This window comes from Rosa chinensis, chromosome 7 (assembly GCF_002994745.2).
Source record: "Rosa chinensis cultivar Old Blush chromosome 7, RchiOBHm-V2, whole genome shotgun sequence".
Classification (NCBI taxonomy): domain Eukaryota; kingdom Viridiplantae; phylum Streptophyta; class Magnoliopsida; order Rosales; family Rosaceae; genus Rosa; species Rosa chinensis.
Genome location: NC_037094.1, coordinates 17,334,798 through 17,397,722, shown reverse-complemented (window position 1 = coordinate 17,397,722; position 62,925 = coordinate 17,334,798). Strand labels below are relative to the sequence as shown.

The 62,925-nt window shown below is 38.5% G+C and overlaps 3 protein-coding genes and 2 long non-coding RNA genes across 5 annotated transcripts; 1 reads left to right on the top strand and 4 right to left on the bottom strand.

The window, feature by feature from the left end:
- Positions 1-13,242: 13,242 nt before the first annotated feature.
- LOC112176591 (dehydration-responsive element-binding protein 1E) lies at positions 13,243-14,225 on the bottom strand. The gene has a single exon (XM_024314593.2). The coding sequence runs from the start codon at positions 14,153-14,155 to the stop codon at positions 13,400-13,402; it is 756 nt and encodes a 251-aa protein (XP_024170361.1). The 5' UTR covers positions 14,156-14,225; the 3' UTR covers positions 13,243-13,399.
- Positions 14,226-18,942: 4,717 nt separating this feature from the next.
- LOC121050549 lies at positions 18,943-20,038 on the bottom strand. The gene is made up of 3 exons (XR_005803319.1): positions 19,643-20,038; positions 19,394-19,513; positions 18,943-19,298 (listed from the first exon to the last, which is right to left on the bottom strand). It is a non-coding gene; the product is annotated as an uncharacterized LOC121050549 (long non-coding RNA).
- A 5,410-nt stretch (positions 20,039-25,448) lies between these two features.
- On the bottom strand, positions 25,449-26,354 carry LOC112176589 (dehydration-responsive element-binding protein 1E). The gene has a single exon (XM_024314592.2). The coding sequence runs from the start codon at positions 26,315-26,317 to the stop codon at positions 25,592-25,594; it is 726 nt and encodes a 241-aa protein (XP_024170360.1). The 5' UTR covers positions 26,318-26,354; the 3' UTR covers positions 25,449-25,591.
- Positions 26,355-37,231: 10,877 nt separating this feature from the next.
- Positions 37,232-39,197, top strand: LOC112176592. Its single transcript, XR_002927014.2, has 3 exons — positions 37,232-37,686; positions 38,398-38,506; positions 39,119-39,197. It is a non-coding gene; the product is annotated as an uncharacterized LOC112176592 (long non-coding RNA).
- A 17,422-nt stretch (positions 39,198-56,619) lies between these two features.
- LOC112176588 (dehydration-responsive element-binding protein 1E) lies at positions 56,620-57,609 on the bottom strand. Its single transcript, XM_024314591.2, has one exon. The coding sequence runs from the start codon at positions 57,514-57,516 to the stop codon at positions 56,794-56,796; it is 723 nt and encodes a 240-aa protein (XP_024170359.1). The 5' UTR covers positions 57,517-57,609; the 3' UTR covers positions 56,620-56,793.
- Between the last annotated feature and the right edge of the window lie 5,316 nt (positions 57,610-62,925).

Sequence of the window (62,925 nt, the reverse complement as noted above, 5' to 3'; positions counted from 1 at the left end):
GAGAGGCTTCGTGCGGCTTTTGTCAGCTACATGCAATTTTGTTTTTTTATAGATGTTATCTTCAGGTTTAATTCCCTCTTCTTACTAGCTCTATGTAGCTCAGTTTGGAAATTAAATTTCCTTTGTTATTTTTGTTCTGTATGGCTGTGTCCATCAGAATCGGTATCCTGTTAGTTTTATCATGCCTACTGGGTGGCTAATTAATCCCCTATGTTCCAAAAAAGGGTCATTGACCAAAATCCCCAAAATAAGCTACAGTTATCCCACTTACCCCAACAAGGAATTTTTATTCCCACCTACCCTATTTAAAGTAAAATGACTATTTTGCCCTTAAAGTAATTAATTAATTACATTTGCCACACTCTCTCCACACGATCTGCTCTCTCTCTCTCTCTCTCTCTCTTATCTCTTTCTCTCTCTGCTCAGAAAGACGGCGCCGAAAGATTCATCGACGGTAGAAACAGAAACTCGGCGAGTTTGATGGGCCGCCGGAATTGTGAGCTCGGAGAGTTGTGGTTTTCCGTCTCCGATTCCAAGCATCGTTGCTACGCGAAGAAGAACCAAGCTCCATCGATGATGCTTGGCCTCTGGAAGGACTTTCAGGCCAAGCTCCACCACAAGGTCTACAGATTCTCAATGTCGCCGGTAACCGCCTCTCCAACGAAATCAAAACCATAGCTCATCTCCGGCTAGATTTGGCACTCGAGCTCGACCTCCGCTTGTAGTCTCGTTGGCGCGGGTGTTCAGCCCAGTGGTTCGAGCAGTCGAAGGTGCTACGATCACTTTGGTAGCAAACCTGCAGACGGTTGCTACAGTTGAAGGTGAGAGAGATAGAGAAAGATAGGTGGGTGCCCGATCTTTTTTTTTTTTTTTAAGTAATGGGACAAAAATAGAGGGGGAAAAAAAGGTTTTGAATGTCTATTGAGGGGCAATAGACGTCTATTGGGGGGCAGTAGACGTTTTGAATTGATGTAATCTCCTCGTTTTTTTCTTTAATCAAAGTTTTATTTATCTAATTTTAAGAAATAGATTGGTATTAGGGGGCAATAGACACTATTGGGGGGCAATACAGGTTTATTCAGAGGGCAATAAACCTCTCCGACCCCATATGAGATCTACAACAACCTCTTTGGAGACTTTCGGCGAGGTTTCATAAACCTCTATTGCCCCCCAATAGACGACCTATTGCCCCCCCCAATAGTCGTCTATTGGGGGGCAATACATGGCTGATAGTCATCTATTGGGGGGCAATAGACTATCGGGGCAATAGAGGTCTATTGGGGGGCAATAGATGTCTATTGGGGGCAAAAAAAACCTTTCTGGTGAGAATTTCACCAAAATTCGGTGACAGGAATCCGACAAAGGTTGGCCGGATTCCGGCGGCCAGTGACCGGTGACGGGGTTCCGGCGAAGTCTCCTATGGTTTCTCTCTCTCTCTCTAAGTTTTAAAGGGGTGAGGGTAAAATGGTATTAAAAAAAATTAAAAAACAAAAAAAAAATCTTAATGGGGTATTAGGGAAGACCTCCTTAAAGTGTTTTCGGTATGAGGGAATTAAAAAAACTCAATGGGGTAAGTGGAAAAAAAATCTCTAAAAATGAGGTAAATGGACAAAAACCCTCCAAAAAAAAAACCCCAGGTCATGGCTACGTAGGCAAGCAGAGCTCAGCATTTGCATTAAGATTCAAAATCGCTTTTGTCTTTGTCTGTCGTTCTGTACGTAACCACTAACCCCAGTAGTTTGACCATGATGTGTGCGTGGAAGACAAAGGTAAATTTGTCATTGTGGGACTAAACTCATAGAAGTTCTTATACAATGTTATATTTTTACATTAATATGAGACAACAATACACACATTCTCACATTAATGTCGGCTAAAATCTTCCACTACATCCAATCTAATTAAAAGGATTATATAAGCTTTATTTATCATTATTGTAATAATATATATATATATATATATATTATTAAAATAATGATAAATAAAGCTTATATATATATATATATATATATATAAAGCTTATACGGGCTGAATCAGAGGCGGACGTCCGCAAAGATGCAAAAGTGTGGACGTCGCTCAAAACGGCTTGGGGGGAACAGATGGTGGCGCTGATCTTGCTGGTACCGAACCAGGCCTCCATCTTGAGATTCTTCTTGTCAATGGGCTTCTCAGGGACGAGTTCAAAGTCCAAATTGGTATGCTTGGAGTTTCTGTTGAACTTCCTGCGCAGACCTGCGACTTCGATCACATTGGCCTTCACCTTGATGGTGATGCCGTCCGATGTGTCCCTAGTATCCGAGGACAGAATTAGAGCCGCCATCTATGTCGCCTCGAGCCTCCACGAGCCGCATCCGCACTTTTGCATCAAGTGCGGACGTTTGCTTCTGACTCTATCGGTATATATAGTCTTTCTATACTAAGAACCTCATTAGATTTTAAAATCTAAGGATTTCCTTGAATAAACTCACTTTTCGATCGCATATCCACATCTTAATCGTTCAATTTTTAGGTATATATGACTAGATCATCTTTGCAAATTTTCAGCCAAATTGATAATCATTAGGCATTCAAAACTGTAATTTATAATTATAAACACGAACGGTTCAGGTTGGACAGATTCGGTTCGTTCATTGATTTAATCTAGTTCGATACCATTTATTTGGCTCAAAATTTGTAAAAGTGATCTATACATTAGAACCTAAAAACTGAACGGTCGAGATGTCGATATGAGATCTAAAAGTGAGTCTATTCAAGGAAATCCGTAGATTTTAAAATATAAGGAGGTCCTTAGCATAGAAAGATTGTATGTATATATATATGTGTGTGTGTGTGTGCGCGCGCACGCTATTTTAAGAGATTCCTTGTGAGACCCACTTTTCGATCTTATTTTGGCATCTCGAACGTTCATTTTTTAGATCCAAATGTATAGATCATTTATGTAAATTTTCAGCCAAATTGATGATCGTTAAGGTATCAAACTAGATTAAATCAATGGATGAACCGAATATGTCAAACCTGAACTGTTCGTGTATATATTTGTAAATCACAGTTATGAATGCCTTAATTATTATTAATTTGGCTGAAAATTTGCAGAGATAATCTAATCATATATACCCAAAAACTGAACGGTTAAGATGTAAATATATGATCGAAAAATGGGTCTAATGAGTAATCCCTTAAAATGGCCAAAAAAAAAGGATCTCTCACTAGAAGGACTTTGTGTGTGTGTGTGTAATCAAGTTTGAATAAAAACTCTCCTAGGGAAAATTGGTGAACTATACAATAATATATATGGTTTGTCGTACTAATAAATCTCGAGATTTTTCAAATAACAGTTCGTATTTAAAGACAAAAAAATACCTAAGTTGTGATTTGTGAATAATATCTATTAAATTATGCATTCTTCTCACTTATCTTTATAATAAATAACTAAACAATAGTGTCAAAAAAAAATATAATCACATCCTGCCACATTAATTATTTTTTGGATATTCTTCAATGCCCTGTTGCTCGATCTTGTGTCATCACATATACGAGGATAGTTCAGTAGTTAAATAAGGTATTCAATAAAGGTTTTTTTGTCCATTTATCTCACTTACCTCATTAAGTTTTTTTAATTTCTCCTTACCTATAAAAACTCTAATAAGGTCTTCCCTAATACTTAATTTAAGTTTTTTTCTTTTTTTTGAGACTATTTTACCCTGACCCCTTTGTTACATATATATATATATATATATATATATATATATGGATGGTACGGATTTCCAGTTTTGACCCACTTTTTTATCATATTTTCACATCTTAACCGTTCCGTTTTTAGGCCCTAATGTATAAATCACCTATGCAAAATTTCAGCCAAATTGGTGATCGTTAAGGCATCCAAAATGTAATTTACACAAACGAACCGAATCTGCAGAACCAGAACCGTTCGTATACATTGTTGTAAATTGCAGTTTTGGATGCCTTAACGATAAGCAATTTGGCTGAAATTTTGCAGAGGTGATCTATACATTAGGACCTAAAAACTGAACTGTTAAGATGTGAAAATATGATCGAAAAGTGGGTCAAAACCTAAAATCCGTTCCTAAGAAAAACTGCTGACGTCCGCAGTGGAGAAGCGCTGTGTGTGTGTGTGTGTGTGTGTGTGTGTGTGTGTAAAGAGAGAGAGAGAGATAGAAGCCATAGAAGACTCCACCAGAGTCCTGTCACCGGCCACCGGATTCCGACCAATGATCTCCCGATTCTGGTCACTGGTCACTGGCTACAGGGCACTGGCCAGTGGACTTCTCAGAAAACCTCGCTGGAGGTCCCCAAAGAGGTCGTCGGAGATCTCATACGTCGCCAGAAAGGTTTATTACCCCCAAATAGACCTTTATTGCCCCTAAATAAACTTTTATTGCCCCCAAAGAGGTTGTTGGAGATCTCATAGGGGCCGGAGAGGTTTATTGTCCCCCAATAGACATTTCGGTCGCCAAAATGGGAACTAATCTGTCTAAAATTAGAAGAATAAAACTTTGATTAAGGAAAAAACGAAGAGATTATATCAATTCAAAACATTTATTGCCTCCCAATAGACCTCTATTGTCCCCCGATAAAACTTTTTTTTTTCTTTTTTTTTTCTTGTAGGCCTTATGCCCCCATTTATAAAAAAAAAAAAGTCATTTGGGCACCCAAAAAATGTTCTGGGCACCGAATTGGAGCAAATGCTCAAAACTCAGTTCGGGATCAATTTCCTCATTCCTCAGCTGGCATATATTGTGCAGCACACAGCAAGCCCCAAGAACCACAGGCAAGTCCTGGAGCTTCACCTTCATCCTCTTATGCAAGCACAACCATCTCCACCTTACGACGCCATTTGGATCTTCTCCAGGTCAGGTCGCGATATTGCTCTCCACCATGAGTCCATCAACGACATCCAATGAGTCGTGGCTAGCAAATACGAGCACATCCAATGAGTTATTGGACAGATCGGTGAAGTCAACATACTAGAGCGCATTGCCGGAGCAGTTCACGCCATCGAGCTTGGGGATGGAGCGGTCGGTGTCCAAAACGACGCCGTTCTCGTCGAGCTTGGGGAAGATGAAGAGGGAAGTGCAGGTTGGAGGATGAGAGAGAGAGCCCAGATGGCGAAGCTGCCACCTCGCTCAACCCCACCGTCGCCATTCTGAAACCGGCTTTCCTTAGGTCGGTGGAGTCTTTGAGATTGCGCCATAGGAGGAGCCGCCTTTTGGGGAGAGAGAGAGAGAGAAAATCGGAGGGCAAGGAGAGACAGATTGATGGCATGAATGTAATTCATTAATTACGTCTAGGGCAAAGTTGTCATTTTACTTTAAATCAGGTAATTGAGAATAAAAAATCTGTTGCTGAGGTAAAGTGAAATAATTTTAACTTATTTTAGAGCTTTGAGTCAAGACCCCTATAATAAAATAACGTACGCATGATCTATAGGCATAGTAGCATAATGCGATGATGTAATATAACAAAAGGAATGAGCATAATAAATTTGAAATTTTGCTTTTAAGACTCTTATTTTCCAGACAAAAAGGCAAGGCCCCCAAGCAGTAGAAAAAAAAAAGATATGAGTCAATCCTTATGAATGACAGAACATGTCTAAAAATCATGACATGAAAACTAACCAAATCAAGAGAACTTAAAGATTGTGATCATTAAGCAGACGAGTTTGAGGACCTTCACAACCTACTGCTCAGGGGCCCCTAATCAAAGAGATCTAGCTTTCCAGCCTTTCCTTTTCAATTCGATTTCGAAAGCCGAAAGCAGATCACATAATATTGCTGCGATGGTCAATCACATTGAAGGCTTGTTCCCCCTGAAACAGATAATTAATGTATTGGGAAACTAATTTAACTCATTTTCATGGTGAAATGTTTTTCATTTTCCCTTCGTCTCCTGGAGGCATTTTCCTTACTGTTGGTAGGGTACAGTGTTCTTTGCTAACATTTAAGGTCATTTATTTGTCTAGCTAATTTCAACCGACGGCCACCCACATCTTATATAATTAAGCTAATTTTAAAGAAGAATGGTTAAATTTTTGAACTACCTATTTTACCTATAGTTCATTAAAAACTCTATAATTTATAATCTAACACATAAAGGATGTATTGGTAATTGAAAATATTGGAAGAAAAAAAAAGAAGAAGCAAAACCTAACGTGGGAGGTGAGAGTGAGGGAGTGGGATAGCATTGTCCAAGGAGTGGGATTTATAACTGCAATAGTCCAAAGAAAAAAAAAATATTTCTACAAAATATTACTAACAAAAAAAAACTAAAAATATTAATTTATGCATGCAAATTAAAAATTAATTAGGATAAAATAGGAAACAACATCTCTAATATAAATTGAGAAATTTCCCCAAATATAGGATTGGATGTTTGTATACATGATTTACAATTTTGTTTTTTAAGAAAATAAGCAAATTGACATGTGCAGAGCACATGTTAAGAGGCTAGTATTACTCGAGGGAAAACAGGTAGTGAATGTCGGTTATCTTTTGTTGAAGTCTTTTATCGTTGGATATAAATATATAAAAAGGAGCTAATACGAAATCTTTTCAAGTTTGTTCATAACTTCAAATCAGGGCCGGTCCTGGCATTTTGAAGGCTTGAGGCAAATAATTAAAATGTGGCCTCACATAAAAAAACCATATAATCGAACAAATTTATATATATATATATATATATATATATATATAAATTAAACCCCTACATTAATAGTAATGCAAAAAAAAAAAAAAAGGTGTTCAATTCCAAAATAATTTTTCTTTTAGAAGGTGAAAAAATAAAAAAGAACAGAATATAATATATTCTTTACTAAAGAAACCAATGAAAAACAAATGGCAAATACATTAGTATTCAATTTCAGAATATTCTTTCCATAGAAGCTAGAAAAAGAAGGAACAAAAGAAGTTTAATTGCAAAGAAACTAATTAAGAAAAAGAAAAGGACAAAAAAGTGCAATTAAACTAATTAAGAAAAGAAAAAGACAAAAAAGAGGCCACTATGCTTCGAACCTTAGTGCTGCCAGCAACAGCAAATCTATGTTGCCGCTGCAGTAGCGTGGCCATATTGTAGAGTATACGCAAAAGACAATTATAATTATACAATGAATATATGTAAAATTAAAAAAAAAAAAAAAAAACTTGGCGGAGGCCCCCAGGAGAGTGGTGGCCTGAGGCGACTGCCTCAGGCAGCAGCCCTCAGGGTAGGCTCTGCTTCAAATACGGTTAACCAATATGTTAACAAGTTGATTATGATAAATTAAACTAGTCTATATGGACAGCTTAGCTTTCATAAGCAGACATTGTCTTGAAGTGGCATGAATATCTTTTCCTAGAACATCTTTTCATCTTGTTAGATTTTTTTTTCTTCGAAAGGAGTGACATAGTTAGTATTAGGGCTGTCACGCAGTCATTTCGAATCGGTTATAAGCCTTACCAACTTTAAAACTAAAGCTTTCATTTTCAAAATAGAGTTATCGATTACCGACCAAAATTTTCGGTATTTAATCATAACTACCACTACTAGCAAAACAACAATTACCCACGGATTTTAATCTGTGGGTAATAAGACTTTTACACACGGATATCAGTGTGTGATAGCCTTTACGCACAGTGCACGCACAGATTAGTGTTACCGTGCGGTTTGGAGGGGGGGTAATTAATGCTCATCTCACACGGATTATGTTGTCCGTATGAAATACTAACGTGGGCCCCACTATAATTCTATAAATCTAAATTACCGGAATGGAAAGCAATCCGTGTGAACAACTCTATTTCACACGGATTTCTGTGCGAAATGTATAAACTGTATTTCACACGGAATTCTGTGTGAAACTATATTACACACGGATTACTGTGGCTAATGGGTATAGTGTATTTCACACGGAATTATGTGTGAGAATATATTACACACGGATTTCTGTGGCTAATGGGTATACTCTATTTCACACTGATTTCTGTGTCAAAACCATTATTGACACTGATTTCAGTGTGAAATATGTATAATCTAACTCACACTGATTTCAGTGTGTAAAAGTGACAGTATTTAAAAAAAATAATTACTAATTAATCTGCAACCTAAATATTTTTAGTTTTCTACAATAAATATACTTCAAATATAATGAACAAATCCACAACTTAATCAAAAATATTAAAACTTTACATTCATAGCAAGATGTTCTTTACATTTGTAGCAAAATACATTTCATTTATTCTTGGATTACAAAAACAAGGGAGTTTTGAAGAATACATTGTTGTTTAAGGTGGAATATCACTAAGATTTTCCCCCTTTAACAACATAATCCTTGTCCAAGAATAATTTTCATCAAAATACTTTGAGAACTAACTCAAAGTAGGCAATAACATAACCATCAAACTAGATAATGGTTGGTGAAACTAACCCTTTCAATTCAGCTGCGATTCTTGCACAGTTTGAGGCATTTCAGGTCTATACACATCCTCGATAGGTGGGGTTGGAATCGCTGGTCTATTGCATTGTGGTTGGACTGCTGCAAGCTGTGTCATTGGGATTTCAATTCAGTTACTGTTGTTTATTCACACGGATTTATGTGTGTAGTCTCCTTTTTGGCTTTTCACACGGATTACTCATCCGTGTGTATTACTCATTTCACACAGAAATCTGTGTCAAATACTTATTGTAACGAAAATCCGTCCATCCATAATTCACATAACATAAAAAATTAATAATTTCGAAATAAACTAATTTATAATACGCACAGAAATCCGTGGGAATTTTTTTTCACACAGATATCCGTGTGAATATGTTTTAGTTTTTACACAGGTATCTGTGACTATTGTTTATTTACACGGATTTCCGTTGATATTGTTATTGTATAAATTATTGTGGGCCCCATTATGCTCATTTCACACGGATTTCTGTCAGTATTTCTATTTCACACGGATATCTGTGGCTTTTAACTACAGTAAATCCGTGTGTGTTGTTATTTTGCTAGTAGTGTACCAAATTCGATATGTTGGTTTTCGATATGGCAACCTACAAGTAGTTCTTTGTAATATAAATTATATTCAAGTATTTCGGTCTTATGTACATATAGTCATTTAAAAAAAAACTAATTATTTAACGATCTTTTATAAAGTTACTTAAAATATATGTACCATGCATTAATGTAGTATCAGTAATAATGTTAATATTATTATGAAAAAAAATGTTTGTATTTTTTTTTAATCGAAAGAGGTCAACCCGATTTTATAAAGCAAGTAGTACCAAACGACACACCCTAATGGAGTCGACAGTAAAGAGTCATCCTTTATGACTTACAAAGAACATATTCTAGCCAAATAGAAACTCCGCAATCCAAAGTACACCCACTTTTTAGGAAATCCACGTACCATTATTCTAACAAAAGCTAAGTACTCAGAAGTTTAAATAACTGTTCAACGGAGCACTAGATTTTGCGACCCAAACTAAAATTAAATATTACTAGTAGTCATAGCTTCCTTCAAAGCAGAGGGAAGGATGACTAAACCTAAAATGTAACATAAAATAAGGGAAAAGGCCTTCAGGGCCTTGTAGACCCAAAACAGCCCAGTCCAGACTAAGCCGAACATTCAAGATGCAGTCCAACAATCCCAGGTTGCAGAAACCCTAGCAATCAACTGCTCCCTCTTGCAGCCACCACCAACGATTATGCTAACCATGCCGTCAGTATTGTTGTCCCAAGCCTCAGGATCAGCACCGCCATAAATGGCACATCCACCGATTGAATTGCCACCAACATCGCCGTACCTACCACTGCTATTGCGGCACCTACCAGCGTTCAAGCTACCAGCACCATCCATATCAAGGGAAGACAGATATGATACCATCACCATTGTAGTGCCCGCCGCCATCAAATCCACCCACGAGTCGGGCACACCCAATCTAGTCCCATCGCCCACAACCGCATTTAAGAACCATACACACAGAGCACTCAGATCTCCTGGCTCCTTCATCCACTCTGCAATCCGAGCAACAAATATCTCATTTCGAACAAAGACATCTCGGTTTATCAACGAGCACAACACCCAATCAGCGCCACCGACCTTGGTTGCAATACCCACATCCGTAGCAGTAGTGTCACCAAAACCCGACACCCTCACAAAACCATCGTTACCCAACACAACTAGAAGGCGAATAAGCAGCCTAGAGGCCGCCATGGCCACCGTTGACAAGCAATAAGGAGATACGAGAAGCCACCGCGAGAGGTTTCTCAAACCCTAGCAGAGCGCTAGGTCAGAAAAAAAAAATTTAGATGTTTACTTTGATTAAACATTTGCAAATGAAGCTCCTCTGTAACTGTATGTTTATATTTCTTAATATACATGTATATGTATTAGAAACTAGAGTGTATATAGCTAATATTTAGATAATCGGTAGATTCAGTATTTATTTAAATCAAACCAACTATTTCGGTAATATTTGATTTCGGTTATCAAAAAGTTGGTTTACCAAACCTTAAATATTGATCGTATTCGGTCGTTTCAATAATTACCAAACCAAATGACAGCCCTAGTTAGTATCATCTAATTGTATAGTAATGAAATTGCAAAAGTTGGAAAGGAGACAATTATTCAACCGATTGGTATTCATGATTACAAGAGCAGTGGTAATAAAGTCGTACCACAACAACAATCAAATAACCGAATACTAGTACCACTTACTTCTTCACAAGAAACCAAATAGAGAAATCTGGAATTAACTAAAATTCAAATCTTCAACTCTAAGCAGTAAAAGGTTCCGTAATCATACTTTGTTTTTATGACTTTATCCAATCCACACAATATCCTCTTCCATCAACTACTGTTACTTCCTTACCAAATTTTAATTGTTGGACAACAACCATTTCAAATAGTAGTAGCAGCAAATAATTGAATTCCAATGAGATGAAACAGAACTCCAATCACCAGTCGAAATCAGTAGGAATCTTTCACTTCTGTTCAAATGTAGTCAAAGACCAAAACTTCAGCTTCTCTATCAAAGTTCAACTATGCTGCAATTATTTGTCCAAGAAATAAAATCACTATCCTCCTTAATCAATCAAACATAGACGTCATACTTCAACTTAACTTTTTTCACCAATTTTCATCTCTCAACAACTATATTCTGAAAATCAAAATTTCAATAAAATAATGATTCCAAGAAAATTATCTTCTTTGGTTCTTCCTCAAATTGAGAAATTGCGAACTCTCAAAGATACAAACAGAAGAAAATTAGGTTTCAAGTACCAAATCCAAATTCTTCACAATTGAACATAGATTTTATGTAAACACTTCAATCGAGTACTTGTAAAGTAAAAGCTTCGTTAACAGGAACCAAAGCTATTTTCAACAAATAATTTAACTGAATCTTGAAGAGTTTTGATGATTCTTGATGAAGAAGTACTTATCTGTAACTGAAGTATATCGATCTTGATGCTTTGCTTTGAACAAATTGATGTAGAACAACTGAAATATTAACAAGTCCTTGAGTAATTTTGGTCATCGATCAACTTAGCTCTTGATACAATGAAAAGCTTGGGGTGCGTTCAGATGAGAAAATTATGAAAAATGTAGGAATTTATAAATGACGGAATCACACTTTTACTCTTAACGCTATCGTAAATCTTTTATGATCCAGGCACATGTTAGTCGATCTTCAATTAAGAACATAAGAGAAATACTGAAAATGTGGTAGCTAGCTAGATAGGTCAAGTACGAGAATCAAAAGGAGACGAGTGGATAACCCAGAATAGCACAAAGCAGCGAACGGTTAATGTCAAAGTCAAAGTCTCAAAGAACTAGCGAATGTAAGGAAACATGAAGACCCTTTTGACCCCCACACAAGAGGAACAATTCTTAGGTTCACCCATAAGATGAATGAACGTATTCACTCTCTCTTGCGATTAACGCATAATAACTTTATAATTTTCTAATCCAACCATTCATGTTGTATAATGTAATACAAAGATTAGCTCTGTAAAAAATCAATCAAATTGAAGACCTTTTAGTTTTTCATTTTTATGAAATACATGGGCGGTTTATCATAATAGTAGTAAGTGTTGTTAGAACCATCCATTTGTTTGATTCAATTAGATAATTAAACGATTTCCGATTCGATTGATTTTTTACCCTAGTTAGTAAAACACTGGATGCGTATAATTCGGCAAAGACACGTACCTGTATTATTCGGTTTACCTACTCTAACGATACGGTCAAATATTCAGTCAATAAAAGGCGATATGGGAAATTTATAAGTTTGAATTATACGTGTATAATTCGGCAAGTAGTAGAAAAAATGGGTTCAAAAATACGGATATAGTGTTTAATCTACTCTAAACTCTTGCTTTTATTTTATATCATTTATAATATGTGATAAAACATGAAAACAAGGATATGGCACCCAAGTAAAATATAATCAGGCACTTGAATTACAATACGCTATACAGAAGTTTTTCTTCAATTATACTCATACTGAAGTTTTATACGCGTTATAGAGTTCTTACTGGCTGGACGAGAGGTGAGATGTCAATGATTTACTGCTCCTGCGCTTGTTGTCTTTGTCATACAGTTGTAGTGCAAGTTTAGAGTCAGTATATAGATTTCCAGTGGGAAGTCTAGTGGCCATTTCTGAGTAAGAGATGTCGCCCAAAACTCGTTGTAAGCAGTTCATTATTAATGAAGTTCTTATTTGATCAAAAAAAGTTTTATACGCGTTTTAATTAACTAGCGCTTTAATTTTTTTTTCAAATTTAAAGTATTTTTACTTCGTATAAAACGGATACATGTATAAAACGTGTTTTAAAAGGTCGAACTGAATAATACGCGAAAAAAATCGAGTCTACAATTTTAATACGCTGTATTGAAGTTTTATACACGTATTAACTAACTATGTTTTTTACAGAAATAATCTTTAAACGATAATTTAGGATATAGACCGTTATAAATTTATTAAGTAAAAATATATTAATCGACAACGGAGGTGAATATGCTCGTTTATCCTATGAGTGAACCTAAAAATTATCGACACAAGAGGCAAAACCACCAACTGAAACAACCAGTACGTCATAACAAAGTAGCTAGGCCTAGAACCAACAGAATCAACATAACAATAAAATATTATATCTAACCAAAATATCCACAAGAATCCTCGATCGCTAATCACCTACGTCATCAAAGTTTGCCATAAAAAGCAAAAGTCAAATTTCTCGAGGGAAAAAATTGTTCATAATTAGAAAATCTGTGCATCATCCTACTAAATCCAAATCCTGATATGAAGCGCTTAGTGGAAAAAAAAAAGAATAAAAAAATCATCTGACTGAAATAAAAATACAATTTTAAAAGCAAGCTGGACACCTGTCCCATCTTAATGATGGACACGTGTTCACTCAGAAGCTCCACAAGCAGAAATTTGCCTCGCTTTCCACCTGATAGTCTGCCCAGTTCATACTGTCCAAGGAATGACGAGGTGGAGAGAGCAGTGGACCCTCCGCCATTCTAGTCAGCAATCTGGGCATGTCGAAGAGCGGCTCTTCATCCTCGTTCTTCTTCTCATTCTCGTGTTCCCTCTCCTCGTAGAAGCCGTCATTCTTCTCGTTGTCCATCTCAACATTCTCATTCTCATGTTCTATCTCGTTGTCGTCGCAGCTGCTTGAGACGCCGCCGAATTCCTCAGGTCGAAATGTCTCAGCAGCCTCGGCGGCGGCCCTGCGAATGTCGAGCTGGTCTTTGGAAGCCGGAATGGGCAAGCGCCAAGCGGAATCAGCGAAATTGAGGCATGCCTGCTTCCCCCTAAGGGCCAATGCCGCCACATCGTGTGCGCGAGCGGCCATCTCAACAGTCGGGTACGTCCCGAGCCAAATTCTGGTCTTTTTGTTCGGCTCCCTGACCTCGCACACCCACTTGTTATTGTTCCTGCGCCTCACGCCGCGGTAGACAGGGTGCCGAGTCTCCTTGAACACTCGCCTACCGGCTCGCTTCTTCGGCCAGCTCGAAGCAAGTATCACCGCTCCGTCGGAATGAAGTGAATGGCGAGTCGGGACGCTTGTGTCAGATAAGGAAGACGACTCGGGCTTGTCGATGGAGGAGACTGATTCGAGGCTTTTCTGGTTGGAGTCTGAGAGCTGGTAATTGGAGCTATTCATCTGAGGTAGAGCTGGTTTGGTTTTCTTAGCTGAGAGTAGAGATAGTGTGAGTTTGGTTTTCTTTGCTGAGCACACTGGTTTGAGGAATGGGCTTATAGCCTTATATACATTTTGATGTGGGACCCGTGCTTATGGAGATTGTACACGGCAACACGCAGTGTGAGCGAGGGCCAGGTGGCGGTAATGAGTTGCGTAATTGATGAGGTATTGATACTATGGTGGGAACGGACCCGCCAGCTGGCAGTGTTACTAAACTAAGTAAAGACTTAGTTTTTGCACGTGGGAATTTTTACTGAAATTATCCCGTTTGGTGTTTGTTTTGCGGAAGATACTTGGCTGACGCTGCCCAAAACCAATAAGGACACGACATGTGTCCAATTTCACTTTATCTTCCTATACCAAAACTCTTCCTCTCTCTTCTCTCTCTACCCAACGTCATCACCACAGTTTTGTGGGTACAACTATTCTGCTAAAATAACATAAAATTAAACACATGTCATGTCCTCATTGGTGTTGGTCAGCCAAGTTTTGTCCTTGTTTTGCGAGTGAACATTGTGTAATGTGGCTAGCACGTGACATTGTGACACATGTTTGACACGCGATACTATTTGTAGTAGTGTAAGTCATGCTGAGTTCTGTTGTGATTAAACATTGTGTGATGTGGCTGCCACGTGACACGTGTTTGACATGTGATACTACTATTAGTGTATGTGCTGTAATATGAAAAGAATTTGATTAAGAGATCCACATTTGGTGATTCAGATAACCCTTTCTCATTATATTTCCTTTCTATCAATTCAGCAATAGAGAGAGAGTGCGCGTGCGAGATGAACTTTATTTTTCTTTTTAAATTGAGTGAGATGATCATCGCAATTTGCAGCTATGGGGTTGAATTCATCCACATCCGTAATCCATGTCTATTCCTTTCTGCCTCCTTAGTTGTCACCAGTCCGTCTCCAACCTCGCCAAGACCTTCTAACATTCCATGGTGGTTTGAGGATTTTCTAGTTTTAGGTCTCAATTTGGTTAAAATATATGTTGGTGACAACCATTGTTTCTCAAATATTTGATCACGGTACTATAAGTGGATTCCTCTGTTATTACCAGAAATTGAAGTTTTATTGCATAAACAGACATTGATATGCTATACATTCTTGATTAGAGCTCTGTTTTGTTTTTGGATTCTTCGTGTTGTTCAAAATATGAAGATAAACATAACACTACTACAAATATTGGTCATAAGGACAGTGGATAAGAGTCCTCTAATACATTTAAGGACTTAAAAAAAAGAGAGTCTTTTATCCAGCAGTCATTGTAAGTCATATACAAGGACAATGGAAAATTGTCCTATTTTCCCTACTAGGACACTTAAATTGTGTCCTTAAAGTCCAAAATAAGTGTCCTCGTAACCCATAGAGGACACCTAAAATGTGTTCTTATGTCAAGAAAAATGTGTCATCTTTACCTAACTAGGACACAATTTGTGTCTTGAAAATGGAAAAAGAAGAGTCATCGTTTGCCTATAAGGACACATAAACTGTGTCCTTAAATGTTTAAAACCATCCAATATATATATATATATATATATATATATATATATATATATATATATATCTCGCAAGCATTCTTAAAAGCGCCAAAATGAATATATTAGTGATCACTCACCAAAATAAACTATTACAATATGTATACAAATTAAGATCCGATCTAAGGAGAATTAACTAGAAAATGAAATTAAAAAAGTACCATAACTACTATACTAATTTTCTCATTAAGTATGTTCTATTAATCTTGAATAGGTCTATAGTTGCATGGACTCCAATGATTTGTCCTTGTCAAAATAAGAACTCATACAAACCAGTCAATAAACAGAAATTTATATAAAACAAAATTCAGCCACCGTCCCTAAACTATGCTGCCAAGGCCAATTTGATACCTGAACTCTCAAAAGTATCAATGTGATATCCAAAAACATATTTTGACATCAACGTGATACTTCCGTCAAAAATCCTAATGGCTCCGTTTGTTTGCTGACGTGGCAAGCACATGGGTCCAAAAAAAAAAAGTTAAATGACCAACTTACCCTTTTATTTTGTTAATTCATTTTTTTTCTTTTCATTTCTTTTCCCCTTTTTTTTTTTCCTTCTTCTTCTTCTGGGATTTTCTTCTAGCCAACCGCTGCAACTTCCGCCACCACGTACATTTCCTTACTTATCTCACAACGTCATCATCCACCGGCCACCCCAAAATGAATTCGAACTCCATGTTCTCAACGCTCCTAGTGCCGCAACGTCCTCCTCTCCGTCGTCTCCACCGCCTCCTCTCATACCCAATAACCCCTGGATAAATTTGATTTTTTTTTTCAACAGCATACATATATCAACATAACATGCACAAGCCTAGTAAGCATGCATCACACCTTTGTGCAGGTAATTCCAGGAACTTTGATTTAAACTGGAAACTCAAAGAAAACTGAAAGAAGAGAATAACTAGGGTGATTGGTGACTCTCTCCCAAGAAATCAAAGAAAAATGGGTTCTTCTTCTTCAACCTCACTCTTCTTCTTCTTCTTCTTCTCTCTCCTCCTCCTCTCTCTCTTCTCCTTGTTTCTGAACGTGCTCTCCAAGCTCGAGGACGACCCTCGCAACCTGGCCCGCTTCCATCTTCTCAGATCTTGTCTCTGCTGCCTCCTTCGAGCCTTTCGGTGGCTGGCCCTCCCTCCACAAGCTCGCCGTCTTCTGCCCCAGCCTCTTCCACTCCTGCGTCCTTGTCGAGAATTCTGATTTCAGCCTTGAACGCCAGCTCATCCCGATGACAGTTACCGCCCCCAATCCCAATCAGAGCCCTCCTCCAACCAACTTCACCAACCGCCGCCCCTGAATCGATACACCAACTCCTCAAATCTCCCGGCGGAGCATCAACGCATAACACCACCTCTTGCCCAGCTTTTGTCGGTCTTCTTTATGAGAGAAACGTCTTTCACCGGAAGCTGGAGCCCATTACAGGTACCAAGACGTCGAAGTGGGATTGGGCGAATTTGGAGGATCATTTTGTCGGGGATGAAGTCCTACATTGCAATTGCCTCTCTCTCTCAGGTGATTTGGGGAAAATGAGAGTCGATAGGAGTGTATAGTGGCTACAGTGCAGATCCATTTTTTTTTTTTAATTAGTTAATAGTGAAAAACCATTCTACCCTTTATAAAAATGTCACATGGGACCCACGTGCTTGCCACGTCAACAAACAAATGGAACCGTTAGAGATTTTTGACGGAAGTATCATGTTGATGTCAAAATATGTCTTTGGGTATCACATTGATACTTTTGACAGTTCAGGTATCAAATTGGCCTTCGCAGCATAGTTTGGGGTCGGTGGCTAAATTTTTCTCTTTATATAATTGATATAAGGTTTGAATTGGAACACTTATAGGGTAAGCCTAATCAAAATTACAAACATTCCTTACTTTATCTGTTATGAAATCTTTAAGTAGAGCAAGTGTTTTGCCACAAAAAACAACAATCAAATAGATGAAAAGAGCTTATTTCTTTTTTCTTTTACTACCGACTTTATGTAGTCATAAACACTATAAAACATATCAACATATCAAAATATAATTAAGGAAATCAACTCATACCGTATTATGGCAAACCCTATCTTCAAAACTTTACAAGTCTTTATAAGAATGAAGACTAGCGTCTCTGACCTGACTGTGATCACAAGATTACATAGAAATATTACTTTCATATTCAGTACAATGTAATGACATAAATACAAGAAAACAGTTTGAATTGTAGCGTGTATTAAATGTGTGTGTGTGTTGGTGGGGTGGTAAGGCTCTGAACTCTCATTTGGGAGGTCAGGAGTTCGAGCCCCATCATGGGTGGGGAGGGGTGGGGATTAAAAAAAAAAAAAATGATTTGCATCTATATCAAAGGAGCTAAATATATCAAACTTCAGGAACTATGCAAGATAAAAGAGGATAGTTACCGTTGTTGAGTGGCCTTGGTTTGCATGTATCAAAAGTTTCCCATTTTCTTCCAAGAGGCCAAAACGTTGCTTATTGTCCTTTCTGACAACCTGCATAGAAGGTTCGAATAATAAAATCTCCACTTCAGGCAGTTCATCTAAACAACAAATGACTACTAAAGACTACTCGCTTCCAATCATTAAGTTTAGAGAAAGTTAAGACTAACCTCCTTATTTTCATCAACACTATGTGAGCTCAATGGAATATTAGCAAATGTCTTCAAGTTTAGCTCTAAATGATCATGAACCTTCACAAATACATCACTCTGCATATCAAAATTCAACTCAGAAGCCATATGGCGCAATATACGTGTCCTACAAATACAAAGAATAGTGTAAAATATATATAAAAAAACCTATGCTAGCCAGGTGCATTACCCTTCCGATACACATTATATATGCATCTACAATGTAACACATTTCCAGATGAATATTCCTATATTCCTATGGTTTTTTCCAAGACCACATAAAAGAATTGAATTCGCACAGATTGATCTACTGGAAATATTTAATGTTAGGTCCATTCAACTGAACAGACCTCCATAATGCTTCATGCACATCTAATACCTCAATTCATAATTAAAAAATACAAAACAAAGGAAGGAACATGAGAATGTCATAGCTCTTACAATAATATACCAAATGCATCAACTCTATCTTTGCTAGAGCAGTCGCCACCGCCACGACAGCCCCATCCTCTGTCTCTACCTCTTGATCTCCCACCCTCATCTTTTACCACCCAACCTCCTCCTCTGCCACCACCAATTCCAAACAAAGCTCATAACAATCACAAAGTCAATTATATACAAGCACACGATCCCTTACCATCAATCCAAAAACAAGAAAGAGTAAAATTTTGCATTTGCTTGTACAAAAGCGCCGAAATTGAACCCAGAAACTAGCAAATTGAACAGTGATGAAGAGAAACTAAAATTGCAATGCAAAATTTGATTTATCTGAACTTAGAAATTAACATGGGTCTAATTATTGTTCTTGGAAGATAACAAAGCCAAACCTTAGAGATAGTAAGAGCTGGACTCCATTGTTCTTTGAGGATATCAAGACAAATGCTTCCATTGCTATTGATATTCGGGTAGAAGACCTTAGTCCTAAATGCAACCTGAAAATTGAAACACCGTCATCTTTCCGACCAAAGAAAAAAGAAAACATACACTCATAAACACAAGGATCAAAGGTTGCAGATAGACAAGTTACCTTAGGTGGTTTGAAAGGATAGTGAGGATCAAAGGTCCCATAATTGTTGCTTGCCAATGAAACATGTCCTCAGCCACAAGCCCAAATAAAAATTAACCATAGCTTCACTGAAATATCCATCTGGGTATATAACAAATCAAAAATTACAACCAACATCTACATTAAAACCGTCAATTTATCAAATTCAGCTTAATGGGTACGTTATGAACACCGAAATTTAGTCTCTAAATAATAAATCTGTGAGCGTACCGGCGCTGCAGGAAGTGGGAAGATCCTTCTGCAAATCCTTAAGCTCCTTCAAGATGCGTTTGGAGGCCATGATGACGAAACTGAACTTATTGTTCTTTTACTTTAGCAGGGGTCTAATTATTGTTCCTACAGGAAAAACATACCTTCCCAATCGCGTGCGCGACTCACGACTCGTCTTTCCGTGGTCACAGGACGGGCGACATTGGAGCTCCTCAATCGTGGAGGTATCTAGAGGTGGAGGTGATAGCATTGCGGAATGGATGACAGGGTTTGTGCTTGGCTTCTGCGTAAGAATAAACGAAAATAAAAATTAAACCCTTATGATCTCATCCACATAATTAAGGATTATGAATCCTATTCCAATCTGGATAGAAGGGAAAGCCACCGTCAAAATATGATTTGGATAGAGCATATAGATTTGGCAAGAAGAAAAAGCTATAGATAGATCGGTAAGGAGAGAGAATTACCTATCATGTGAGGCGATTTGTTTTGCACAGAGCTAAAGAATCAAAGGTAGTCCAATTTGTTTGACGAGAGAGAGACAGAGAGAGATAAAGGCCAATTTTATCGGCCAATGTAATATCATATAGGCCACAGTGCGAATGTTGCATGGGAAATTTGACTTTTGCCAAAAAAAATTCGGCGGGGCAATAGAAGTTTGCTCATGTTTTTTTTTTGTCCTCCTGAGAAGTAGGACACTTTTTTTTTTGGTAAAATAGTTCATTCATTTAACAGAAACTTACTATAAATGTAGATGTGGATAAAGAAGCAAGAGTCCTAGGGCCAAAAGCCCAATAGACAGAACCTTAATTAACGTACATCTTGCAGAAAATAAAAAACCGTGGCCCAAAATCCCAACAACAACCAAAACAACCCTAGATCTACAACCACAAAGAACTGCCTCCAGTAGACCAGCCGCTATGGCTTCTGACCACCAAGCTGCAGAGAGAGTAACAGCTTATTAGGACACCTTGATAAAAATGTGTCCTTATTGAGTGTGCTTATGACCAATATTTGTAGCAGTGAAAGTAGCAGGAATAAGTTAGAGAGCATTACAGTGTGCCTAATCAACCCACAGCTACGATTTACGATGGCCATCTCCTCCATTCCATTCCACACTCACCTTCACGTCTTTGAGGAACAACCCTTTTAAATCACGGTGAGATTGGGAAAAGCGTTAGGTTTTCCATTCACGCGTATGGAGAGACTGGTGGGATCTAGTTGACCTTTACAATTGTCACCACGTGCCATGCACGTGGCTATGTAATCAATCTGCATAGTATACAGATCCACACACTAGATGAATCCCATATGAAAGCACTTACAATAGGTGAATTATATGAAACCTCTTAGACCATTTCCAATGGATGTGTCAATTGACAAATGACAGTCTAACAGCTATAAATGACCTATGAAAATACTCTCCAACGCATATGTCATTGCCACGGTGGATGACATATTGAAACCAAACCGTCAAATTTGACAGTCTTGAGGTCATCTGTCTTTTATTTCTTTATTGTTTCTCGGTCCTTCCTTCGCGTCTCTCTCTTCTTTCTACCCAGATCGACCAAAGCAAAACTCTCTCTTCTTCTCCCTCTTTCTTTCTGGTCTCTCTCTTCCTAATTCCCACATCTCACAAAACAATCTCCTTCACATTTTCAAGTTGTCTTATATTTAAGTAATCCAAACATACCTAAATCCAAATTTGATACGAAAGAAGACAAAAAGGCTTACTGCTGGAGACGATCCTGCACAGATACGAAACCGAAATGGGGCCGGAAACTGAAGAATTGGAGATGAAAACTGTGACTAAGACGAAGAAAAGTGAGAGAGAAGAGAAAGCGACGATGTGGAAAATGAGAACGAGAGACCATCATAGAATTAGATAACCCTTCTTCTGAGAGACGTCCTGGGAATCCATTCAGGTATGAATTGGTAGAGAGAATCAATTCGAATTTTGGGGCTGTTTGGTAAGAGGCTCCGTCACCGAAACAATTTATCCGGAAAACTCTCCCTTATTCTCCCTCTTTCCTTTTGGTCTCTCTCTTCCTAATTCCCACATCTCACAAAACAACCTCTGGAACATTAAACCCACTTCTAGAACATCAGAATCCTAATCTGGAACCTACAGTTATCTGTCAAAATCTTGTCTGAAAAACTAGATTGAATTTGTAATCTGGGATAGGATTGCAGAAAGATATCGTCGATGAATTGGTAATCTGAATAGTATTTGTAATATGAGACCTACGAATTGAGAGAGAGAGTTGGAGAAGAAAAGAGTTTGAAGAACTGAAAAAAAACAGAATCAAGAGAGAGAAGTAGATAGGATAAAGATTAAAAAAATAATAAAATAATATAAATATTTAACAAATGGGTTGAAGGAAAAATCCTACTAAAATGTCAATTACCACATCTGATACGCTTAAAGCAAGCATATAATTTAACCCTATAAAATGTCATCATTAGTATATAGTAAATAGGGATCGTTCTATTCCAGGGATTTAGGGTACACCTGTCATTGCAAAAACAAATAAATAATTAAAATAAGTATAAAGTATTATTTACAAAAATAAAACAAACACAAGGGGGTTTTAGGATTATTAAATTAAAAATTAAATAAATAAAATAAAGAAAATGTAAAAACATGTATACACGGGTGGTATTGCATGACTTCTTCTCCTCCTTGGTTGAGACGCAGAGCTTCTGAAGACTAGAGAATTGAGAGAATTTTTCTAATGTTTATTTTCTAATGGAGAGAGGTGTGTTATGTTGTGGTGGTGGTGTGATGGTTTGGTGTGTTTAAAACGTCTAGAGGGGATGGTATATATACGGGAAGGCAAGGCTTCATGAATTTAATTTCTAAGGAATTTTATGGGCACCACACAACTCCAACCAATAAATTAATGCCACGTCAGCTCTGCCATGTCACTCAACTAATCAAAAAGTTTCAAAATAATTTCATAATCTTTCCAAATATATTATTGCTGATTTCCCAAGATTTTATCTGATTTTTCTCTTAATTTTCGACCAAAATAATCTTGAGTGAAAATAAAAATGAATCTGGACATGTTTTGGACTTTTTCTCCTTTAAATCTCTCCATGGCATTATCCTTAATATCCTCCCCTTGATTTTCACTTGATTTTCACATTAAAATTGCATATTTTATTCTCTAATTTCAGCCAAAAATGAATGTGGACATCAAGGAATGTACCTGGACCTGTTTTCAACCTTTCTGCTTGTTGCAATCCCTTGAATTTCTCCTTCCTTATCTGTCGAAGTCTCATTTTGCCAATAATCATGCATTTAGGATTTAATTGAGATGTCATTATCCATATATATTCTTGAAATTCGGCCAAAATCAGTTTGCATCTAATATGGACCCAAAATCTGATTTTTAACCATCTTTTCTTGCCAAAAATGACTCCCAATCCATATCACCTTTGTAGAGGACATCTTGACCTTGTTCTTGGGCTCTCCTAGTCCACCCAGGTATCCTATTGTCATCAGGACTCTTCATTTTTTGTCATTTCTCTTCATTTATTCCAATGTACCTAGAAAATAAAAATTAAATTAAAATTTATTTATTTAAGGAAATAAATGAGTAAAATATGAGGAAATAACAATTAAAACATCGCATTAAAATGCTCCTATCAATATCATCTGTCAAATTCAATTTTGACCCAAAATTTTTGACATCTCTGCTGGAGATGCTCTTATAATATCTTAATGTTGACGTTCATATAATAGATTTTCATAATCAGATTCATTAATGTTTTATATTTTTCTTTATTAATAAAATCTACAGTTTTTCAACAACATTAATTAAATTGCATAAAAATAAAATTTTTATCAATTAAGTTAGTCTTTAATAGTTATGCAAACAGTATAATAATAATAATAATTCGTTCCAAAAAGGCTGTCAGAAAGAGCCATCGCTCAAAGCACACTATCATAAACCAACATTGACTCTAGCATAAATCTCCTAGTGAGAGTTTTTTTTCCTTTTTTTTATTTTTTATTTTATTTTTATAACGAGTGACATTGTTAGTATAATCTAATTGCACAGTGATGAGATTGCAGAAGTTGGAAAGGAGACAATTATCCAATTGATTGTTATTCAGGTTTACTAGAGCAATGGTAATAGAGTCATTCATATAACCGAATACTAGTACTAGTTACTTCTTCACAAGAAACTAAATAGAGAATCTGGAATTAACTAAATAGAGAATCTTCAACTTTAAGAAGTAAAAGGTTCTATAATCGTACTAAGTTTTATCCAATCCGCACAATGTCCTCTTGCATCAACTACTGATACTTCTTTACCAAATTTCAATTTTTAGACAGTACGTAACCATTTCAAATAGCAGTAGCAGCAAATAATTGAGTTCCATCTAGTATAAACCGAACTCCAATCACCCATCGAAATCAGTATTGCCAATCCATATCTTTCATTGTTGTTCAAATGTAGTCAAAGACCAAAACTTCAGCTTCTCTATCGAAGTTCAACTATGCTGCAATTATTTGTCCAAGAAATTACTATCCTGCTTGGCAATAATCAATCAAACATAGACGTCATACTACAATTTAACTTCTATCACCAATTTTCATCTATTAACAACCATATTCTAAAAATTGAAATTTCAATAAGATAATGATATCAAGAAAATTATCTTCTTCAGTTCTTTCACAAATTGAGATTTCGCAAACTGAAAGAGATACAAACAGAAGAAAATTAGGATTTCAAGTACCAAATCCAAATTCTTCACAATTGAACAGAGACTTTATGCAAACACTTCAATCGAGTACTTGTAAAGTAAAACCTAAGTTTCGTTGATAGGAACCACAGCTATTTGCAACAAATATCACTGAATCTTGAAGAGTTTTGATGAAGATGTACTTATCTGTAACTGACAACGATCTTGATGCTTTGCTTTGAACAATAAATTGATGAAGAACAGCTGAAATATTAACAACTCCTTGAGTAATTTCGGTCACCGATCGACCTGGCTCTTGATACCATGAAAGCTTGAAGAAGAAAAGCAAAAAAACAAGAAAACTGAGAGAGAACTTGTATAAGAAACTGTAGGCTCTGATACATACACGTAAATGTACGTAGACCTGCAGCTATATATAACAAGTAGTAGAGTAGCAGGATGATATCACATGGTGTGTAATCAGACTTTTACTCTTAACACTATTTTAAATCTTGTATGATACAGGCACATTTTACTCTGAACACTATTCTAAATCTTGTGTGATACAGGCACATGTTAGTCGATCTTTTATGACCAAAAAATGTTAGTCGATCTTTAATTAAGAACCGAAGAAAAACACAGAGAATGTAGTTGCTAGGTATGGCCTACATGATTCAAGTAGGAGAACCAAAAGGAGACGAATGGATAATCCAGAATAGCACAAAACAGTGTATGGTCAAGGTCAGATACGACTCCCACACAAGAGGCAAAACCACCAACTGAAACAACAAGTCATAACACGTGTCAGTCATAACCAAGTCGCTAGAACCAACCAAAAGATTGACCACCAGGCCACCAACTACCAAGGCAGGCGAATCACACTAAAATAATCAATTTAACGGTAGAATATTCTACTTTTTCTTTTTTATGGCAAATGAATCTTCCCCTCTTGTTAATATCTAACCAAAATATCCCACTAGAATCCTCCATCGCTAATCACCCACGTCATCATTTTTTAAATTTACCCACGTCATCATAGTTTGCCATAAAAGGCAAAAGTCAAATTTTATTGGGGGAAAGAATAGTTCACAATTAGAAAATTTGTGCATCATCCTACGTACTAAATCCAAGATCATTATATGAAGTGCTTCAGTGGAAAAAAAAAAGAATAAAAAAATCATCGACAGAAATAAAAATACAATTTTAAAAGCAAGCTGGACACCTGTCCAATCTTGATGACGGACACGTGTTCTCTTAGAAGCTCCACAAGCTGAAATTTGATTCGCTGTCCACCTGATCGTCTGCCCAGTTCATACTGTCCAAGTAATGACGTGGCGGAGAGAGCAGTGGACCCTCCGCCATGCTAGTCAGCAATCTGGGCATGTCGAAGAGCCCCTCTTCATCCTCGTAGAAGCCATCATTCTTCTTCTCGTTGTCCATCTCAACATTCTCATCCTCATATTCCCTCTCGTTGTCGTCACAGCTGCTCGAGACGCCGCCGAACTCCTCAGGTCGAAATGTCTCAGCAGCCTCGGCGGCGGCCCTGCGAATGTCGAGCTGGTCTTTAGAAGCAGGAATGGGCAACCGCCACACGGAATCAGCAAAATTGAGGCATGCCTGCTTCCCCCTAAGGGCCAACGCCGCCACATCGTGTGCCCGAGCGGCCATCTCAAGAGTTGGGTACGTCCCGAGCCATATTCTGGTCTTTTTGTTCGGCTCCCTGACCTCGCACACCCACTTGTTATTGTTCCTGCGCCTCACGCCGCGGTAGACCGGGTGGCGAGTCTCCTTGAACACTCGCCTACCGGCTCGCTTCTTCGGCCTGCTCGAAGCAAGTATCATCGCTCCGTCGGAATGAGGTGAACGGCGAGTCGTGATGCTCGTGTCAGACAAGGAAGACGACTCGGGCTTGTCGATGGAGGAGACTGATTCGAGACTTTTCTGGTTGGAGTCTGAGAGCTGGTAATTGGAGCTATTCATCTGAGGTAGAGCTGGTCTGGTTTTCTTAGCTGAGAGTAGAGATGGCGTGAGTTTGGTTTTTTTTGCTGAGTACACTGGTTTGGGGAATGGGCTTATATACATTTTGATGTGGGGCTAGTGCTTATGGAGACTGTACACCGCAACACGCAGTGTGAACGAGGGCCAGGTGGCGGTGATGAGTTGCTTTATTGATGAAGTATCTGGGTTAGTAAGTCGATGTGGCTGTCACGTGACACGTGATACTATTACTATTGTAAGAGCAAGTCCACCGGAGGTCATAGTCAAGAAAAATCTGATGTGGTGACCTTGCTCTCAATTTCCCTACTTGCACCGTTGGTTTTTTGACCGGGCAAAACCCACCCCTTCTTGACTACAGCCAAGAAAATAGTCATACCCATGACATTTTCCTTGCCCAGCCAAGGCTTGTGCCAGCTCGACCCACACCCAAACGTGGGTGACAGGAGGAGGAGAGAGAAGAGGTCAGGCGACCTCGGGGGCAGCAGCAGCAGACACTGAAGCAGCAACAGCAAGCATACCCGCCTGGGGTTGCTTCGATCTCCACTTGGGGGCAGCGTCTGGGTGGGCTGAGGCGACGAAGCGGCCGGACGAGGTGAGGCGACCTCGAGGGGGGCCGGGTCCTTGGCCGGAGGACGCCGGAGGACGGAGAAAAATCCGGGTCGGGTCGGACCTTCGTCTGGTGCAGCTGCGAGAGAGAGAACTGGAGGGGGGGAAATGAAAAACTGAAAATTTAAGATCCTTTTAAACAAAATAGAATTTTTTTTTTTTGCTATTTATGGAAAATTTTTCAGATTTCAAAAATTCATAATAAATTCATACGAACTCCGAATATTGCGTTCCACGTATGCACGAGATCGTATCGACGATCTCTATAACTTTCATGAAGGAAGTTTTCCCAAATTATGTATGTATAAAAAGTCGATTTTCGAGACCCCCTAAAATTATATAATAATGAACAGTGTTGACCGGGCAAGAAAAACAACGGGTGTAAACCCATGTCCAGTGGCAGTGAATAGTAACTTGACTGGTCGAATTCTTGACTTCTCGACTTTGCCTTTTCTTGACTACGGGTGCACTTGCTCTAAGTCCTGTGACATGAAAAAAAAATTGATTAAGAGATTCACTTTTAGTGACCGTATAACTCTTTCTCCATCTATTTCCTTTTTATCAAAAGAGAAAGAGTGCACGTGCGAGATGAACTTTATTTTTCTTTTTTAAATTGGTTGAGATCAGTAAGCTATGCGATATGAACTGAGTGAGATAATCATCCCAACTTGCAGTTATGGGATTAAATTCATCCCCATCCCTAACCCATGTCTATTCCTTTCTGCCTCCGTAGTTGCCATCAGTCCGTCTCCAATCTCACCAAGACCTTTTAACGCTCCATGGTTATTTGAGGATCTTCTAGTTTTAGGTCTCAATTTGGTTAAAATATATGCTGGCGACATCCATTGTTTCTCAAATATTTGATCACGGTACTATAAGTGGATTCCTCTGTTATTTCCATAAATTGAAGTTTTGTTGCAGAAACAGACATTGATATGCTATACATTCTTGATCAGAGCTCTGTTTTGTTTTTGGATTCTTCGTGTTGTTCAGAATATGAAGATAAACAAAACACTACTACAAATATTGGTTATAAAGACACTGGAAAAGAGTCCTCTAATACATTTAAGGACTTGAAAAGAAAGAGTCATTTATCCAGCAGTCATTGTAAGTCATATACAAGGACACTGGAAAAGTGTTCTCTTTTCCCTACTAGCTAGGACACTTAAACTGTGTCCTTAAAGTCCAAAATAAGTGTCCTCGTAACTAATAGAGGACACCTAAAATGTGTTCTTATGTCAAGAAAAATGTATCCTCTTTACCTTACTAGGACACAATTTGTGTCCTGAAAATGGAAAAAGAAGAGTCATCATTTGCCTACAAGGACACATAAACTGTGTCCTTAAATGTTTAGAACCATCCAAATATATATATATATATATATATATATATATATATATATCTCGCAAGCATTCTTTAAAGCGCCAAAACGAATATATTAGTCACCACTCACCAAAATACACTATCATAATATGTATACAAATTAAGATTCGATCTAAGGAGAATCGACTACAAAATGAAATTAAAAAAGTACCATAACTACTATACCAATTTTTTGATTAAGTATGTTCTATTAATCTTGAAGAGATCCATAGCTGCATGCCGCCTGCATGGAGTCCAATGATTTGTCGTTGTCAAAATAAGAACCTATACAAACAAGTTAATAAACAGAAATTTATGTAATTGATACAAGGTTTGAATTGGGACACTTATAGGGTAAACCAGTAAGCCATAATCAAAATTACAAACATTCCTTACTTTATCTGTTATAAAATCTTTAAGTAGAGCATGTGTTTTGCCACAAAATAACAACAATCAAATAGATTAAAAGTGCTTATTTCTTTTTTGTTTTACTACCTACTTTATGTAGTCATAAACACTATAAAAGATATCAATATATCAAAATATAATCAAGGAAATCAACTCATACCGTATTATGGCAAACCCTTTCTTCAAAACTTTACAAGTCTTGTATAAGAATGAAGACTAGCGTCTCTAACATGACTGTGATCACAGCATTACATAGAAATATTACTTTCATATTTAGTATAGTGTAATAACATAAATACAAGAAAACAGTTAGAATTGTAGCATGTATTAAATGGTTTTCATCTATATAAAAGGAGCTAAATATATCAAACTTCAGGAACTATGCAAGATAAACGAGGATAGTTGCGGTTGTTGAGCGTCCTTGGTTTGCACGCATCAAAAGTTCCTCATTTTCTTCCAAGAGGCTAAAACGCTGCTTATTATCCTTTCTAACAGCCTACAAAGAAGGTTCAAATAATAAAATCTCCACTTTAGGCAATTCATCTAAACAACAAATGGCTACTAAATACTACTCGCTTCCAATCATTAAGTTTAGAGAAAGTTATGACTAACCTCCTTAATCTCATCAACAATATGTGAGCTTAAGGGAATATTAGCAAATGCCTTCAAGTTTAGCTCTAAAAGATCATGAACCTTCACAAATCCATCACTCCGCATATCCAAATTCAAATCAGAAGCCATATGGCGCAATATACGTGTCCTACAAATACAAAGAATAGTGTAAAATATATAAAAAAAACCTATGCCAGTCAGGTGCATTACCCTTCCGATACACATTATATATGCATCTACAATGTAACACATTTCCAGATGAATATTCCTATATTCCCATGGTTTTTTCCAAGACCACATAAAAGATTGAATTCTCACAGATTGATCTACTAGAAATATTTAATGTTAGGTCCATTTAACATAACAGACCTTCACAATGTTTCATGCACATCCAATACCTCAATTCATAATTAAAAAAATACAAAACAAAGGAAGGAACATAAGAATGTCATAGCGCTTACAATAATATACCAAGTGCATCAACTCTATCTTTGCCAGAGCCGCCGCCACGATAGCCCCTTCCTCTGCCACGACCTCTTGATCTCTCTCCCTTATCTTTCACCTCTCAACCTCCTCCTCTACCACCACCAATTCCAAACAAAGCGCACAACAATCACAAAGTCAATTATATACAAGCACACAATCCCTTTACCCAAAAACAAGAAAGAGTAAACTTTTGCATTTTCTTGTACAAAAGCGCTGAAATTGAACCCAGAAACTAGCAAATTGAACAGTGACGGAGAGAAACTAAAACTGCAATGCTCAATTTGATTTATCTCAACTTAGAAATTAACAAGGATCTAATTATTGTTGCTGCAAGATAACAAAGCTGAACCTTAGAGATAGTAAGGGCTGGACTCCATTTTTCTTTGAGGATATCAAGACAAATGCTTCCATTGCTATTGTTATTCGGGTAGAAGACCTTAGTCCTAAATGCAACCTGAAAATTGAAACACCATCATCTTTTCGAACAACGAAAAAAGAAACCATACACTCATAATGGCTCCATAAATGATTGTCCAATTCGAGTTTTCATCGACTATGGGTCGGTGTCGAATTTCTTGAATCCATCAATAGCGCACAAATTGGGGCTTCAAATTTTACGGGCCGAGGTCCTACAATTCACCTCTGCTTCAGATCAGGCACTTAGACCAGCTGGATTGGCCTGAAATGTCAATGTTAAGATGTAAGGTTATTCATTTTCCGACTACTTCCTTTTGCTTCCAGTGGCTGGTTGTGACTTGTTGTTGGTAGCCCAGTGGCTGAATTCACTAGGGTTCATTGGCTGGCAGTTTGCAGAAAAGATTATGGTTTTCTTTGTGGAAAGGAAAGGCTATGTACTGAGGGGGATTACATCCTCCACACTGAATGTGGATAATCAGGAATTGCTTGCATTCATTTGTCATAAACATTTGGGCACAATAGCTAGTCAGACACTCTTAAACCCACCGGCCCAACTCCAGGCTCTACTTGAAGTACAACACTTATTGCAACCATTCCAAGATGTATTTAACCCTCTAATAGGCCTACCACCTCCAAGACCAGTGGATCACTGTATTACCCTCCTTCCCAATTCTGGACCAGTAAATGTTCGGCCATATTGATATGCTCACTCACAAAAGGCGGAGTTAGAGGCTTAACTAAGTGAAATGTTGAGAGCAGGGTTGATTTGACCTAGTACTAGCCCGTTTTCTTCACTAGTTTTATTGGTTAAGAAAAAGGAAGGTTCATTGAGGTTTTGTATTGATTACCATAATCTCAATGCGGTTACGGTAAAAGACCGTTTCCCAATCCCAATTGTTGATGAGCTCCTCGATGAATTACATGGTGCGACATTGCTTACAAAACTTGATTTACAGTCCGGGTATCATCAAGTTAGAATGCACGAAGTAGATATACCAAAAACTGCTTTCCGAACACACAACAGACATTTTGAATTTGTGGTGATGCCATTTGGTCTAACCAACGTACCATCAACATTTCAAGCCTTAATGAATCATGTCTTCCGACCAATGCTTGGTAAGTTTGTTCTTGTCTTCTTTGATGATATTTTAATTTTTAGTTAACATTTATCTTCACATCTCACACACATTGAAGAAGTCTTTAAGCTGCTAAGGTCCAATCACTTAAAGGTCAAGTTGTGTAAATGCTCCTTTGCTCAAGAATATGTCCAATACTTGGGCCATATTAATTATATCTGCTTATGGTGTAGCAGTTGACCCAGAAAAGGTTCAGTGCATTAAAGATTGGCCTAGGCCCACAAACGTGAAGGCAGTAAGAAGTTTTTTAGGGCTTGCCGGCTACTATCGTCGTTTTATCTGTCATTTTGGGAGTATAGCGCAGCCACTAACAGAGATTCTAAGAAGAGACAATTTCAATTGGTCTTTAGAAGCTGATTCAACATTCAATCAATTGAAGCAACCAGTGATTAGTTCTCCTGTGTTAGCCTTACCAGATTTCACACAGCCCTTTTACAATTGAAACTGATGCAAGTGGGAAGGGCATAGGTGCTGTGCTTACACAAAACCAACATCCAGTCGCATTCTTGAGTAAGGCTTTATGTACTCACCATCAAGCTCAATCAGCTTCTGATCGCAAAATGCTTGCCATACTATTTGCCATTGCCAAATGGAGACCGTATCTGCTCGGCAACGCATTTATTATACTTACAGACCACCAAACCCTGAAACATCTGCTGGATCAAAGAATTTCCACTCCTTCACAGCACAAATGGCTCACCAAGTTGCTAGGGTACAATTATCTAAGTGAGTACAAGCCAGGGACACTAAAAAAGGTTCCAGATACTCTCTCACGACTCCACGAGCTCTATGTTGTTCACGCAATTTCGAGTCACATCGCAGACAATATTGCTATCATCCACAGTATGGGTCGCACAGACCCAGACGCCCAATTGATCATCAAGGCCATACAGGAAGGTTCTCCAACCAAAAAGGTTTTCACTTTGGTCAACGGGAATCTATATTACAAGGGAAAACTATTTGTTCCTAAAACCACAGATTGGCGATCTAAGCTACTGCATGAGTTCCATTCTACACTTCAAGCTGGTCATTCTGGTAACCTAAGAACTCTGCATAGATTGTCCAGAAACTTTGTGTGGCCAGGTATGAGTAAGGAAGTCAAAGCCTTTGTAGCTTCATGCGATCAATGCGAGCGACAAAATTACGAGAGTATACATCCACCTGGTTTGCTGCAACCTTTACCAGTGCCAGAGAAGATTTGGATTGATGTCTCCATGGATTTTGTGGAAGGGCTGCCATGTTCATAGGGTTATAATGCTATAATGGTTGTGGTTGATAGATTATTGAAGTATGCTCACTTCATCCTTGTTACACACCCATTTACAGCATCTCAGATTGCTACAATTTTCACAAAGGAGATTTTTCGTTTACATGGGATGCCGAAGCATATAGTCAGTGACAGAGATCTGATCTTTGAAAGCAATTTCTGGAAGGCATTTTTCAAACTACAGGGCACTCAATTATGCAAAATTTCTGCCTACCATCCTCAACCAGATGGACAAACAGAGGTAACTAATCGCTCATTGGAGCATTACTTGAGATGCTTTGTATTTGATAAACCTGCTTCTTGGAGTTCTCTGCTTCACTGGGCAGAATGGTGGCATAATACCACCTTACATTCAACAATAAAGATGACACCGTTTGAAGTTGTATATGGCCGTCCTCCTCCTACTGTCTCGCGCTACCTGTCAGGCTCTACTTATGTCCATGCTATGGATAACACACTTAAATCAAGGGATGAGCTTCTGAACTGTCTTAAAGACCAAATGACCTTGGCTCAAAATAGAATGAAACAACAAGCAAACCAGCAAAGAACTGAGAGAGAGTTTGAGGTTAGAGACTGGGTATTTTTAAAGCTCCATCTATACAGCCAAAAGTCATTGATCAAACGGCCAGCCAACAAACTTTCTCCTCGATTCTATGGACCATTTCAAGTGGAAGCAAAGGTGGGAAAGGTAGCTTACAAACACACACTTCCTCCTAACTCAAAGCTGCATCCAGTTTTTCATGTTTCTTTGCTTAAGAAAAGAGTTGGAGATTCTGTGTCTATTGCTGCAACTTTGCCACAGTTTGACAGTCAAGGAGAATTCATTGGAAACCACTGAAAGTTTTGAACATGGAAATTCAACGCAAGGGGAAACGTTATGTCACACTTTGGCTAATTCAGTGGACTGGCTTACATGAGGAGGATGCGACATGGGAGGAGGATGCGACATGGGAGGAGGCACATATGATCGCTACCAAATTTCCTGACTTTGTCGCCTGAGGACAGGCTCAGTCTTGGGGAGGGGAGCACTTGTTGAGACTGCACCAACTAAGATACTTTATAATTAGTCTTATTTTGTTGAAATGCTAAGGACACCCATTTTGTAAGCCATCTAGAATAGCCACCTACCTATTGTGGTCCAGGACAGCTGTATTTGTCAAGGACCCCGCTTCTCTCTTTATATGATGTATTGCAATCCATTTTGGACCATCAGAGAAATATAACCATGTTTTAATATTATTGCCTCTTGCTTTTATGCTCTTCAGTTTCTGTATCCTATCACAAGCCCACTTCATGTCAAAAGGAGGTCATCTAGTTAGCAATAGACACGACAAGCCCGAATTCTTAAATGACTAACATGTATTTTCAAAGAAGCTGACATGTCGCTTATTTACCATGCGATACACGTAGACCCATGCTACGTTTGGGGCTTATACGGAGGGATGTGGTGTGACAGGTAATGGATTTTGTAAGGCCTATTGTTAAGATAAGGCCCATTGACAATTTTGGGGTTAGGGACTAAAATTCATGCTTGAGGGGTTAAAATCTTAACAAGGGCTAGTAGAGAGATGAGAGTAGGTCCAGCAAAAAAACATGAAGCCTACTAGAGTTATTTCCTTACCCAAAGTATATTACAAACAGTGTTCTAAAAATCAGTCTAGGCGGCCGACTAGGCGGAGTCTAGGTGCTAGGCGCAACTTCGCCGCCCCTATTATGGGCTAAGCGATTGAGATAATCGCTTGCAGCTTCGGCGGGCACCTAGTTGGGCTCGGCAGATGCTAGGCGGTCTAGGCGGTTGGGATTGGGCGCTGTTTTTTTTTCCACGTCAAAATTGAACACCCACATCTAGAAAGCATGTTCTATCTGTTTCTCTCAAAACCCAGAATTCCAGAAGACTCCGATCTGTCTTTTCTTTCTCTAAATCAAGAACCAAACTCGCTGACTCGTCATCTCTCTCTTAGTTTCTCCTCAATGAAAGACAACAGAGACACATAACACTCTCTTTCTCTCCTTAAAACTGATCTGACCCTTGCTCTCCTCGACTCTGATTCACACATGTTGATGGATATTGACGCTAATTCTTTGAATTTTCTGTTTTTTTTTTTAGAGAGAGAGTGGATCGATAAGAGAAGCAGAAGATAAGGGTGAAGAGAGATGCGTAAGATGAGAGAGAAGAGAGATGCAAAACGTGAAGGCTTCTCTTGATTAATCCACGGGGATTATTAAGTGGTGTGGTAGTGTTTTTTGAGATAGTAGTGTGGTGGTTGACCACTGACCATTGTGGGTCAATATCAATTCTTCTGGATAAGCTATGCATATTATTAGGTGATTGATAATTATCTAATACTATTTAGTAGTTGTTTTAATGTTTTGAATGTAATTAAGCAATCTTATCATCATGACGAAGTGGTGTTAGCTCAGTGGTTAGAGCACCCACTACTTATGAACGAAGTTATGGGTTCGAGTCACCATGGGGGCATGAGTGAAACCATTTGATCATCTTTCATCAATTCGTATTTTTTATAAAGAAATTAAAATTAAAATTAAAAAAAATAAAACCTCCTAGGCCCCGTCTAGACTCCCGCCTAGGTCTCTAGGTGCTAGGCCCTTGGTCACCACCCAACTAGCGCCTAGCGATTTTTAGAACCTTGATTTACAACAGCCTCTAGCCCAAAACCTATTGAAACTATCTTCTTCCCCAAACCTGAAATATCGTTCTATCAAAGTTGCTGCTGGGATTAGTGCTTCACCATTTCTAGCAAGAACCCATAATCTATGGGAAAGCTTTCTGATTCATATACCCAGTAATCCTGCTTCAATTTCCAATTGCCCTTAAACTTTGTGATCACAATTCACAATATCAGAAAATAAGGGATTAGAATCCCTCGAAGATCACAACAGCACATAATCTGGGATTGTCACCGTCCTATACCTATACCACCAACCTTCACCCTCAGAGCCAGAATGAGCTTTCACTCTTTTGGTTTCATGGAGAAAACAAAAGCTGAAAGCTTTAGGATTATCCCACCAAAACTGAGAATACCCCTTTAAAACCCCCCGGTTCTTAGCACGAATCTTCCCCGCCTATCTCCGCTATAAAAAGCGGGTTCATTGCTGTTGGAAACCAGACCACAACAACACAAAACATCAAGTAAGAGATCAAGCTTTATCTCTGAATCCCTAGCCATCAGTTCCCCCAATCAACCTTAACCCAAAGCCCACAACCATGCCATTGCTGGAACTCTCCCTCTCTGCTAAACTCCCAGGCATCTAGGTCCCACACCATATCCACCTATAAGCTCTATTTTCGTGAAATTAACTCTAATTGCTGTCGTTATCATCTAGCTGGTCACAACAAAGTCGTTCTCAGGTCTAACCTTTGATCAATTTTGGGCCTAATCTCACTTAATCAAGAAGGTCTTGCTATCAAAAGTCCAAAACACAAAATCACCCTTACATACTATTGATATTATTTCATTGTTATTCAGACAATGGTTGAAATTTGATGTCATCTGAATAAATGTATTCAGACAACTCTTTTTACATTGCTATTGTGCAATTTATTATCAGACAGTCACTATATTTTGATGTTGTCTGATATTTTATGTTCAGACAACATCTTTTCTTATATGTTGTGTGACATTGTTACATACAATTGTTCACAGACAACATCTTTTTTGTGTGACATTATTACATATAATTGTTCTTTAATTTATGTTGTCTGTTTTTATGGTTAAAATTTAGTCCGCCAATGCCCGCCTATTTTTTGGCCAAAATTTAAACCAACCCCCGCCCGCCCGCCCGTTCACAAAACCCATTGTTTTAATTTGGAAAGGAAAAAAAGGCTCCCCTTAAAAAAAAAACACACACTTAGAGAGTTAGAGTTCCCCATCTCTCTCAACAATTAGAAACCGCCACCATGGGCAGATCCAAGTAGTAGCTTGGGCGGGCTGGAGTCCGTCCGAGATTTTTAGGCTTAAAAAAAAATTATATGTATACTTTAATTGATGTGGGTTTAAATATTTAATTGATGTGGGTAAAGTGGGTTTAATTGATTTCAAAACTTATCAAGGTCGATCAATGGGTCTTCTTTCTGCTGTGCAATTGTTGTGGGTTTAATTGATTTCAATACTTATCATTTTATCAATTGTTGTGCTATCTCAATATCTCGGCCAGGAGCTTGGCCTCATTCGAATGTCGAGTAATCAATTCAAGTTTATAGAGTTAACTTTGCAGATTGGGCTTGAGTTTATTTGCTAACTATTTCGTCATATCCATGGCTTTATATTCAGAACAAACTTTTAGGTTGAAAAAAAAAACTATATATGTGATGTATATTTTTTGTTTATATGTATGTTTGTTTAACGAAGCCACCCGAACTCTCAAATTATTGAAGTTAAACTCCTCTCTGGCTCTTCCATTCTCTCCGTCCATCACAAATTCTCATTCTTCTTCTTCGCAAAAAGACCTAAATTACGGACTAAATTTAATCTTTGAACACTTAAACTCTCAAGTTCTCATCTCCCCACTCTTGCATTCGCACACCTGTGCATTATTATACTAAAAAAAAAATTTTAGGCTTTGCCCTCTCTATTTTCAAATTCTAAATCCGCTACTGACCGCCACCACCAAGCGACGATGCATAGAGCTGATCAGAGTCCTCAATCTCTTCCCCGACTCAGTTGCCAACATCGTTGTCGGCGGAGATTCGTCCCCCGTCGTTGATGGGAAGAGCATCATCGAGAAGCTGTTCACGCTCCCCAACGTCGTCGGCGAGTCTGCGTTTTCCGTCGATGGCATCGGCCACTACGCCTATTACTTCAAGATTGAGTATTCTCACGCCGCCAAGTCAGGTTTCGAAACATTCTAGGGTTTCAGAATTCTAGATATAAGTACTTGATCTCTCTCTTGGCTATTGATGTTTTGAGCTCAGATACTAAAGCCAATTTTCAGAAGAGGATGGACCCATATTCCTCCTTTGGTACAGAATGGAATTGCACATTGCACTGAAGGAAGATTTTATCGCAGAACCACCCACACATGTTTTAGATTGAACTGTGAGTATCATGTCTTTTACTAATTTCTGTTTCCATTGACTGCAATTAGCAAGTCAGAGTTATTAAATGAATTTAACGAGACTACCAGATTAATCTTTCATTGTGTTTTGTTCTTACACTTAAGCTCACTCACTCATCTTTCTTGAATTTAAATTGTTGGGTAATAGTTTAGGCCATGTGTGAATGTGACTGACTAAGTTGTTTCATTGGTGAAATTTGGGACTTTTGTGTATTTTTAGATCAATCTATGAAACCGTGTATGTTGGAATTCTGGGTTTAACAATTGGAAACCTTTCAAGTTTCTTCTGGGTCCTAGTCTAGTATATTTGATTTATGTCTTGACAACACGGGTAATGCATTTTCTCATAAATAGGTACTGTTTTTTATCCCAATTTCTTTCCAATTGCTTGCTTGCCATTGTTTTTGAGTAACTTAACCCTCAGTTTTTTTTTTCCCTATATCCTTGAAAGTTAGAATCTTTATTCACTACATTCTGATATGTATTCAAGACTTTGTGTAAGATGTATGAAATTGATTGTTCTGATGCAAATCATTAATCAAAAGGTATATAATGAATCAGCACACATATACATACCCATTGCAGAAAGAAATATAGATATATACATACACCTATGTAGTGATAGTATATATTTGCTTATTTTACCTTATAATTTACAGTAAGCTAAGTAAGTTGGACTAAGTTTGTCTCAGGATACAACTGAAACCAAACGGAAAAATCCAAGACGGACCTTTAAATCAGAGAAGGAGTTTATAGAGTTCACTTTGAAGTATCAACAAATTCTTGCAGAGAGAGATGGAGGTATTTGAAATGATTTTATTAATGTTTACATCCAAAATCTGTAGCAGATGTATTGATCTTTACACATTTAGATATGAGCTATTGCGGAGGGAAAAACAACTTTGTTGTTAGTAACAGTAAATATTAAATGATTGGCTTATAGTAATTTAGTATAATAGATTTAGTAGTTGCTGCAGAAATGGACTACGTATAGTGATGCACTATCCTGTGCCGCAATTTTTCATGAAAAAGTAATAAAATGTATGATGGGCTTTAACTACAGTCTACCACAGGGTGTGAGTTATGATACGTGTAAACATCTGTGGTAGCTTAGAAGGAGTTAAGTACGTCCTGTTATCAGTGAGCAGAATGTGTGTTCATACTGTACAAGCATGCATTTGAAGTATTATTTTAACATTCTTCCCCTGAAGAAAGATATATGAATCTGGCCAAGTAGATGTGGACCATTTCAATGGTTTCAGTTTTATTATTTATCATACTCTTAATGCATGGTTAAATGGTGAGTGTTTACTTCCTAGGGACTGCTAAAATCTCTGCAGATTTAATTTATAGCGCAAAACTTCTGATGGATATAAATTTCACAAGTAACACATGTTCTTTTGGTTATTGCAGTTGGTTTTGCCTATCTTGGCCTTTTTGGTGAGGAGGTTCCTAAAACAATAGAATTTCTGAGCCCTGTGCACAGGCAAGCGAACCATCCTTCTCTGCTTTTCTATCTTTTTTTTTTTGTTCTTTTTTTGTGAATTCGATTTTCAGCTAGCTCATCACTTACTTAGTGGCTAGTGGAGTCCCTAGAATATTCAAGATTGCTACTTACTTCACAAGTTAAACTATGCATGTAAGTAGCGCGCGCTAAGTCCTTATTCATTTTTCACATCATCACTAGCTAGCTATCTTCTTACAATAACCAGAGATATCTAAACAGTGAAACTAAGCAAGTGTTATAGAGTAAATAGAGCAATAGTTAGGTATGCCTAAGGAGTCGGTTTCTCGGATGCTCACTCAAGCCAAGCCATTTGCGGCTGTGAGTCTGATGCAATTTTGGGTTTGCAGGAATGTCCATAATTACAAAGTTTTCTCTGAACCATGGGATGAGCCAACATGTATTAGTTGTCTGTAGGCATACTGTTGCCTTTGTTTTTATAACTCCTTTTGTCCTTGTCTTTAATAATATATAGTCATTATCTCTGTTCTCCTCTCCTTAATTTCTCTTTGTTTATGCCTTACATTTTTTTTTATATTGCATTTGACATGTTGAGATGATAAGAAGGAAGCACTATTGTAATGAAGAGATTCCAAAATCATGTAATTTCCATTAGGTTCCTATTGTAAGTGTAGATGGGTAATCTTTTTTCCATTGTTTTCAAAAGCCTCTAGTTTTCCAAAATGGTATTATGGTTTGCTGCCACTTGAAGCATGTTACTATTTTCATAACTTCCCATTATATTTCTGTGCTGCCAGCTTATCTTACAATTAAAGTTATGTTTCGTATAGGTTGACTATGCTAAGAAGAATATAAGATGTCGGAGGAATGATGGAAGGAAACGTTCCAGCCACAAGATTTGTACACATTTATGGACAAATACATGTTTTTGGCTTCCATGTATATGTAGGCAAGGTGGTTATTACTGTGTTATTGTTATAATACTGCTAATGGAATATTGTAGATCGTATTGGAATCAATGGAAACCTTTTGTGGATGCGTTGATTGATAGGTTTTTGTTAGATGCAATATTTAGAATGTATGCCTTATTATCCAATCTCAGACAATGCAATTTCACCAGAAAACCATTGCTTGACAATTGAGCACAAAAAAAAAATCAAATGAAAAAACTGCCGTCTGTACAACATAACAACAATATCTCTTAAACAAGTTTGATTGCCTAACATTGTAAAACACAGTGATAGAGCTACACATTCTGTTGTATGAAACAAAGGAAAACAGCACAGAGTACAAAGAGAACTATTGTCTCACTTCATTAACCCATACATCATGTTAGGAAACCACGGTTGGAAATAGACTTCAATGACTACAAAACCTAGATAGCTGTTGTTTGACTAGACAACACACAAGAGTTTACTATGAGAAAAATATAGTGAAACTTTAACAAACAATGTAACACTATAAGTTATGTTGTCTATATGACCTCAGAAATTTCATATTCTTTAGATTATGCTGACTTAATTCACTTTGGACAACAGCTACTTTAAGTTGTCTATTGTCTTTTCTGGTGTTTAGACAACAGGTTTGTTAGCTCTTGCTCTTGTCCAAATTTTCTTCAGACGACAGAATCTTGCTGTTGTCTAATACCCCCGATCAGACAACAGTCACTCAATCAACAGCAAAGAGGGTCATCAAACAACAATGAAAAACTGTCGTCTGATAGTATTATTAGCGTAGTGGTTGCAAATTAGACAAGTTACCTTAGGTGGTTTGAAACGATAGTCAGGAGGAAAATGAACGGTGTGAGGGCGATTTTGTGTTTTGGATCTTTTTGTAGCCGGGCCCTCTTGATTAAGCGAGACTAGGCCCAAAATTGTTCAAAGGTTGGACCTGAGAACAACTTCGTTTTGACCAGCTGGATGATAACAGCAACGATTGGAATGATGACAGCAGTGATTGAAGTTAATTTCATCATGGAACAGAGCTTATAGGTGGATATGGTGTGCGAGCTAGATGCCTGTTAGTTTAGTGAGGAGGAAATTCCAGCAGTGGCATGGTTTTGGGTTGTGGGATAAGGCTACTTAGGTATTGATGGCAAGGGTTTTTTTTTAGAGATGAAGCTTGATCTTTTGCTTGAAGTTTCTAGGTCATTCTAGCTTGGTTTCCAACAGCAGCAGACCAGCTTTTTATAGCGAAGGTGGAAGAAGAAGGTTGGTGACAAGGACTGAGGGTTCTTAGAGACCACTCTCAATTTCGGGAAGATAAATTGTGAAAGCTATGGAAATTTCTTTAAGCTAGGAGACTAAAGGGCGGTGGCACAGGTTTAGGACGGTGATCATCCCAGAATTTGTGCTGCTGTGATCTTTTGAAGATATTTGTTCCTCAATTTCTAGTATTGAAACTTGTGATGACAGTCTACTAAGATTATTAAATGTTGAGATGAGATTGGGTTAGGAGGGTTTTCCTTGATTTTGAACTCTTGCCATAAATGGTGGAACACCAATCCCAGCAGCGATTCTAATAGGCGGTGTTTCTTGTTCGGTGAGACTTGGGGAGAAGATTACTCTAATTGGCTTTGGGAAAAAGGCCAAATGAACTTTGGTTGAGAGAATGGCTTTAGTGGGCTTTGGGTTTCACTGGGCTTGCTTTTCATTCCTCCACACTAGCCCATATTAAGACTTTGGTCCATCAAGCATGAATTTTGGTTCCTAAGTCCAAAATTATTGACGAACTTTATCTTAATGTGGGCCTCACAAGATCCGTTACCTTCCACACCACATCCCTCCATATAAGCCCCGAATGCAGCTGGGGTCTACGCGTATCGCATGGTAGATAAGCGTGTTGGCTTCTTTGAAAATGCATGTTAATCGTTTGAGAATTTGGGCTTCTAAGTATTGCTTGCTAAATAGAAAGCCTCCTTTTGACATGAAGTGGGCTTGCTTGAAGGCCTAATTAGGTCATAAGGTTGTTGACTCGTACCTTTTGCTTGTCATTCGTTAAATTTGAACTTATGGAGATTTGGGTATCAACAAACGGTAACAAGGAATACACCTCCTGCATATGGGCATAGTTGTTGCTTACCAATGAAACAGGTCCTTAGCCACAAGACCTAATAAAAATTAACCATATGTTCACTGAAATATCCATCTGGGTATATAGCAAATCATAAATTACAACCAACATCTACACTAAAACTGTCAATTTATCAAATTAAGCTTAATGGGTAGGCTAAGAACACCGAAATTTAGTTTCTAAATAATAAATCTTTGAGCTTACGGGCGCTGCAGGAAGTGGGAAGATCCTTTTGCAAATCCTCAAGCTCTTTCAAGATGCATTTGGAAGCAATGATGACGAAACTGAACTTATTGTTCTTTTACTTTAGCAGGGGTCTAATTATTGTTCGTGCAGGAAAAACATACCTTCCCAATCGCGTGTGCACGACTCACGACTCGTCTTTCCGTGGTCACAGGACTAGTCGCATTAGAGCTTCTCAATGGCGGAGGTATCTAGAGGCGGCGGCGACGGCATTGCTGAAAGGATGAGAGGTTTTGTGCTTGGCTTCTGCAGAAGAGTAGACGAAAACAAAAACTAAACCCCTATGATCTCATCCACATAATTACGGATTATGAATCTTATTCCAATCTGGATAGAAGAGAAAGTCATCGTCACATTATAATCTGGATAGAGCATATACATTTGGCAAGAAGAAAAAGCTATAGACAGATTGATAAGGAGAGAGAATTACCTATCTGGTGAGTCAATTTGTTTTGCATAGAGCTAAAGAATCAGAGGTCCAATTTGTTTGACGTGGAAGAGATGCAGAGAGAGAGAGACGTGTTAACTAAAATGATAGAGGTCAATTTTATCGGCCAACCTAATATCATATAGGCCACAGTGCAAATTTTGTGTGGGAAATTTAACTTTTTACCAAAAAAATTCAACGGGCGACAAAAGTTTGCTCCTGTTTTTTTTTTTTTTTTTTTTGTCAAATAGTTCATTCGTTTAACAGAATCTTACTATAAATGTAGATGTGCATAAGGAAGCAAGAGTCCTAGGCCCATAAGCCCAATAGGCAAAAACTTAATTAAACTACATCTTACAGAAAATAAAAAATCGAGGCCCAAAAGCCCAACAACAACCAAAACAACCCTAGATCTACAACCATAAAGAACTGCCTCCAGTAGACCAGCCGCTATGGCTACTGACCACCAAGCTGCAGAGAAAGTAAAAGCTTATTAGGACACCTTGATAAAAATTTGTCCTTATTGTGTCCTTATAACCAATATTTGTAGCAGTGAAAGCAACAAGAATAAGTTAGAGAGCATTACTGTGTGCCTAATCAACCCATAGCTACAATTTGTGATGACCATCTCTTCCATTCCATTCCACGCTCAGCTTCACGTCGTTGAGGAACAATCCTTTTAAATCACGGTGAGATTGGGAAAAGCATTAGGTTTTTCATTCACACGTATGGAGACCGGTGGAATCTGGTTGACCTTTACAATTGTCACCACGTGCCGTGCACGTGGCTATGTAATCAATCTGCATAGTATGTTGATCCGCACGCTAGATGAATCCCATATGAAAGCACTTATAATATGTGAATTATAGGAAACCACTTATAATATCTTAACGTTGACGATCATATGATAGATTTTCATAATCAAATTCGTTAATTTTTTATATTTTTCTATATTAGTAAAATCTACAGTTTTTCAACAACATTAATTCAAAATTGCAAAAAAAAAATAATTGGTACGTTAGTCTTTAATAGTTATGCAAACAGTAAATTTTATTGTCGCTAAAAGGCTGTCAGAAAGAGCCATCACTCAAAGCACACTGGCATAAACTAATATTGACTCTAGCATAAATCTCCTAGTGAGAGTTTTTTTCCCTTTTTTTTTGTTTTGTTTTGTTTGAAAGGAGTGACATTGTTAGTATCATCTAATTGCACAGTGATCAGATTGCAGAAGTTGGAAAGGAGACAATTATCCAATTGATTGTTATTCAGGTTTACGAGGGCAGTGGTAATAGAGTCGTTCACATAACTGAATACTAGTACCAGTTACTTCTTCACAAGAAACCAAAAAGAGAAATCTGGAATTAACTCAATTTCAAATCTTCAACTCTTAGCAGTAAAAGGTTCTATAATCTTACTAAGTTTTATCCAATCCGCACAATGTCCTCTTGCATCAACTCAGTGGCGGAAGCAAGTGGTAGGCTCTATGGGCTGCAGCCTAGACGATATTTTGGGCTAAAAACCCTTAAGTATGTGTGTGTGTGTTTATATATATATATATATATATATTTATATTTACCTTCAGCCCATACTAGCCCAAAGAAAAAAGAAAAATATTTGTAGGTTGCGTACTTCACAGCAGCTCACTACACAGTAGGTCAGTGGCTGGCGCTGCTTGATTACTCCCACAAACCACCGCTGGAAATCGCGGTGAACGGTGAACGGTGAACCCACAATCCTATTTGGGGACCCCTACTTCACAGGTACAGATACTCTATCTTTCATCTTCAATTCTTGTTGATTTGGGGAAATCCCATTAATCAACTCTAAATTCAGATTTGTGCGTTTCAATGGAGGTCAGTGGCTGACTTGTTGGCGGTTTTTGGCTTGCTGCTGTGTGGGATTGTTTGATTTGGATAATTGGAGTTGCTGCTGTACTTGATTCTGGGTATTGAGTTTCTTTATTTTTTGTTGCCGACTTGATCACATGTTTTGAATTCCTTCGTATATCTCTATGGCTCTGTGCTATTCTTATTTGCTCTTTCATTGTCTGTACATTAATCAAGCTAAGCACTTCCCCTAGGTCCCAAAATTTAATTATGAAACAATGAAAGAATAAAATGAAAATTGTTGTATTTAAGAGCAGGTTCAAAGAGAACAACTTTTTAACAAACTTGTGTGTGCTTTTTCTTGGTTGGTTTTGCTTCAATTTCAATTTCCAACATTGGTAGATAACTGGCTTTCACTAATAGGTTCCTTATTGATTGAAGCATGTTCCTATGTGTTCTTAGCAAGACTTTACTTTTGGTAATTCTATTTTCATGTGGGTAGCTGAGAGCATGTTCAAAGTTTGATCGATCAATTACAGAGTTAGAGAAGTTGAAGGGACTCAAGGGAGAGTCCAGGTTTGAACTACTTGCCATTTGTGAGTTGGTGTAGAAGATCATCATATTCTGTGTTCCAATATATATATATATATATATATATATATATATATATATTGTACTTCTAATTAGCCTAGATAAGTCTCAGATCCTAGATCCGCCACTGCATCAACTACTGATACTTCTTTATTAAATTTCAATTTGTGGACAATAACAATTTCAAATAGCAGTACCAACAAATAATTGAGTTCCATCTAGTATAAACCGAACTCCAATCACCCATTGAAATCAGTATTGCCAATCCATATCTTTCACTTTTGTTCAAATGTAGTCAAAGACCAAAACTTCAACTTCTCTATCGAAGTTCAACTATGCTGTAATTATTTGTCCAAGAAATCACTATCCTGCTTGGCAATAATTAATGAAACATAGACATCATACTACAATTTAACTTCTATCACCAATTTTCATCTATTAACAACCATATTCTGAAAATTGAAATTTCAATAAGATAATGATATCAAGAAAATTATCTTCTTCAGTCTTTCACAAATTGAGAAATCGGGAACTCAAAGAGATACAAACAGAAGAAAATTAGGATTTCAAGTACCAAATCCAAATTCTTCACAATTGAACAGAGACTTTATGCAAACACTTCAATCGAGTACTTGTAAAGTAAAACCTAAGTTTCGTTGATAGGAACCACAACTATTTGCAACAAATATCACTGAATCTTTAAGAGTTTTGATGAAGATGTACTTGTATGTAACTGACAAAGATCTTGATGCTTTGCTTTGAACAAATTGATGAAGAACAGCTGAAATATTAACAGCTCCTTGAGTAATTTCGGTCACCTATCGACCTGGCTCTTGATACCATGAAAGCTTGAAGAAGAATAGCAAAAAAACAAGAAAACTGAGAGAGAACTTGTATCAGAAAATGTAGGCTCTGATACATACGCGTAAATGTACGTAGACCTATAGCTATATATAACAAGTACTAGAGTAGCAGGATGATATCACATGGTGTGTAATCACACTTTTACTCTTAACACTATTCTAAATCTTGTATGATACAGGCGCGTGTTAGTCGATCTTTTATGACCAAAAAATGTTAGTCGATCTTTAATTAAGAACAGTAGAAAAACACAGAGAATGTAGTTGCTAGGTATGGCCTACATAGTACAAGTAGGAGAACCAAAAGGAGACGAATGGATAACCCAGAATAGCACAAAACATTGTATGGTCAAGGTCAGAGTCATAGTCTTCGGATTCAAATTTGCTCACCACTTTTATTTTGTGGTGATTTCACCACCCTATTAAAACTTACCACGTCATATAAAATTAAAAGAAAATTATACATAAGTGTCATTTTGAAACTTTAATTAGCTATAAGGCCATCTAATGTTTTTTGTACACATAAGGCCACCTGCTTCTTCAAATTTCTCTTACCCTGACGATTTTACCCTTAAAAACTAACTTCTTCATATTATATTAATCACTCTCTCCTCTCTCTTCCCCTGATCAAATCCTCTGAGATTAATCACTCTCTCTCTCCCCCTTCTCACCAGCGAAATACTCCCTTTCTCTCCGTCGGCGAAGTACTCCTCTCCACCATCACGTCCGCGATCGGAACTGGAACTGAATCTCCAACGCACGACGTCTTTTTGCTACTGGATCTCTGATGCACAAACTGGATCTCCGATGCACGAAGAGGACTTGAACGGGATCTTCGACTCTCTTATCTTCCTCAGTGACTAGATCGTCGTCGTTGTCATCCAGAAGATCTGGTATGTGAGCTCCAGTGTCGGCAAAACCACCTAGCCCTACGACTCCGGCGTCTGGTCGAAAAACGATAGAGACGACATCGTCTCCACCTTCGAAGGCAACTCCAACCTCTTCTGGCGGCTTCGACCTCGTTCCTACTCCGAGATCTGAGATTGCATCTGAGCTCCGATTTGAATCCGTCAGGATCTGAGATTGCATATCTGAGCTCCGATTTGCTTCTTATATGCAGTGTCGTTGACGTCCCTTCCCACACCACCTCTGTTTCTTCATCACCGACCTTAATTACACATCTGATTTGCTTTTTTGGTTTGTTAATGATTTTTGTTATAGGAAAAAAAAATTAGAAGGCAAGATTAGAATTTGTTTAGTTTGGTTTGATTTGATTGTGATTTATTGGAATAAATGGGCTTGGATTTGTTTGAATTCATCTGTTGTGGAATTTTGCAGGGGAGAGAAAGAGAGTTGTGCTCTTATGTGATGGGGGGATGGTTTTGTGGTTGAATTGTGTTTTCTGTTGGTGTTGTGATGTATTTTGATTGATGAATAATGAACCATTTCTTGTATGTTATTTGTTGCAGTTAGTAACTCTCTATAACTGTTATAGAGGCTTTTTAACATAGTGATAATATCTTTCTATATCTATGTTATTATTTTTTCAACATGATGTTTATAGCTTCTATTTTCATATTCATTATTTCAAGTTAGCAGCTCCGTGTAATTGTTCTAGTGGCATTTCAATATCGTGATAGTAGCTTTATGTGTCTATGTTAGTATATTTTCAAGCTAATGTCAATAGATTTTTTTTTTCCAAATCAATAGCTCTCTGTAACTATTATAGTGGTTTTCCATCATAGTGATCGTAGCTTTCTGTACCTATGTTAGTAGCTCTCTAATGTTAGTGAGAGTAGCTCGTTGGTGTTGGTGAAAGTAGTTTTTGGTGTTGGTGAGAGTAGCATTTGTTGCTGATGAGAGTAGTTTTATGTATTGGTGACAGTATCTTTTGTTGGTGGGATAATAGCTTTTCGTTTTGGGGAGCATAGGTTTTTTTGGTAAGGAGTAGCTTTTGTTGTTGGTGATAGTAGCTTTTGTTATCTCGCCGAAGGTTGCCGGAAATCTCATCAGAGTAGCTTTTGTTGCTAGTGATAGTAGATTTTGTAACCTCGCCGGAGGTGCCCGAGAATCTCATCAAAGTAGCTTTTGTTGCTAGCCATAATAGTTTTTGGTGTTAGCAAGGTTCTAAAAAACGCTAGGCGCTAGTCGGGCGGTGACCCGAGGACTAGCGCCTAGGGGCCTAGGCGGGGACTAGGCGGTTTTAATTATTTAGTTTTTTAATTATTTTTATGACATATAATTATATAAATAAAAATATTTAAAATCTGAAAATTAATTATAAATAGTTTAAATAATCAAAATAGAGAATAGATCGAAAGAATTTAACAATGAATCATAATATTAGCCTAAATAAAGTCTCAAAAAAAAAAAAAAAGTGGCTTTGTTATATGACTTGATTCAATGAACAAACCACATGTATGTCAAATTGTGAGTACACGTTTGTTTGGTTTAGCAAACGTGTCAACTTGAAACAGCCTTTGCTGGGTTCTAATTGCTAAACCAATCTCTTTGGATTTTCTCTTCCTTCGCCCCACTACACCAGAAGACAAAGCCTCATTCTCTCTTTCCCACGGCGACCCCATACACCATTTTCAATTACCACCACTCCATTCCCATTGCAATACGACCTGATCTTCAACCGCTTAACTCAATCTTCGCTGGACCACCACCCTCGCCGTCGCGTCGCTCACGCTAGCAAATCCGACCTCGATAATAACTTATCCAGGTCAGAGTTCGAATTGCTGGAAAAGCCTAACTCCGAGTCGGGCTTCGAGAACTGACTGGACCAAAAGCTTAGTGATTATCCAATGGAGACATCCAAAAGAAGATATTACAAGTAAATATACGGCGGAGATTCAGAGGAGGAGGAAAAGCGGTGGGAGAAGAGAGGTTGGTGGAGTTGAAGTCGTAGGTGGTGGAGAGAGAAGTTGTTATGATTTGAGTCAGTCCGCCTAGCGCCCAGCCCGCCCAAACCGTCTAGGCGCCCGCCCAGACCAGCTGAGCGCCCGTCCAACTGCAAAACGATTTCCCTTGTCGCCTAGCCCTTAATCGGGGCGGTCAATGGACGCCTAGCGCCTAGGCGCCGCCTAGGCGGGCGGCCAGACCGTTTTTTAGAACACTGGGTGTTAGTGACAGTAGCTTTTGTGGTCGCAGGAAGTTAGCCGGAGACCTCGCCGGAGAGGAGAGAGAGAATGATTATTGATTTTGTACTCTAGTGACATTTATGTAAATTTGGTTTTTAAATATAACACATTTTTTTGTCTAGTGACCTTATGAGGGAAAAAACTAGTTTGTGGCTTTATGGCTAAAAAAACAATCAAATATGCACTTATATGTAATTAACTCTAAAATTAATTGAATACTTCAAATATAATTTTTTAATAAAACATCATGATATAGTTAGTGTTTTATAACACATGACAGTTTTGTATTGAGTGGTGGTATCACCACCAAAGTATTGGTGGTGAGCAAATTTGAGTATTGGTGGTGAGTAAATTTGAATCCATAGTCTTCTGGCTCCCACACAAAAGAAAAAACCACCAACTGAAACAACTAGTCATAACCGTCATAAAAATAAAATTAAAAAAAAAAAAACCGAGTCATAACCGAGTTGCTAGAACCAACCAGAAGATTGACCACTAGGCCACCAGGGTAAGTGAATCACACTAAAATAATCAATTTAACGGTAGAATATTCTACTCTTTTTTTTTATGGCAAATGTATATTCCCCGCTTGTTAATATCTAACTGTTTAAGGATATCTCTATTTGTGTTTGGCCCAAATTCTAGGTTACTTGACCTAGTGGTAATAGGGTTTTAATTAGAAGAATCTAGAGATTATCTTTCCTTGTATGATTCTAACTCTATGCATTGTAATCCTCTATATAAAGAAGCCCCTATTATCAATGAGAATACACAGCGATTATCTCTCAATTTCTGATTCCCTAAAACATGTTATCAGCACGAGCCCTAACCCTAGTTTCAAGAAGCCAAAAACCCAAAAATCTTTTTTCCATTCGCTGCCATTCGCCTTGCAGCTCTCCTGCGCGCCCATGCGCATGTTCTCGCTGCAAGCCTCTGCCACTACTAGCCTACGTACAAGTTCAATCGCTTGCCTTTGCAGCACCGCATCCACCTAGCACCTGCTTCGCCATCTGCCTCGACCAGGATTGTAAACCAGTTTCAATCCTAGCTTAAGATCAAAGTTTGACTACAATCCTACGTCGAAAAAGCACCTGCAAAATCAAAAATCCCTCACTAGCCCGCGCTAGCCTTGCCTGCTCCTAGCTCGAGCTAGTCTCGTCGTCGCTGCAGCCTTGCCTCGCGCTCGCCCCTTGCGTTCGTCGTAGACCCTCTAGCGAGTAGCCCACAACGCCTGCCCTGCGCGCACCTACCCATAGCAGCCCATCACACAGTTAACCTCGCCATCGACAGAGCCCTCGCCCTCGTCTGCCAGTGCCTGTAACTAGGATTAATTGTAGTCTGCAATCCTATAACAAGGATCGAAACCACGCTTCAATCCTACAAATCGGTTCGCCTACACTAGGACTGAAGTTCGTCTGCAATCCTACAACGAGGATCGAATACGCTCTGCAATCCTAAGAGGTATGGTTTACTAAAAGTTCCCATTTTTGAAGTTTTCCTCTTTTTCTCTTCTTTTTCTTGGGGACTTGCAACCTCCCTTCTTTTACCCCCCCCCCCCTTTCTTCATTATAGGGGAGACCAAATTAAGCCGAACTGTGGGGGTTCGTGCTCACTCCAAGCTTAAAGCTTGTTGAGATCTCCAAACTTATAGTTTGTAGAGAATTTATGATCGATCACTTACATCATTGTTTCGATCTAATCCAATATATCTTGAAATCGAATTTCTTGGAAGCGACTACGCTCGGAAATTCCTAATTTCTTGGAAGCGACTATGCTCAGAAATTTCATATGTTTTTGTGGTAGCCTATTTCGCTCCGAAACTAACCCTAATTTCTTATTCTCTTTCAGGATGAGTAACCTGAACAAATTAGACTTTGCTCCATTGGGAATGACTGACTCTGGATATCACAGGTGTGTTCGTGATATCCGCCAGCATCTCAAGGCTGATGGAATCCTGGATATGATTCTTGAGCCTAGCCAAGACATGCTAACTGTTGAGTAAACTCAAGCTTTTGAAGCAAATAGAGCAGCCTTAGAGGCAAATAAGGCGAAAGCCATCATCCTAATGACTCGTCATATGGATGATTCGCTCCAGTACGAGTATATGAACGAATAAGACCCCAAAAGGCTGCGGGTCTCACTCGAAGAAAGATTTGGCAACGTTCGTGACTCCTTGCTTCTTGAACTAGAAGTGAGATGACATAGCCTCCGCTTCTGTGATTTCAAGTCAGTTCTTGACTATAACTCGGAAGCACTTCGCATTAAATCCTTAATGGAATTCTGTGGTAAACAGATCACAGATGCGATGTTGATTGAGAAGACTCTCACTACCTTCCCCGTCTCTACATTGATGGTTGCTAAGAACCATCGAATCGGTGTTAATACAAGACGGATCACAAGGTTTCATGAGCTCATTGGAGCTATGAATGTCGCTGAAAAGCATGACAATATCCTTGTGAAGAACTATAATTCGAGATCCGTGGAAACAGAGCATATTCCGGAATCCAATTATAGTTGCACCTCTAAAAGAGGGCGCCAAGAGAGAAACCCTAATTTTAGGGATACTTCTGGACATTCTGGTCCATATAATCGCTCTACTTAGGAAGGTAACCGCCAAAATAGGCGAACATGAAACCGAAGAGGTAAACGTGGAAAGAGAGAGGAAGGCAAAGCCTCTGGCCATGTTGGCGGCGCCACCAACACTAAGAGCCATCTAAATGACACTTTCAAAGCGCCTCAATCAATGGAGTTCAAGCAAAGAGATGTATGTTCTCGATGTGGAGTGTCTGATCATTGGGCACACATTTGTAGAGCTCGTGAAGAACTTGTCACCGCCTACAATGCATATTGTGAAGCAAGAGAAGCTTACTATGTGGAACAAGAAGATCAAGAAGATGCTCTAGAGTGAAGGGTTGAAGACTACAAATCTGGCTGCGATCAATAGATCGCCAATTCTGTTTAAGTCTTTATTTTTCCAAGAGATATAATAGGCAATTGCCATATACTTTGTAGTAAATGACAATGGTTTAGTCTTTCTTCAAAGTAGGCTCACCCAAAGTAAGTGTGATGTCTAGGAAGGTTCTGAGATTAGTGGTACTTAAGCGAGCCTTGCTCCACCGACATATCTCTACTCACCTGGTCACATTTATTTTGGAATTACTGAAAGAAGTTAGACGACTACCATTGTTTTTCATTAGCTAGCATTTGGATTAGATTCTCCTAATGGTTAAGAGACAATGATGTACTTTGTTAGCTTATGAATAAAATTTCGAGTTCTTTTCATTATGACTCAATTTTGATTCTGAGCATATGACTTTGTGACTACAATGGCTGGGCCATCAGTATTAATTCAAGGACATGAAATAGCCCAAGTTCCACTTGCCAAATGGCACCTTGATTACAGCTGTCACATAAACTCTCTACGCTCTTAGGGCAAATCATACCCTATGAATAGCCAACGAATTCAATGCGAAAATGCATATAGAGAAAGGAAATGAGTTCCTTTGCAATACCTTTAATGATTGCGAACAAAGACGCATCTTAGAGAAGTTTATGTGCCTCTCTAGTGGACTCTATGTCACTATTCGAGCTATTAATCAAATAAAAGTTTTGAGAGAAGATCTCTTGGATTTAGACACATATTAGCTTTGTCACGATAGGGTAGGTCATCCTGGTCATGATATGATGATCAGTCTACTAAAAACTTCACATGGACATCTTTTCTCTCGAGCGAAATGAAGCATGAATCAAAAGTTGATTCCTGGACTAAGTGTGACCGATGCTGCTGCCTAGGTCACCGCCTCCGTCCACCACCAGCCAAGGGCTGGCGTAGTCCCTATCCAAGATGCCATGGATGGCGTTCCATCATGGTGATGGCTAGCTCCCCAGGTGATGCTGCAATCACCAACTTGTTTCAAATAGCGTTTTAGACGCTCATGCCCAACCAAAATCCTCATTGGTTGCTTCTAAAGCTTCTCGCTCGTTTTTACAAACCTCGTTCCTTAGGGAACTTAGGACTGAGACTGTCCTCTGCAAAGGTTATGAAAATACTCATTATGTTCTTACATAGAATCCTTAGGGATTCTGTGGACTAGTTCAACCAACTTGCGGATTTTTAAATATCTCATGATGTTGGTTGACACGCAAACACGCTGGTCACGTGTTGTGTCATTGTCCACTTGAAATGCTGCTTATGCTACACTCCTAGCACATATCATATGACAACGGGCTCACTCCCCAGATCATCCTATTCAGTCAATTGGATTTGACTGTGCTAGAGTGTTTACATCGAAGACTTTCGATGGTTATTGCATTAGGACTAATGTTGGATATTATATTCCCATGAACACACCCAATTGGTCTCGCGGAAACTTCTACGATGGTAGTCCGAACATTGGTAATGCGCACCAATCTTCTTACATCCACTTGAGGTGATGCAATATCCATGCAGCTATGCTAATTCGTCTACGACCTACCGCCACTCAATGTACCTCTGCGTTACAGCTAGTGACTGGGTACACGTATTTTGTACTTACGCACATTTGAGTGAGCCATTTATGTGTCCATTGCGCTGCCACAGCGCACTATGATAGGTCCTTATAGACGAATGGGCCATTCAGTTGGATTTGAGACTCCAACAATCGTCCGCCACTTAATGTCCTTGCAAGGCGATCTCATTACCGCTAGATTTGCGGGTTGTCACTTTGATGAGATAGTCTTCCTGTCGTTAGGGGAGACAAGAACACGGATGTTCAGCAGGAACCACAGAAATTATCGTGGCCTGTCCCCACTATGTCTCATCTCGATCCGTATTACAGTGACAAGATCACACAAATATGCTGCAAACATGCCTGCAGGGAAGGACGTCCCTACGAGAGGATGTAGCGCCACCCTACAAGGAGGTAGGCATGGCGCCAAAGCCAAAAAGAGTGGCATTCTGGCGTTACAGGCCATGGCCCCAGCTAGGATGCGTGGGAGGCCCGTGGGTTCGAAGGATACTTTGGCACATTCCAATCCTTTGATCATCAAGACTCAAAATCTGTCTCATGAGTATCTTCCGGGTTATGGTTATCGTTGGGGGACGCCTCAACGTCAGAACCTATTCTTGAGAATATAGAGCTCTATGAAACTTACACTAGTGTACATGAGACGTGGGATAGAAACTCCATTATAATTGATGATGTAGTTGCGCATGAGTTTGTTGAGTCTAATGATATCGAACCACTCTCCGTTGATGAATGAATGCCAATGTAGAGAGATTTGGCCTAAATGGAAAGATGTGATCCAGGTTAAGTTAGATTCTCTAACGAAGAGGATGATTTTTGAGCCAGTGATGCCAACACCTCCTAACATAAAACCTGTTGACTAATGAGTCTTCATTAGAAAGCGTAGTGAGAAAAAGAGATGGTAATCTCGCCTTATGGCACAAGACTTCTCACAAAACGCCCTGGAATCGACTACGATGAGACATATTCTCTCGTAATGGATGTCATTGCACTCCACTACTCTGTCAGTTTGGTAGTTTCCGAATAAATGAACATGCAGCTTACAAATGTGGTCACTACGTATCTCTATAGGGATCTAGATACGGAATATACATGAAGGTTCATGGTGAACTTCATTTACCCAAGTCAAATGGCTCTAGACCATGGAGCGCATTTACAAAGAGGTTGAAACGCTCGCTAAAATGACTACTTGATTGGGAGGGGATATGCCCACGCATTTCCAAAACAAGTTTCGGATTCTATCGCGGTTCATGTTGGACATGATCTTCAATAGAAGTCCTTAAAGAGTTAAGGGAAACCGCTGAACACTTAAAATCCGAAGATTGAGATGAATGATTTTGGGAGAACACGATTATGTCTCGGTTTAGAACTTGAGCATCGTGTCGATAGATGCTTAGGCATTTTGACAAGGTCAAGCCTTCAAGCACCCCCATGATCTTCCATAGTCTTGATCCTGAAAAGGATCCTCTTCGTCGAAAGGATGATGACGAAGATGTGGTAGAGGCAGAAGTGCCTTACTTAGTACAATAGGCGCATTATTGTACTTATCCCAATGAACAAGACCGGACATCTCATATGTTGTGAACTTGTTAGCTAGATATAGCTCTGCGCCAACGCGACGCCATTGGATTGGTGTAATAGATATCTTTCGATATTTAAGATGTATGATTGATATAGGCTTGTTTTATCCCTATAAAGAGATGATGGATTCGGACCCATCACACACCAGGTACGCCGCCAACACTGGCCTGCGTCCACTATCCCCATCCCAAAACGACATGTGTTTTGGAAGGTTTTGCTGATGTTGGGTATCTCTCTGACCCACACAAAGGTCATTCCCAATCCGGTCAAGTGTTCACCATGGGAAAAACCGTAACATCTTGGAGGTCTACAGAATAGACTCTAATCGCTATATCTTCGAACAATGCAGAGATCATTGCTCTTCATGAAGTGGTTCGTGAATGAATATGGATTGGATTCATAATTACGCATGTTCAAACAATTGTGGTTTGAAGTCTACCACAGATGAGCCTACGAGCATTTAGGATAATGCTGCTTGTTTTGAACAAATGAGGCAAGGCTACATCAAAAGCGATAACACCAAGCATAATCAGCAACAACAGACTCTCCTAGAGATCAAAGTGAACTAGGTTCAATCTGAGGACAGTGAGGGAGACTTGTTTACTAAGTCATTACCCAAATCCACGTTCGAGAAAACATGTGGCAAGAATTGACTTGCGGAAATTATCTGAACTCTCATGATCGTAGTCATCAGGGGGAGGCGCAGACATCAGGGGGAGATGTCTACATGTTCACCTCGAAACATGAAGAGTGTGTTGTGCTCTTTTTCCCCTTCGACCGAGGTTATTTTTGTCCCACTGAATTTTTGTTACTCAGCAAGGTTTTTAACGAGGCAACGAGAGAAGCACCGCGTTTGGACAACACAAGGGGGAGTGTTTAAGGATATCTCTATTTGTGTTTGGCCCAAACTCTAGGTTACTTGACCTAGTGGTAATATGGTTTAATTAGAAAAATCTAGAAATTATTTTTCCTTGTATGATTCTAACTCTATGCATTGTAATCCGCTATATAAAAATGCCCCTATTATTAATGAGAATACACAGCGATTATCTCTAAATTTCTGATTCCCTAAAACACTAACCAAAATATCCCACTAGAATCCTCCATCGCTAATCACCCACGTCATCATTTTTTAAATTTACCCACGTCATCATAGTTTGCCATAAAAGGCAAAAGTCAAATTTTATTGGGGGAAAGAATAGTTCACAATTAGAAAATTTGTGCATCATCCTACGTACTAAATCCAAGATCATTATATGAAGTGCTTCAGTGGAAAAAAAAAATGAATAAAAAAATCATCGACAGAAATAAAAATACAATTTTAAAAGCAAGCTGGACACCTGTCCAATCTTGATGACGGACACGTGTTCTCTTAGAAGCTCCACAAGCTGAAATTTGATTCGCTGTCCACCTGATCGTCTGCCCAGTTCATACTGTCCAAGTAATGACGTGGCGGAGAGAGCAGTGGACCCTCCGCCATGCTAGTCAGCAATCTGGGCATGTCGAAGAGCCCCTCTTCATCCTCGTAGAAGCCATCATTCTTCTTCTCGTTGTCCATCTCAACATTCTCATCCTCATATTCCCTCTCGTTGTCGTCACAGCTGCTCGAGACGCCGCCGAACTCCTCAGGTCGAAATGTCTCAGCAGCCTCGGCGGCGGCCCTGCGAATGTCGAGCTGGTCTTTAGAAGCCGGAATGGGCAACCGCCACACGGAATCAGCAAAATTGAGGCATGCCTGCTTCCCCCTGAGGGCCAACGCCGCCACATCGTGTGCCCGAGCGGCCATCTCAAGAGTTGGGTACGTCCCGAGCCATATTCTGGTCTTTTTGTTCGGCTCCCTGACCTCGCACACCCACTTGTTATTGTTCCTGCGCCTCACGCCCCGGTAGACCGGGTGCCGAGTCTCCTTGAACACTCGCCTACCGGCACGCTTCTTCGGCCTGCTCGAAGCAAGTATCACCGCTCCGTCGGAATGAGGTGAACGGCGAGTCGTGAAGCTCGTGTCAGATAAGGAAGACGACTCGGGCTTGTCGATGGAGGAGACTGATTCGAGGCTTTGCTGGTTGGAGTCTGAGAACTGGTAACTGGAGTTCATCTGAGGTAGAGCTGGTTTGGTTTTCTTCGCTGAGGGTAGTGTGAGTTTGGTTTTCTTAGTAGACTGTGTTCTGGGGAAAAGGCTTATGAAACAAAAACGACGGGTGGGAGGGCTTATATTCATTAGGTTTGATGTGGAACCCGTGCATTCGTAGACTGGACACGACAACACGCGGTGTGAGGCTAAGTTTGGGAAGTTGCTGGATTGATGGAGAAAGTACTTGGGTTTATTTTGAATTGATAGGACTGTGGCGGGAACGGACCCGCCAGCTGGCAGGTGTTACTAAACTAAGTAAAGAATGTGTTTTTGCACGTGAAATTTTTATTGAAATTATCACGTTTTTGATTTGGTTGTGATTTAACATTGTGCGATGTGGCCGCCACGTTACTGGTGTTTGTCACGTGATACTATTAGTAGTAGTGTAAGATGTTTGGATTTGATTGTGAATGAATACCGTGTGATGTGGTAGCCACGTAACATGTGTTTGACACGTGATACTATTATTAATGTAAGTCGTGTGATCTTAAAAGAATTTGATTAAGAGATCCACATTTAGTGATCTAGACAACCCTTTCTCATTATATTTCCTTTCTATCAATTCAGCGATAAAGAAAGAGTGCGTGTGCGAAATTAACTTTATTTTTCTCTTTGAAACTGATTGAGATCCGTAAGCTATGCGACATGAATTGAGTGAGATGATCATCGCAATTTGTGCTGTGAGGTTGAATTCATCCCCATCCCTAACTTATGTCTATTCCTTTCTACATGCCTCCTTACATGAACTGAGTGAGATGATCATTGCAATTTGTGATGTGATGATCATCACAATTTGTGCTGTGAGGTTGAATTCATCCCCATCCCTAACCTATGTCTATTCATTTCTGCATGCCTCCTTAGTTGTCGTCGGTCCGTCTCCAATCCTGCCAAGACCTTCTAACGCTCCATGGTGGTTCGAGGATCTTCTAGTTTTAGGTCCCAATATGATTAAATTAAATATATGCTGGTGACATCCATTGTTTCTCAAATATTTGATCACGCACTACTAAAAAGAATTGCAATTGCTTCGAAAATTTGAAACGGAAAAATTTTCCATTGCGAAAGTTGACCTTTTGCGACGGCGCATGCTACGCCCTATTTTTCCGTAGTATATATTTGAGTTTCTGCTACGGACATAATATTCCCGTCTTATAATTAAAACTAATTGCAACACTTTAGCCACGCCGTCGTGTGAATTATTAGGAAAAAAGAAAAGAAAAACCGAGTCATCTAGACGTGTGGCCGCTCTCTCTTCGATCTTCTTCTCCTCCTCTCTCTCTCTGCTTTTTTTCGTCTCCTCTTGGATGGCCACCCCGAACAGAACCGCCTCTCTTATTTCCTTTCTCAATCACTCTATAGATATGGTGGTCGTGGAATCACTGTGATGGCTAACGGAGTTGACTATAATGCCCAAGAAGCACCACGCCATCGCCGCCGTCACTCTTTCTCCGGATCTGAAAACCAAGCCTTTGAGTAGTACCGAATCTCTGAGTCGGTGCTCTGCAAGCAATTCCGAATTTCAAAGGTAAAATATTATGTTGCACAATGAAATTGATGCCCGAGTGTCTTTGATTTTAGCTCTAATTGAATTTTCAACTATTCTCTCTGTTATTCTATTCCTCTTTCTCGATTCTAGGTTTTTGAGATTGGTAAACTTTCAGAGGCTGAAGCACGAAGCATGGAAGAGCTTCGGGATTAAACCCTAGCTCGATTTAGTAAGCATTCTCTTTCAGATTTAATGTGGAAGTTGTTAGGTTTCTGTATTTTGTGGGCATTTTATTCGTTGATTGTCTCAGTTTCACGATTACTGTTTTCCTTTCGGTTTTTGAAATTGAGTAATATGGCATTCCTGCTTAATTGCTTTGAATTCCTCCCCAGCTTAGGCTCCAAGTACTGAGGCGTGTTTTTCTGCCATCATATTTAGGTTTCTTCAAAACAACAAGTTGAATGGTAGCCCTCCTGAAAATAAAAGCTCTTCGATCCCTTCTCAATGTGTAAGTGGATCAGTATTTACTGATAAGCATCACTGTAATGCACAATGGAGTTTTGCTGATAATGTGTGTTTATATTTCCATCTCTGTGCTAATGAACAGGCTGTACATGCTCTTGGTATATCTGGATTGTACAGTATCTGCTTTTACAATAACTTAAAAGGATTTTGAAAATCACACTTTTCTTTTTCTAGTTAACTCTGGATACTAAATGCTTACAACTACAAAAATAACTTTACAAAGGTACAAGTTCATATTTGTTAATCTAAATTTAGGAGTAAGTAGATATTTCTCACCACTAGAATTATACTTTAGTATATAAAGGAGTGTTTTCCTTATGAATAGTGGATTGGCAATTTTGCCCTTTCATGTTTAGCATAATTACACAGTCCAGCTGTTGATCTGCTGAGCCGCCACCTAATTATGGACTTCTCGCGTCTTCGTTTATTTGCTGCGCAGAAACAAATAGAGGCTGTGCATGTAGAAACAGCCAGAGATTGATAGAGAAAGAGAGATTATTTTCTTCGGAGAGAGAGAGAGAGATGTGTTGGTTTCGGTTGTTTGCTTGATTTGTGCAGAAAGAGTAGATAATTCTGGAGCTTTTCAGAATTGAAGGAGGACGCACACAATATTAAAACAAATTGATTGAGGTATGCGTTTTAGAACTGGGTATTTGGTGCATGATAGCCAATAGCCATCGTGTTTCTCATTCCTCTTTTTGGCCATCGTGTATTTCTCATTCCTCTGTCTGGTTTTGGAGGTACAGAGCTGGGTTGCTTTTGATCGGTGGTGTACATATCATTTGGGTTACCTTTAGAGAAGCTACATAGGTTCGTTAGTACTTCGTTTCTGAGTTTAAGCTTGGCTTCAATGATTGTTAAGCTCTTTTGGGTGACATTTGATTTGTATGAAATGCTTATGGTTTAGAAGGGCTCGATTTTATAGAGTGATCTAAGTTTTGAGAATTTGTATTTGACTTAATTCTTGGTATTTACCAGTATTACCCTTAAAGCAATGAAAGGGAGCTTGACTGGATAATCTATACAAAGGGAGCTTGATTGAATAATAAAAAGAATTAGAGGATTACATGTAGAATCAGTTAAAGAGTTTCTAAAACTTAATGAATTGTCAAATTATTAAAATGGAATATGCAATAGTTTAGATGAATAGTATACGAAGGTGTATCTGACTGACAGTGTTATTTGATTTCAGATTGTGGGAAAAAAATTTTGAGGCACCAGAAAGTGTTCCATCCTCTTCTTCGTGTTCTTTGGTTTGTATATTCTGCTGCTTTCTGCACTTACTCATTTTACTTATTATTTACATGATTACATCCCTTTAGCTTTAGAATATTCCTACTCTTAAATGGTCAAATCATGGGTAAGAAGTTCGAATTGAATTTCTATTTTCTGAGAGCACTGTATACAACTCTTTAGCAAGAAAGTAAATATATGTTCGTTTGACTGAGAGCTTTAGTTTTCTGAAAGTCTGCTGCTTAATAGATTAAGCGTTTAAACTTAGGCTTAGTTTGGGATTGCTGTGCTGTGAGGGGAAGCACTTCCGAACTTGCTGTGAGATGAAGCACTTCCGAACTTGCTGTGAGGAGAAGCAGCTGAGGTGTTTGGTAAACTGTTTTTAAAAGTGCTGTGAGGTCCAAAAGCAATTTCTAGGTGTTTGGTAAGTTGCAAGGCAAAAGTGCTTTGGCTGGGTATAATTACCAAAATGGTCATACATGCTCAGATATGCTACTAAAATATTTAATTTTGTTTTTTGATTATGTAACCATACCAAATTAAAAAAAAAATCTCTTGTATTATTCTTGTACCCTTGGTTGGACCGAATAAAAGATTTACTTTAAACCCTTCAATATGCATATTATGTTTTACTATTACACAAAATCTCGTCTAGAATATTTGGATTAATTTTCCAACCATAGTTCAACGGGAACCATTACACAAAATATATTAAAGTCACTTGAAAATTACAACTAAATGCTAAATAGATGAATTCATTAGACTTTGTGCAATTGCATTTCTTAACACCTCCATTTCTTGTCTTCCTAAACCATCTCCATCATGTTTATTATCCTCCATCTCTTCACTAGTCTCTTCACTTGAGTAATTTCCACTTTCATCAAAATCAATATCTTGTTGACCATGTCTTCTTATGTAATTATGAAGAGCCATAGTAGCAATAACTATCTTCACTTGTTTTTCATAAGGAAAATGTGGCATATCACGTAAAATACTCCATTTCTTTTTCCATATCCCAAAAGTGCGCTCAATAACGCCCCTTAGTGAAGAATGTGCATGATTGAATATTTCTTTATGACCGGTCGGTTCATCACCTCTACGAAAATGTGGAAGGTGGTACCGCTCACCTTTATATGGTCCTAAATAACCCTTCATTTGTGGATATCCTGCATCCACCACATAGTATTTTCCTGAAATTAAAAATTATAAGGAATGATTGATCTTAGTAAAATAAAAGATAATAAGTTATTATTTGTGTAATTCCGGAAAAATAAAATACCATTTGGGGGTTTAGGAAAATTCGATCGAGGATTGCGTAGAGCTGATAAGAATACTCTACTATCATGGGCGGTGCCTTCCCACCCTACACATACAAATGTGAATTGCATGTTGAAGTTGCAAATAGCCAATACATTTTGGGTGGGTATCCCTTTTCTTCCAATGTATGGCACTTGATCACATGGAGATATCGAAGCTTGGACATGAACACCATCAATAGCGCCAATGCAATCCTACAAATTAGTAACGAATGGACTTGAATTAAAAAAAAATGGCTTTCTAGAAAATAGCAAATTGGCAAGCATTTATATAAGGATAACATATTCAAAGAGTAGTACATTATACTTACCTTAAAATGAGGCATGTATCTTGAATCAGTTAGAATTTCTTGTGGGATGCTCCTAAATTCCGGATCCAATGGCTTTATGAGCACTTTTGCCATATTATAGAAAATCTCTAACATTATATCAAAATACCTACTAACCGTCTCACCAGAACGTTGAAAACGTTCTTGTGTATTCCTATTTGTCTGACCTTGTCCCAAAATATAGAGAAACATAGCCAACATTTCAACAATACTCATGTTTCTTGAACCCTTCAATATCTTTTCCAAATAATTTACAAGCATGAGGAAGACTTGCTTATCCATCCTAAATTGATTAGAACACCTACTTTCATTGCCTTCTAACACTTCCATTAACCAAATGTAACCTGTTTGGGAGCTTGTCATAGATGTAGTTTTCTGAATGTACTTTTCGAGATAGACTTGAATAAGACGAGCACATAGACATATAATTTGATCTATCTCCTCCTCATCTCCAGAAGCATCCATACTTCACACAACTGTTCCT

What these genes read in the sequence shown, in the direction of transcription:
- LOC112176591 (XM_024314593.2), bottom strand. Translation starts at nt 14,155, where the DNA reads ATGAATAGCTCCAATTACCAGCTCTCAGACTCCAACCAGAAAAGCCTC.
- LOC112176589 (XM_024314592.2), bottom strand. Translation starts at nt 26,317, where the DNA reads ATGAATAGCTCCAATTACCAGCTCTCAGACTCCAACCAGAAAAGTCTC.
- LOC112176588 (XM_024314591.2), bottom strand. Translation starts at nt 57,516, where the DNA reads ATGAACTCCAGTTACCAGTTCTCAGACTCCAACCAGCAAAGCCTCGAA.